The 72,089-nt window shown below is 44.1% G+C and overlaps 1 protein-coding gene and 2 pseudogenes across 2 annotated transcripts; all 3 read right to left on the bottom strand.

The window, feature by feature from the left end:
• Nucleotides 1-35,224: 35,224 nt before the first annotated feature.
• On the bottom strand, nt 35,225-37,609 carry LOC139436155 (protein ARV1 pseudogene; annotated as a pseudogene).
• A 2,260-nt stretch (nt 37,610-39,869) lies between these two features.
• Nucleotides 39,870-46,340, bottom strand: LOC101424005 (ribosomal protein S6 kinase delta-1 pseudogene; annotated as a pseudogene).
• Nucleotides 44,348-50,184, bottom strand: LOC105744147 (saoe class I histocompatibility antigen, A alpha chain-like). Of its 2 annotated transcripts, none has more exons than XM_058285420.1 (7): nt 50,027-50,184; nt 49,623-49,889; nt 49,189-49,464; nt 48,362-48,637; nt 48,140-48,247; nt 47,717-47,749; nt 44,348-47,349 (listed from the first exon to the last, which is right to left on the bottom strand). In XM_058285420.1, exons 1-7 carry the CDS (start codon nt 50,157-50,159, stop codon nt 47,345-47,347), a joined length of 1,098 nt encoding a protein of 365 aa, XP_058141403.1. In that variant the 5' UTR covers nt 50,160-50,184; the 3' UTR covers nt 44,348-47,344. The 2 variants fall into 2 exon arrangements, with proteins under 2 accessions (XP_058141403.1, XP_004475391.1); XM_004475334.4 differs by lacking the exon at nt 44,348-47,349 and adding an exon at nt 47,466-47,560 and having other exon boundaries at nt 50,027-50,129.
• Nucleotides 50,185-72,089: the final 21,905 nt, after the last annotated feature.

Raw genomic sequence — 72,089 nt, 5'->3', positions numbered from 1 at the left:
CCCAGCACCAGTCCCCCCGTCTCCTAGGAGAGGTCCTTGGACGGCCACGCCCCTGACGCTTGTTCCTGCTGCTGCTTCCAGGGATGAGGGCACCTCCTCCAGGAATCCATCCGTGATTCCCCAACTCTAGGATCTGGGGAAAGAGGGTGAGACCCCTGGCATTGGCCTAGGAAGAAGGGGGGCTCCTGAGAAGAGAAGAGAGGGAGGAAATAGGGACGACTGGCGATGGAGGCGAAAACAGTGGATGGGAAGGAGCCAGTGGGGAGGGGCAGCCTCGTGGACACAGTGAGGGGAGGGACGGGGTCTTCTCAGTGAGAGGCAGAGGGGGCTTCTGGCCAGGGCGGGGTGGAGGTCTCTATTTTCACCGGGATGGTAACTACTCAGGTGTCACCCTGTACTTAATTATAAATATTAAGTGTTGAGCATTTTTCTGTTTTGCAGGAATGGTGTAATCCAGACACACCCAGGAATAGAAGGAGAAGTCAGAGTGAGGGACGGGAAGTGGTTGAGGGGTCCCCTCACCAGAGCTGCCTTCCTAAGACTGGGTGGGGAAATCAAGGACCCAAAGGAGGGGCGAGCGCGGCTGTGTGGCTCCTGGAGGCCGCGGCCCCTGGTTCCAGGAGCCCCAGGGTCTCCCCTCTCACCGCTTTCCCCCCAGCCCTGGGCAGCCTGTGGGCAGAGCCCTTGGCCACCTGCAGGCGCTTCTTCAGCTCCTGATCAGCTGAGCTGGTGCCACCCGGGCTGGGTGCGGGGAGGCAGCCTCAAAGCTGGAGGCCCCGGAGATGCTAGTCCTGGAGGGCGGAGGGCAGGACGCGGCCTGGGGGCTGGAGACCCTCGTGGACGGCGGGGAGGTGGGCGATAAGACCCGCCCAGCCTCTGCCCACGCACTCCACGAACCCGAGGGCTGACCCTCCCCCCTCCCCAGACCCCCGGACCAGGCACCTGCCCACCACCCCCCACACCAAGGTGGACCTTCCCCCAGGCTGAGCGCAGGAGCCCGGCGTCCCGGGTCGTTTCTCCTTCGGGGGCCTTAGGTGTTCAGGTCCCCTCGGCCTCGCCCCGCCAGCTCCTTGTGTCAAAACCCTTTTGAAACTTTCAACCATTTGTTGAAAAGACCGTCCTTTCCCCACTGGGTTAGGGGAAGCCGTTTTCATGAGCACGTGCACCTGTGGTTCTATTTACACTCTTTATTATGTTCATTGACCTACACTGCCCGAGCTGCTACTGGAGCTCGTAGTAAGTTTCAAAATCTGCTCAGCGGATCCTCCATAATTATTCTTAAAAACACTTTACGGCAGGGATTCCTAACAAGAGTTCCATGGGCTTGAAATTAAGATGCCTTTGAGGATATTTTGGTGCAGGTGTGATCTATTTATTAACTAACACACAGTATAGTGTGGACTTAGTAAGGGGTCCGTGGTTTTCACCTGAGTGTCAAAGGAGTCTTTGGAACAAAAAAGGTTAAGAAACCCTGTTTTAAGGCATTTAACTTACCTGTTTTATCTATGTATCTTTCTGAACACTAGAAGAACATCTGGGTTAGCAGTTGGAATCCGATGGGATAAAATTGCCTAGAGATAACTTTTTAGGAGTAATGCTTCCATAACTGGTTGAACTGCTTTTTCTGTTATTTTATTTTTTTAAATTCAGTGTAGTTATTTAAAAAACACTTTGGCTGGGAGCCAAATATCATCAAGGTTCCTCATGTTATCACATCATCTCTGATTGGTTTCTTCGTAGATCTGAGTAATATTCCATCATATGAATATGCCACTTGCTTATCCATTCATGGTTGATGGACACTTAGGATGTTTCCATCTTTCAGCAATTGTGAATAGTGCTGTTATGAACATCAGAGTTCAAATAGCTGATCATGTCCTTGCTTTCAGTTCTTCTTAATATATTCTTTTTTTGTCTTTATTTTTTTAATGTTACATTAAAAAATATGAGGGCCCCATATACTCCCCACCCCCCTCAGCCCACTCCTCCAACCGTAACAACAACCTCATCAATCATCATGAGACATTCATTGCATTTGGTGAATACATCTCTGAGCACCGCTGCACCTTTCTTAGTAACAGGATTGCTGGATCATATGGCAGTTCTATATTTAGTTTCTGAGCTCAGTTTCCACAGAGATTGAATCATTTTACTTTCCCACCAGTAGTGAAGGAATACTTCTATTTCTGCACCACCTCTCCAACACTTGACCTTTTCTGTTCTTTTAATAGTGGCCATTCTATATGGGGAGAGATGATATCTCACTGTAGTTTTGACCAGCATTTCCCTAATAGCTAGTTATGTTAACTTCATTTCATGTGTTTTGGTCCTCTGTATTTCCACTTTGGAAAAATGTCTAATTCTTTTGCCCATTTTTTAATAGGGTGACTTGTCATGTTGTCATTAAGTTGTGATATTTCTTTATATAACATGGAGATCAATCCCTTATTAGATATAGGATTTATGAAGATTTTTTCCCCATTGAGTTGACTACCTTTTTACTTTCCTGACAAAGTCTTTTGAAGAGCGAAAGTATTTAATTGTGAGGTAGTCCCATTCATCTATTTTTTTTCTTTTGTTGCTTGTGCTTTGGGTTTAAGGTCCAAGAAATCACTGCCTAGCAGAAGATCTTGAAGACATTTCCCCACATAAACTTCTAAGTTTTATGATTCTACCATTTATGTTTAGGTGTAGGAAAATAACTTGAATTTGAATGTGGGAACTTGGCTTTAAGTTGATATGTTTCCTTAATGCAAATAAAAAGTGCAGGCTTAGGAACCCTGGGTCTGCTCTGCATGAAATTGTTTGTGTGAGGAGGACTTTGAACTTTGCATGACCTGTTCCCTATTTTGGTATAGGTTGCAGTTCTGATAGTGAACAGCTGTTTGGTAGTTTCTAATAAATACGATGTGAAAAGTAGGGTCGAGTATCTCAGTTCCAGAAGTCATGAGTGCCCTGGTCTCACCTTTGATTTCCTCTCTTGTGACTTTCTTTTTTTATTTTTTTAATTTTTAAAAATATTTTTCATTGTATTATTTTTTTTTCCTGGTTCACCTTCTCTGTTTTTTTTTCTTTTTTTTATTCATTTTTTAAAAAATATTACATTAAAAAAATATGAAGTCCCATTCAACCCCACCGCACCCACCCCCCACTCCCCCCACAGCAACATTCTCTCCCATCATCATGACACATCCATTGCATTTGGTAAGTACATCTCTGGGCATCGCTGCACCTCATGGTCAATGGTCCACATCATAGCCCATACTCTCCCACGTTCCATCCAGTGGTCCCTGGGGGGATCTACAATGTCCCGTAATTATCCGTGAAGCACCACCCAGGACAACTCCAAGTCCTGAAAACGCCTCCACATCTCATCTCTTCCTCCCATTCCCTGCACCCAGCAGCCACCATGGCCATCCTTCCCACACCAATGCCACATTTTCTCTGTGGACATTGGATTGGTTGTGTCCATTGCACTTCTATGTCAAGAGGGGGCTTAGATTCCACATGGATACCGGATGCAATCCTCCTGCTTTCAGTTGTAGACACTCTAGGCTCCATGGTGTGGTGGTTGGCATTCTTCAACTCCATGTTAGCTGAGTGGGGTAAGTCCAATAAATCAGAGTGTAGGAGTTGAAGTCTGTTGAGGTTCAGGGTGTGGCTATCATATTGTCAGTCCAGAGATTCAAATCCCCTAGATATATCTTAAACCCCAGCACCAACTACAATTCCAGTAAAGTAGCATGAAAGTCTTGTGAAAAGAGATCCCATCTGAGTTCAGTTCCATTACGCAGAAACACCAGCTCCAAAGAAGGGCCAACTGACATGACAGTGAAACCCATCTGCCATGACCATAGAACCCGTGTGTCTTAGCCCTCAAAAGAACCAATTTCTTTCTGTCCTTTATTTCTTAAGTTCTGCATTGCCTTCCCTTCCAGCCAACCTGTTGCTGAGCTGCTCTCAGCATTTAAGTCCTTCATTCACTTTGAATTAATTTTCATATAAGCTATGAGATAAGGGTCCTCTTTCTTTCTTTAAGATATGTACCAAGCACCATATGTTAAATAGCTATTCTGACCCAAGTGAATGGGTTTGACAGCCTTGTCAAAGATTACTTGACCATAGATGGGAGGGTCTGTTCTGAACTCCACATTTCGTTACATTGGTCAAGATCACTATGTTTAGGCCAGCACCATGCTGTTTTTACCCCTGTGGCTACACAATATGCTTTAAAGTCTGGAAGTGACAGTCCTCCAACTTTGTTCTTCTTTTTTAAAATATTTTTGGCTTTTTGGGGGCCCTGACCCAGATACACTTGATAATTAGCTTTTCTAATTCCACAAAAAGGATATTGGAATTTTTATCAGGTTTGTGTTAAATCTGAAGATCAGTTTGGGTATAATTGACAATTAATGATATTTAGTCTTCCAACCCTTGAAAATAGAATATCCTTCCACTTATCTAGATGACCATTGGTTTCTTTTACCAATGTTTTACAGTTTTCTGAGCACAGGTCATTTTTTTCCTCAGTTAAATTTATTCCTAAATATTTGATTCTTTCAGTCACTATTACATGGAATATTTTTCTGACTTCCTCCTCATATTGCTTATTAGAAGTGTATAAAAACTGTTGATTTTTGCATTTTAATCTTGTATCACATCACATAACTGAAATTGTCTATAGAATTCTAAGAATTTTGTTGTGGATTTTGGGGGATTTTCTAAGTAAAGGATCAGATCATCAAAGAATAACAAAATTTTAAATTTTTCCTTTCCTACTTGGGTACCTTTTATTTCTTTTTCTTGCCTATTCCTCTAGCTAAAGCTTCTCTCACAATTTTGACTACAAGGGGGAGAGTGGGCATCCTTGTCTTGTTCCCAATCTTGGTGGGAAAGCTTTCATCTTGCACCATTAAGTACAATGTTAGGTCAAGGGACCCCAGGGGACATGGCTTCACCTGGCTCTGTGGGAGTTCACTGTTCAGTGTCTTGAGTTCCAGCCTCACAGGACTCTCTACATGGATCCAGCCCCATGGCTGCCCTTTGGACCCCACAGTGCAAAGAAGAATTGTCCTTGCTGCCAGTAGAACCCCACCTGAGAAGGAACTCCCCTGCTGGCTGCGGGCAGGTGCACCTGGCCCCCAGGATCCACCTGAGACATGGACTGACCACGACCCTGAACTGGGGTCCAGGCAAGGGAGGGAAGGGAAGGGCATCCTGTAAGTATGCCCTTTCTTTTTGAGAAAGGGAGGCTCAGAGGAGCCCAGCACTGCAGGAATGTCCTATGGGGTTGAGTGCACTGCCTGCTGCCTGCCTGTCAGAGCTGGCTTGTCCTCCAGTCACCAGGTCTTAAAGAGGCTTCCCCAGAGACACCTCGGGTGTTTAACTCCACCTTCCCCACAGCCAGGCTGCTGCATTAAGTTAGCTATCAATTGCCTCAAAGGGAAGGCTATGCAGAAGTTTACGAAATAAAAGTCAGAGACACACAAAAGAGGAGGTAAAGATGGGACCAGAAGACTTCACAGCTTTTGAAACTGAGAGCCTCAACTGTAGTTTCCACATCATATTTATTTGAAAGGTAAGAAGCAGCTGTTTGCTATAGGAAGCAACTTGCAACATCTTCTACAAAAGCAGGAAACAACTTGCAACACTTACAATAAGGTAATTTACAAAAACAAGAAGCAACTCACAACATCTAAAATAACAGGAAGCAACCTGCAACATCTACACTAAGGTAATTTACAATAACAGGAAGTAATTTGCAACATCTTCTACAATAACAGGAAGCAACAAATTAGGTAAGCCAGTTTCCCACAACACCAGTCCTCACCAGCTCTCACCAGACTATGGGTTCTCTCAGGATGCTCCCTTCTCAGTTCTCATGCCTTGTATCACCCATCCCCCTCCTATGAGGCAGAGCTCATTCTGCTCTGCTCAGAGTCCCTTCATGGATCCGCCCTGCCCAAAGGCATCCAGGCATCCCAGGGAGCTGCTCACATAGGCTTTGCAGGCAGGATGCTGCCTTCCCTTCTGTCCCCTCTCCAACCCCTTCCCCAAGGCACCTGGTCCAGCCAGGCTGAGCCACACCTGCTTTCCTGACCTATCCTACATTTTCCTACTTCTGAGGCTGCCCACAGGCAAGCCCTTCCTCCTGTAATGCTCTCCTCTTCTTCTCTTGTCCAGCTGAGATTATCTCTCAAGCCCAGTTGAAATGCTTTGTGCAGGGAACGTGTAGCTCAGTGGTTGAGCACCTGCTTCATGAATGAGGTCCCATTTTCAATCCTCTGGTACCTCCTAAAAATATAGATGATTTGTGCTGTCTAAAACTCTTGCCCTCCTGCTTCTGCCTCTCTGTGCACACCTCAGTGTCTGCATCTTGACCACTGGAGACGCCCCCTTCCTAGATGGTGCTCTTTAGGGACAATGATTGACATTTACACCTTCAAATCCCAGCCCCTAACAGTGCTCCACCCAAGGCAGATGCCTGTACATAAGTTGAGGTGCTAATTCCACCTCCTCTCTCTGCCCCTCCACCTCCCCACAAGAACATCTCAGGAGTCGCTGGAATCTCTGAGCATGGAAGGAGATGAGATGAGGACATGGAGTGCCACAAAGTCCAGGAGCTCCTGGCGCTCCTGGTGAAGTCCACTTCCCTGCCCCTCCTTCAGAAAGCTCTGTGCAGAGCCATTCAGAATCCAGGTTGTGGAGTCACAGAGCTCCAGAGCAGAAGTGGTTCTGAATCCTCTAGTATAAGATCCAAATTTCTGGATCAGCCATTTTTTACAGAGCAGAAAACCAAGGTCCAGAGTGTGGTGTTCAGGGCATGGCCAAGCCCACATTCCTGCGAAATGACCAGCGCCCTGGTCCTTGGGGTCTCAGGCCATGGCGCTCCAGCTTGCCTGCCTGAGGGCACCACCTTGGGGTGGGGGGGCTCAGGCTGAAGGCTCAGCTGGTGCCTGGACTCTAGTCCTGGCCTCGAGGCCGACTGAGCACCGCAGGCTCAGGACGTGGCATATCTGGACCCTCCACCTCTGGTTTTCAGGCTACAAAGTCATCCAGGAGAAAAATAAAAGTGAGGATATTCCTGGTACTTGACCACGAGAGAGTGTTGGGACAGGAAGATCTCCCCAGCTCCCCTCAGCTCCCATCAGAGCTCGCCCCGTAAGTGGAGACATGGCTGAGACCAGCCACACGCTCTTCTGCTCAGCTTGTTGATTTTAATCCCACCTTCCTTTGGCCTCACTTCCTCTCTAAAAATGACCATTATCAGCCCACTTTACCCTGCAAAGGTTTTATAGGGTTGGAATGTTATTACAGATGTGGAAGGATTTTTTAGTTCCCTATGGTTCTGAGAGCATAATGTGGCATTATTACAGAATCTCTGGATAAGACTGCCTTCCTTGTGGTCAGCTCATGTTGAGACCAGCTGCTTCTACCATGGTTCTATTTGGGGGAAAGCCTTGGAACTAGTTACTTCCTCCACTTTCTTGTTCTTTTTCTTTGTTTTTATTAGAGCAGTGTAAGTTTACAGAAAAATCAGGCAGAGTCCCCATACAAAGCCCCACACCTGTACTCATCTTTCCGTATTAATGTTTTGCAATAATGAGGTAGCTTTGGTGTCACTGATGAACCAGTATCTCTATAATTATATCAGTAACTACAGTCCATAGTTTACATTAGAGTTCAATCTTTATGTGTGTGTTTTTTTAAGGTTTTATTATGGCAATGTATATACAGCATGAAATATTCAATTTTAAGAATCAAATCATGGAATTTATTACACCACAGTGTTGTGCTGCCATCACTTCCACCCTTTACTCTTCCATCACCCATCACCTTAATCAATAATAAATATTTTGGTGATCTTCATGGATCCCAGTGCTGTGAGCCCCTCTAACCATGCCTGTCCTTCTACCCCTCACAGGATCAGATAGAAACCAAGAAACAACAGGTGGAAGCAGCTGTTGAGAGGCTGCAGAAGGAGGTGGGGGACAGCAGTGCCCCCTGCTGGCCAGGTTGAGGGAGCTGGAGCAAGTCCTGCAGGAGGGCAAGGAACAAGTAATCAGTTTGGCACCCTTATCAAGGAGATGGAGAAGTGATGGCAGCTAGCACAAGAGCTCCTAAAAGTGAGGGACTCCCTGCCACATGGTATAGAAGAGGGAGGCAGAACACCCTTTGGGGGACACTGGAGAGAGAGAGGAGGGGATGGGGATTATTTCCTCTAATGGGGGACTGAGGAGTATCTGGCTCCTTCAGCCCAGAGAGGAGACGATGATGATGTGGTGACTGTCCTGGTCACTGTGTCTTGTTAGGGTGCTGGGCTGAGTCTTGGGATGGCGATGGCCCTTCTAGCTGTGTGGTCCTGGCAAGTTTCTTAGTCTCTGTAGACAACAGAGTAATAATAGCACTTCCTCACAGGGCTATGGCTAAGATTATAAGAACTAATCCGGGTAAACTCTCAGCATGTTACAGAGATTATGAGAACTAATCCAGGTAAATGTTCAGCGTGTTGCAGAGATTATGAGAACTATTTGAGATAAATGCTCAGCATGGTCCCAGCACCCAGGAAGACTGCAGGAGGTGGTGGCTGCTGTGGTATCACCAGCATCATCCTCCCAGTTAGTGGAGCTGGTTTACATCCCAAGGCCTGACTGATAACTCAAGCTCTAATCCCTGATCTCCATACATTCACCTGCTGGAGGCAAAACACTTCCTCAGGATGAGGTAGAGGCAGGAACCAGCATAAAGGAACAGGCAGCTCCATTAGTGAGGAAAGCCAAAGTGAAAGAGCTCCAGGAGCAGGTCATCCAACAGGAGGAGCTCTCTGCAGGAGGAGCTTTGAGCTGGTACTTCAAGGAGGAAAGGAAGTGCAGGAACCCAGGGAAGGGCACGTGGAACTAAGTTCTGCTCTTGTTTGCTTTTGTGGGATGTCGGAGTCACCCAGAGCAGGGAGGCCCGTTCCCCAGCCGCACCTCCTTTAAATGGGGCATTTCCAGAGAAGGGGTGCTCTCACCACACCCCATGAGGATGACTCTGCAGAAAAGCATGGGTGCTGTGATATAAACACCATGTCATTCATTCACACACAAACACCCAAGTCCACACAGGGCTGTGCTCAAAAGTTCAGATGGTTAAAAATTAATTATTTAGTATTGGGGACATTCCCCCCTAGAAATTTTTATAAGTAATAATCATGTTTTTAGGTGGGTCCTGGAACATCTATTTAATCTATTAATTTTTTAGTACTCGAGCCAGTGTTTAACATAATTTGAAATGTAAAATTCTAAAGTAAAGTATCTTCTATAGCATACAATAAATCTGGTACCCGAGAAGACCAGAGATGCCTTCCATTCCTCTTTCCTACCCAGCTCCCCCTTTTCCTCCAGAACTTTCAAACACTGTGAGGAAGGGCAGCTCCCAGATTTGGCAGGCTCTGGGATACAGGTGTTTTCCTTCCTCAGTGCTCAAGCATTAGCTGTCTGCCCTGGAAGGGGAAGAGGACACTTGCTGTGTGCTGTGTGCCCTCCATGAGTGGAGGGGCTGAACCAGATACCATGTCAGGAGGTGCGTCTCACCTTCTTGTCCAGGAGTCTGGAAGGGCCTTGGGGATCCTGGGGAAACAGTCCCAGAGGATGAAGTGCTTGACAAGGTCACCAGCCAGTGGCTAGCAGGGGGCCAACCAGGGGCTTTCTCACTCTAATGTGTATTTCCTCTCCAGTTTCATCTCCACTTCAGTCCCCTCCTCCTTGGAAAACACAGCACACAAGTTAGAAAGTTGGTTGGAAGCTGCTTTCCGCCCTGTGCCATACCGCCTTCTGGAGGCGAACAGAGGTGATGCCCGCATCCCCCCCATCCCCACTGGCCCTGCTGCCCCTTCCTCTTAGGTCTAACTGAAAGCCTCCTGCCCTGGCAGCTGGGGAGAGAGGTGACACCATCTAATTTTCACCACAGACCCAAGAGCTTCCTTTCCTGTGAGTTTAGCCTCACTCACTAGGAATTTGGACTTAACTGGCTACCAGCTTGTCTGCAGAGGTGAAATGAAGACTTCCATGAGTCTAGAGCGCATTTCTGCTGACCTTGTCAAAAAGATCCGCACCCTCCACAGGAAAATACTCACCTCTCAGAGATGATGGGAATGTTCTCAGGTAGAGGGGAAGGGCCGCAGCTCCCCCGTTCCCATCAGCTGCCCTTTTGCTCTCCACCATCTTGAGTTTTCCCACCTCCCAACCCCGGTAGCTTCCCTCAGTGACCCCCATTCTTGGGGTATCCCTTCTGCTTCTCAAGGGCAGGCCCTGTGTGCTGACCCTGACCCTGGAGGGGCTGCACCTCTCTCCTCTAGACCCCAGAAGGCTTCTCCATGTCCTCACCCTGCACCCAACACCTGCTACACTGTGGATGCCCATAAAGAACATGTCACAGCTCTCTCTATTTCTGCTTCCCTCACACAACTTGTTGCTCCACTTGCAAACAGATTCAGGTAAAGAGCTGGGGCATTGGGAGCTCCATTCCAGTCCATCAGGAAAGCATCTGTGCAGCCCCAGAGCCCAGAAGCTTGGGTTCTCTGTTCTGACTCTTGCTAGAGTGACAGAGGCCACGTTATTGAAACTTGGGCTTCCCAACATCTTCATATATGAAATGAGAAGAATAATAGCATGTATCCTATTTTCGGGACATTGGAATTGTCCTGAACGACTTTGCAATGAAGGATACAGACAATTATATATTTGTCATAACTTAAAACATTGTGGGAGACACAGTGTAAATTATAAAGTAAACTATGATCCATGCTCAGTGACAATGCCCCAATGTATGTTCATCAATAGTAACAAATGTACCACACTAATGAAGGATGTTGTTATTGTGGGAAAATGTGGGAGGGGAAGGAAAGGGAGTGGGGCATATGGGAATCTCCTATATTTTTAATGTACCATTTATGTAATCTAAAGTATTAAAATAGAGGAAAGTTTACAATAAAGTTATCAAAGTCATGTACAAATATGTAATTTTCTCCCTTCAAACTCCAAGATATTTCTTGAAATTGTTTGTTGAAATAATAGGTCAATGTTTTTTGTTGTTTTTTTTGGGGGGGGGTGTCATTTGAAACTACGTCCTTTTTTTATTTTCAAATAAATTTTTCAATTTCAAAGTGCCCATTTTCCACAGACAACACTTAAACATTGTGTCAGTAGATAATATTTTAGTGCTCCAATATCAAAATTGCATCAAGGGGGAGCAGGTATACCTCAGTGGTTGAGTGTTTGCTTGCCTATATGAGGTCCTGGGTTCAACCCCTGGTGCCTCCTGAAAAAAAATTGTGGGCATAGGGTGGTTCATAATATTCCTTTGGAGGAGCAGATGTAGCTCAGTTTTTCAGTGTTGGTTTCCATGTACAAGGTCCTGGATTCAATCCCTGATACCTCCAAAACAAATAAAGAAAACATCACTGCAGAAAGGGGAGCAGATGTAGTTCATGTGGTTGAGCACCCATTTCCCATGTATGAGGTCCTGGGTTCAAGCCTCAGTACCTTCTTTTAAAAAGGAAAATTAATACAAAGTGAGAAGCAGCATCAGAAGAGGGACATTGATGCTACAGGAACTGGGATTCACACTTTGCTTCTTAGGTCACCCAGACCCTCTCAGCTCAGAAGATTATTTTTATTTGATTGGACAAACATTATCATTGAATACTTTATTGCCTAATCAGCAGGGATTCTTTTACATTCTACAGAGGTGGGAGGCTGCCCTGGTTTGAAACTTTTGTGAACCCTAGAAAATTAAGTGCCTTTGATTAGATTGTGGGACCCACTGTTCACCAAATACTCTATTGCATAAAGGAATTTAAGGACATATCACAGGGACCAGAACTAGGAGCACCTGCACACACCTAGGTGCTAAGGGGAAAGCCCTGGCTCTTGAGCCAGAATGGGGCCACTAGGAGCACCTGCACACACCTAGGCACTGAAGGGAAAGCCCTGGTTCTGCAGCCAGAATGGGGCTGAGGGGTTGGGCAGGACTGCCTGATTTGTAACTGTGAGAATCTTAGTTTGTGTATCTCCTGATGGCTCCCCGTTTGTGCCTGGGGCTTCCTGAAATCCTGGGGATTCGGGTGGGTGAAAGGCCTGGAATGTGGAGAAAATTGCGGGAAGAGATTCCATCCCCATGCCCAACTCTGTGGTCTTTCTCTCCCATTCAGAGTCTGAGGGATGTGTGATACAGATGTTTTCCTTGAGTCTTTGGATCTGGCAGGATGTCTCATGTCAGGACATAAAATTAAGGATATTCCACCCCTGGTAGTTCAAAATACTAATTTCAAGAAAGGTAAGCATGAGCAAAACTCCAGTGAAATATCCCATTGTTAATTTTTCTGTATTGCCTAAATGCTGAAATAATTCATATTTTGGGAGCAGTGGTTTAAGCAAAATAGACTCATGGATTTTTTTAGGTGCTTGGACAAGGGATTGAACCTCTGACCCTATATGTGGGAAGTGAGTGCTCAACTACCCAGTCATATTGGCCCCCCAAGTTGATTTTTTTCATTTGTTTTGCTTGTTCTTTCTTTCTTTTTTTTTTCAGGAGTCACCTGGAACCCAACCAGGGACCTCCCATGTGGGAGTTGGATGCTCAACCACTTCAGCTATAGCTGCTTCTCCAAAATATATTGTTAAAATTGATTTTGGACAGAGTGGCAGGAATGAGTGACAGAGGCATGGTGCATGGAGGAGTCAGCTGAAGCCCTGCAGAAAACAGGAAATGCTGGGCTCTATCCTGGTCACCAGGTCCAGTTTCTAAGGAGCAGCTGGAAGACATCAGAATCATGTTTTACCTGATTACCGGAGAGAGGTAAGTAATGGAGGCCTCCAACCCGCAGGAATGTATGGGGAGGACTGGATATCCAGAGAAACTGGGAAGGGACTAGGAGGAGAAAGTGTATGGAGAAAAGAAAGTGGGAAACCAGGGCCAGCTGAGGTGGGGAGAGTGGAGATATCTTCTACCTCCCTCCATCCATCCATCCAATCATGCACCCTTTGTCCATCCATCCATCCATCCATCCATCCATCCATCCATCCATCCATCCATCATCCATCCATCCGTCCAATCATGTTTCCAATCATGTTTCCCTTTGTTTATCCATCCATTCAATGTTTCCTTTGTCCAACCATCCATCCATCCATCTATCCATCCATCATTCTTCCCTTTGTTCATCCATTCATCCATCTATCCATCCATCCAATCCTGCATGTATCCATCCCTCGCTCCAACTAATACATGCAGAGGCCTCATCTGTGTCAGGCCCTGGCTTGTGTCCATAAAGAGTGGTAAGTAAGTGGGCTTAGAGCTGTGCTGTCTAATACATGTGGCCATTGAGAGATAGAAATGGGGCATGTATGACTGAGGCACTGAAATTTTAAATTTTTACTTAATTTTATTTAACTTCAATTTGTAAACAGAAACAGCATATTTTCCCTTAAACTCAACTCTTTGTTTAGTAACCAACTATATTTTGTTAATTCTACCACATTTTGACTGCAAAACTCAGCTTTATTGCTTTACTAAGAGGACTAATGCCATCAAATAGAGGGAACTGTATCTCTCGAGAGAAAGGGTGGCTCCCAGGGCATTGGGGCAGTTGAGCAAGTTAGGCCCTGATCACTGTTGCAAGTATCTCTGGACGTGGCTCCACGGGAAATGGAGGTTGGCTGTCACTGTGGGCCCCAAGGGGAGGGGAAAATGGATGTTAAATGTGTGGAACCAAAGTAAATGTTGGGTAAGAGAGGAGCTTCGCAAGAGTACACAAGGATGGATATAAAGCATGTAATATTACACCATAAACATATAGGGGATGACAAACTGATAATGTAAACCATAATGTAAAACACAGGATAACTAAAAATTTAGAAAACTGTATATCCTAAAGTATGGACCACAATGTAAGCACAGATGTCACCTTGTTTGAAAGCTATTGTCTCAGAGTCTGTATATCAGTTTAAGTAAATATGATATGAATAAGTTATAAGAATATCGCTGTGGAAGGGAAAAGGTTTTATGGTAGATGTGTGGGAGTACTGTATATTGTATATATGAATTACTGTGGTCTAGGGCTCTTGTGAAGAGAAGTTCAATAATTAGGAAAAAAGAAAAGAAAAAGATAGGATGTAGAATTTTTCCAAATCAACAAGTATTCTATATCTAACCTTTAAACCCATCGCTATATGCCATTTTACTAGTAAGGGATCCTGACATTATACTGGGCTTCAATTTTCAGGAAGTTTTGGATCACAGAGTGGTTCAACAATGGCAGCAGAGGAATACTGGTATGTGATACTATTGACAGGTGATATATGGCTGACAGGGAGCTATACAGGGCATATGTCCAGGGTGCATGGTAATGTTTGGATATACTCATAATGGCAACAATTAAAAACAACAGCTAGGGGGGTACTGGGTTCCTGGCCGGGGGTGCTCTGTCGTGGTCCCTAGGGGAGTAGCAGCAGTCCCCCAGGTGCAACGGTAAGGACCAGGAAGGAATGAAGGTCCAACAGTGAGACCATGATACTAATGACTATGCTTGTGAGCCTATATGCCTGAAATAAGAGCAAGGCCTAGAGCAGCACTGTGCCTAGGAATTTCCTCCTGACAGCCTTCATGTTATTCAAATGTGGCCAGTCTCGAAGCCAAACTCAGCATGTAAATGCAATGCCTTCCCCCCAGTGTGGGACATGACATCCGGGGATGAGCCTCCCTGGCACCGAGGGATCACTACCAAGTACCAACTGATGATGCAACTAGAAAATGACCTTGAATTAAAGGTTCAATGTGGATCAGCAGAATATCCCTGTCTACATATAATAACATGACTTTAAAATGCTGTTTGACCTAATGTAAGGGGGAAATGGAAAAGAGAAATGAGTTTATATGGCTACGAGTCTCTCAAAAAGAGTCGGGAGGTTGTCAGAAGGTTTGCCCTTATGCACAACTGAGCAGAGTCTAAGAGACAGATAAAGTAGATACAACCCCAGGTATTGGTTCCTTTGAGGGCTAAAGAGACCCACGGGTTCTATGGTCATGGCAGATGGGGTTCACTGCCATGTCAGATGGCCCTTCTTTGGAGCTGGTGTTTCTGCGTGATGTAACTGGACTCAGATGGGATCTCTTTTCACAAGACTTTCATACTACTTTACTGGAATTGTAGTTGGTGTTGGGGTTTAAGATATATTTAGGGGATTTGAATCTCTGGACTGACAATATGATAGCCAAGCCCTGAGCCTCAACAGACTTCAGCTCCTACACTCTGATTTATTGGACTCACCCCACTCAGCTAAGATGGAGTTGAAGAAGGACAACCACCACACCATGGAGCCTAGAGTGCCTACAACTGAAAGCAGGAGGATTGCATCCAGTATCCATGTGGAATCTGAGCCTCTTCTTGACATAGAGGTGCAATGGACACAACCAATCCAAGGTCCACAAAGAAAAGGTGGCATTGGAGTGGGAAAAGTGGCCATGGTGGCTGATGGGTATGGGGAATGGCAGGAAGAGATGAGATGTGGAGGTGTTTTCGGGACTTGGAGTTGCCCTAGATGGTGCTTCAGGGGCAATCACTGGACATTGTAAATCCTCCCAGGGCCCACTGGATGGAACGTGGGAGAGTATGGGCTATGATGTGGACCATTGACCATGAGGTGCAGAGATGCCCAGAGATGTACTTACCAAATGCAATGGATGTGTCATGATGATGGAAGTGAGTGTTGCTGGGGGAGCAGTGGTGGGGTGGGGGTGGTGGGGTTGAATGGGACCTCATATTTTTTGAATGTAATATTTTTACAAAATGAATAAAATTTTTAAAAAAAGAGTATATTTCTCTAACTGCTGAAAATTGAGCTTCAGTATTAAGATACAAAACATGCAAACTATTTAAGGAGTAATGTTTATATTGATCATATCCTGAAATGAGACTATTTTGGATATATTGAACTAAATGAAATACATTGTTAAAACAAAAAAAATAAGTATGGCCTGTTAACTCTTTCCTTTTTTTTACTGTGAGCACCAGAAAATTTAACACTACCCATGTGGTTCACATTATGTTTTCATTAGACAGCAGAGGACTAGAAGCTTAAGAATTTTAGCTCTTTTGTTTACATCTATGATTCAAGTTAGTGTTTGTATATCCTTTTTATTCTTTTACTTTTGGTGTCACATGGTTTGAAAAGATGATGAATGACCAATGAAATATTTTTCATAAGCACTTATGTATGGTTCTATTTTTCCCTATATTCTATTCCATCCATCTATGGCTATCCTTAAGCCAATACAAACTGCTTTGGTTACTAGAGCTTTATATTATGTTCTGAAACCATATGGTTAACATCCTACAAATTCATTCTTCTTTTAAAATTATTTGAAAATCCATATAAATTGTACAGTAAGCTTGACATTTTCTTTTTAAAATCTTGGCATAAGTTTGATAAGAACTGCATGTAAACTATAGGCCAATTTTGGGAGAATTGATACCTTAACAATGGATATTTTAGTCCTTAACATGGTACTTCACTCCATTTATTTAGGTTTCCTTTACTTTCTCTCACTGGTGTTCTATGGATTTCAGGGTGTAACTCTTGAAAAATTTATTTAAATTGATACCTAAGTATTGTATTATTTTCATGCTATTAATGATACTGAACAAAAGTGAGTTCTTTTTTCCCAAGGTATCTTTAAAACCAGTTCCTGGGCCAGGGTTGCAAAGAGAGGGTTTATTTGGTTGTGCAAGCAAAGGACATCATTCACCTTAGATGGCCCCAAAACTGCCTCCCTGATCTGCAGAAATTCCAGTATTTTATAACCTCAGGGTGCTAATGAATAATTGGGCTGGAGCTGGACAAGGTTTCTTCCTTAATAAACAATAAGGAATTGAACAAGCTGAGGATGGTCCCCAAACCAGGGGGAGTTACAAAGTTACAATCATTTTCAGAGATCAAGGTTCTGAGATTGGAAAGTCCAGAGTAGAGGTCAGTCACAAGGTTTTCCATATGGATATTAAACAGGTGGGTGGAGTGGCTACCAACCCAATAGTAAGCATGCACAAGTGTGAGCTCAATCTAGAATTATCATCCCAAGAGTGAGGATACACAAGTGTGAGCTCAGCCTAAAATTCCCATTGCAATAGTGAGTGTATACAAGTGTGAGCTCAATCTAGAATTACCATTAGAAAACTAAGCCTATGCAAAGGGGAGGTAAAGTCTGGAGTGAGGGGGCTAAAGGGGTAGGACCACTCTAGCCAGCTTGAGTAATTTCAGGTATTAGCTTTGGCTACTTTATGATATAAAGACATCTATATTGTGATATAGTAAACATAATTATTAGTTAATTCTTAACCCTTGGTTACATTATAAACAGAATTTTAGAATTGTCATTTTCCTAACATCACATTCTTGGTGTACAGAAATAAAATTGACTTTTGACAGTCTTGCTAAACTCACATTCTAGTTCTAAGAACTTTATTTGTCATAGGATTTTCTATGTACATGGTCATGTCACTTGCCAATTGAGACACTTTTTTATCCTCTGTCTTCCTTTTATTTCTTTCCCTAGTCTTAAGCTCTGGTGAGGACCTCTGGTACAATGTGTAATAGAAGTGGCAGGAGTCCACATCCTGGCCTTGCTCTTGGTCTTAGAAAATATTTGATCTTTCCCAATAAAGTATGATGATAGCTATAGAAAAAAAACTACATTAATCCAGATGCCATTTATCAGATTGAAGGGGTGCCTTCTGTTTTAGTTTCCTAGGCTGCCCAAGCAAATACCATGCAGTGAGCTAATAGGAATTAATTCAAGGTTTTTTGTTGTTCTTTTTTCCCTCCCTCCCCCTTCATTGCGTGCATTTGCTCTCTGCTTTCTGCATCTCTTCCTTTGTGCTCTCTCTGCTTCCTTTTATTTTATTTTTTTAGGAGGCACCAGTAGCCAAACCTGGGACCTCCTAGGAGGGAGGGAGGCCCCTAATCATTCAAGCTACAGCTGCTCTCTGCTTCTTGCATCATCCCAGTGCATTGTCTAGGTACATTGTCTAGGTGAGTTGTCTAGGTGTGTGGTCTAGGTATGTCAGCTTGCCACACCAGATCACTGTCTTGCTCATTCTTTTCAGGAGTCACTGGGACCCATACCCAGGACATCCCATGTGGCAGGTGGGTGCCCAAATATTTAAGCCACATCTGCTTTCCTAATTCAGTTTTGAAGCTAAGAGAAAATCCAAATCAAAGTGTCATCATAGTGATGTTTTCTCCATGTTCTAGGCTGCCCGCCAGCAATCCTTGGTCCTTAGCTGTCAACCGACAAGACACATGGCACGTCTCCTGGTCTCTCCTGGTTTCCTCTCAGCTTCTTGCTTCCTGAGGCTTTCTCTCTCTGTGTGTTCATTTCCTTTACAAAGGACTCCAGGAACAGGATGAAGACCCATCCCGACTGAGGTGGGACCCCCCTCCCCTGAAGTAGCCTACTTACAATGTCCTACTTAGAGTACATTCACAGTCACAGACTAGAATAACTCTAAAAACATGTTTAAAGTGGTAGACCTACTGCTTTAAACCACCACACTTTCTATTTTTAGCATACTGAGAGATTTTATCATGAATGGTGTTGAATTTTTTAAAATTCCTTTTATGCATGGAGATGAGCCAATGGTTATTCCCCAATATTCTTTTATTTAAAGATTTGTTTTATCTATTTCTCTCCCCTTTCCCCCATTGTCTGCTCTCTGTGTCCATTCGCTGTATGTTCTTCTGCCCTAGCTTGCATTATCCGATGGCCCTGCGGAACTGCCTTTTTTGGGGGTTGTTGTTGCATCACCTTGCTGTGTCAGCTCTCCGTGTGTGCAGCACTACTCCTGGGGAGGCTGTTCTTTTTTTTTCAAGTGGGGCAGCTCTCCTTATGGGGCACACTCCTTGTGCATGGCAGCACTGGGCATGGGCCAGTTTACCACATGGGTCAGGAGGCCCTGGGAATCAAACCCCAGACCCTCCATATGGTAGAAGGATGCTCTATCAATTAAGCCATATCCACTTCCCTCCAATATACTTTTAATACAGTAAATTAGACTGATTTCCATATATCTACCCAGACTTGCATCTGGGCTAACACTTGGCCATGAGGTAGTATCCTTTTTATATAGTGTTGAATTAGATTTGCTGCTATTTTTAAGGATGCATTAGAGGAAATGGTCTTTATGTATTTTCCAATATCTTAATGTTATAGATATCTAATTTAATGCCACTGTGATCAAAGAATATACGCTATGTCATCAATCCCTTTAAATTTATGGACTTGTTTTAGGGCTCATAATGTGGTCTGTCTTGGTGAATTCTCTGTACACATTTGAAAAACAATTATTTATTCTATTCACATGAGGTAGGTATTCTATAAATATTACTTAAGACAACTTGATTCATAGACTAGTTTAAGTATTCTATATTTTTTACTATTTTTCCTTATTCTAACACTTACTGTGAGAGGAATGTTTATCTCAAGATATAATTTTTAATTTGTGTATTTCTCTTTTCAGTTTTGACAGTTTAAACTTCTATTATCCTGGAGCTCTGTGATTAGGTGATTATACATTAATTATTTATTCTTGTGGTATTGATTTTTGTATTATTAAATGTCCTTTTTTATCCCTAGCAATATTTCTTGTCTTAAAGTCTATTTTCTCTTATATTAATATAACCATTCATGTGCTTTGTCTTTACTATTTATGTGACATATCTTTTCCACCTTTTACCTTCAAACTGTTGTTTGTATTTAAAATGTGTCTCAAAGAGATAACAGATAGTCTGTCTGGATTTTAATCCAGTCTGACAATCTCTGTCTTTTGGAATTTTAGCCAGTTTACATTGAATGTCACTATTAACAAAATTGGAATTATGTCTGCCATTTTGCTATCCTTTTTCTTTTTTTTTAATCTATTTTTGTCTTTTTTTTTAAAATATTACATTCAAAAAATATGAGGTCCCCATATATTACCCACCCCCCTCACCCCACTCCTCCCATATCAACAATCATGGGACATTCATTGCACTTGGTGAATATATTTTGCAGCACGGATGCACCACATGGATAATGGTTTACATTATAGTTTACACTTTCCCTCAGTCCACCCAATGGGCCATGGCAGGACATACAATGTCCAGCAACTGTTCCTGCAGTACCACCCAGGACAACTCCAAGTCCTGAAAATGCCTGCACATCATATCTCTTCTTCCCTCTCCCTATCTTCAGCAGCTACCATGGCCACTTTCTCCACATCAATGCTACATTTTCTTCTATTACTAATCACAATAGTTCCAGAATAGAATACCATTAAGTGCACTCTAATCCATACTCTATTCCTCCATCCTGTATTCTTTTTCAATTGGACTCTGTTTTTGTTAGAGAAGTTGTGAGTTTACAGAACAATCATGCATAAGAAAGACGAGTTTTAGAGTCTCCATTAGCCTCCATTTAATTTTTAAACCTCAGAAAATGTTCGGATTTTCCAAACTGTTTTTCTGTGGAACATTATTTCAACTAATACTGTAAATTTTAAAGAAGGACAACCAAAGTAGGAGCAATGAAAGAAAATGCAAGAAATGGAACCTCAAAATTAAAAATTTTGTGCTTCAAGGGAGGCTGTCAAGAAAGTGAAAAGGTAGTCTTCTTAACGGGAGAAAATATTTTGAAACCATATGTCTGATAAGGGTATAATATACAACATACAAAAGAAGCCCTACAACTCAATAATAAAAAGACAATCCATTTAAAAAATGGGTAAGAAGCATGAAAAGACACTTTTCCAAAAAGGAACTATGGATGGCTAAAAAGCACATGAAAAGATGCTCAACATCATTAGCTTTTTGACAAATGCAAATGAAGACTGTGAGATATCATCTCACACCTACTAGGCTGGCTGCTCTTAAAAAAAAAAACAGAAAATTCTAAGTGCTGGAGAGGATATGGAGAAATAGGAACATTCATTCTTTGCTGGTGGGAATGTAAAATGATGTAGCCACTTTGGAGGACAGTCTGTCAAGTTCTCAGAAAGCTAAGAATAGAATTGTCATATGACCCAGAAATCCCACTAGTAGGTATATTCCCAGAAGAATTGAAAGCAAGGATATGAACAGATATTTGTGCACCAATGTTCATAGCAGCATTTATTCAGGTGCCAGAAGCTGGAAGCAACCCAAGTGCCCATAAACAGATAAATGGATAAACATATAAACAAAATGTGGTCTATACATACAATGGTATATTATTCAACCATAGGAAGGAATGAGGTTTTGACACATGCAATAACATGGATGAACCTCAAAGAACTGATGTAGAGCAAAATAAGCCAGACACAAAAGGACAAATATTGATGACCTCACTGATATGAACTGGGGATAGGGAGCAGACTCATGGAGGTAGAGCCTGGAAGATAGAGTACAGGAGACAGAGAGGGAGTGGAGGGTGCTGAGGCGATGCTTAATCTGTGCAGAATTTATAATTTTGTTGGTTGTAATGGTTTGGAAGTGGATGAAGGTGATGGTGGCACAGTGATGTGAGTGTAATTCACAATGATGAAGTGTGAGTGTGAATGTGGTTCAAAGGGGGAGTCTGGCCATCCATGAAACTAGAAGGAAAGCTGGAGGATAAATTGAGTGATTATATAACTCAGTGAATCCTGGGGTGGCTGAGGATTGTAGCTGAGAATACAAATATAAGAATGTTCTTTCAGCATCTATAACAAAGGTACGTCTCTAGGACAGGGTGTTGATAGTGAGGTGATATATGGGGGAAATATACCTAAATCATACTGCTCTGGGATATGATTGTGTTTGTGTTATAATAGGTATATTTTCTCACTAGATTGAGACCCACAGAGAAGCAAACAAAATATTAAACTTCCATCCTTGAGAAGGTCTGCTACTCTCTCAAATAAAATGGCAAAAATCCCTGGGATATATAAAAGGAAACAGGCCTATGTGCTAAGTCTTGACTTTTTTTTTCCTTTGAGGTACTGGGGGCTGAGGATCGAACTTGGAACCTCAAATGTGGGAAGCTGATTGCTCAACCACTGAGCTGCATTGGCTCCCTTGAGTTGAATATTTTTTCATTTGTTTTTCCTTTTCATAGGTTATATATATATATATATTTTAGGAGGAACCAGAAATGGAACCCTGGACCTCCCATGTGGAAAGCTAGCACTCATCAACTTCAGCCACATCTAATCCTAAATTCTCGGTCTTAATGCTTATACATATGAATCTTATTCCTGTAAAAATGAAAGTTTGCCTAATTGTAATTAATGCCTAAGAATTACCTCTAAGAAACCTCTTTGTTACTTAAATGTGGCCTCTTTCTAATCCAAACTCTGTAAATGAACTCACTACATACCCCCTGACATGGGACATGACTCCCGAGGATGAGCCTCTGTGGCACTGAGGCATTATTACCAAGCATTAGTCAGTTTTGCTTTTGGAAAAAGACCTTGACCAAAGGGGGAACACTAAATATAAAAGAGTTTTTATGGCAAAGAGATTTCAAAGCGAGTCTGGAGATCATTCTGGAGGTTATGCTTACCCAGATCTCAGACAGATTTCACTAACTGCACAGTGTACAAATCCTCAGCAAGAGCGTTCCCAAGGACTCTTGGCACAGCTGGACAGCAGAGGCAAGGTACACAGCTTAATGAAATCAACACCTCTTCAGTGGACCCTATCTTGGAATATATATCTGAAAATCTATTTTCCCAATATAACATAGTTGTACTCATTTATACTTCCCCTAACTGTGATTCTTCTATTCTTTTTATTTGAACCTATAAATTTCAGTGTAACAGTTAAGTATATTTTTTCAGATACTTAAATCTTTGGACTGTTCAAATACTGGTTCAACCCTGAATTTCAGCAGAGCAGTGGACATCGCCTGCTGTCCAGTTTTTCAGGCTTACACTGGACAGCTAATAAATGACAATAATGAACAGATCCCATCCCCAAAAATGGGAGTTTTTGCCGCTAGGGAGAGTATAATTCCCTCCATCTGCCCAGTGGCATCAGTCTCTCAGCCTGGGGTTGTCACATCAGATGTCCAGAGTCCCTTGGGATTGGGGAATAAATAATCATGAGGTGGGGTGACTGTGGACCTAAGTAGGTGAGTTATTATTGTGGATGCTATCCTCTGTTGGAGGAAGAACCAGTATAATTGATATAAAGATAGGGGTGCCAAGGGTTCAGAAGTGAGGGGGATGAATAGGTGGAACAGGGCACTTTTGGGGTGGGGAGATTCTTCAGTTTAATCCTGCAATGATGGACAGATGACATGACGCATTTGTCAAGGCCTGTGGAACTGTACAGTGCAAAGTGCAGGCCAGAATGTGAACTGTAGGCCATGGTTAGTAGCAATGCTGCAATATCAGTTCATCAGTTGTAACAAATGTGCCACAATCATCTAAGACTCCAATAATAGAGGCAAATGGGTGTGTGGGTGTGGGGGAAGGCTCATATAGGAATTCCCTATACTTTCAGTGTAATTTTTCTATAAAGGTACATCTAAAACTTCTCTAAAATAAAGTTTAAAAAGGGTAGGTTTTCTGGTCAGTCAAGTTTAGAAAACTACACATAGTACCCACCTCTACACACACACCTTTTAGATCCAAGCAGTGCATGTTTGCATGTTAAAGGCTCTGAGAAGTCCTTCAGCCTACAAGCCTTTAAAATTTCCAAATGTACTTGGTTGTAGGACTTCCTTTCTCCCTGCAACACGTTTTACGTCCCATGGCACTTACGTTCTGTAGAGAACACCAGGGACCTGCTGGACTTCACTTCACAACCTCGGAGCCCTCTTTACATAAAAAGCCCCCTGGAGTGCTGTCCTCCTTTAACTAATAAATATTCTTGAGCAGACCTGGTGCCGAGGACTTGTCCTAGGCATCTCCCGCCTGCCCTGAGTTCAAGCGGCACCACATGCCTGCATGCCGAGGTGACCCGAGGAGCAGGCACAAGCCCCCAGGAGCAGGGAGGAGGCCAGGACCCAGCCAGGCTAGGCTGTGCCAGTCACTGCTCAGGCTCAGGGGTTTCCAGAGACCCTCCTGAGCCCACTCACTTGTTTTGTGAAGGGGGAGTCACGGCAGGGCAGAGGCCAAACTTCAGAATCGCCTAACCAGGTCTCATTCCTTCATCCCACGAGATGCCCCTCCCTGGGCCTAAATGCTTTCACCTGAGCAAGAAAACCGGGTTGTCTCCACGGCCTTCACAGCGCTCTGATTCTGTTCCCACTGCCTCACCCCAGCTCCTGTGGGCCTGAGTCAGGACAACTCACAACAGGGCTCTGCAAGGGAAACTAGCTCTCCATCCCTCTGCCAGAGCGACAGGTGGAAATGAGTTGGTGAACTTCACCAAAGGAAAAGGGCATATCTGGTAGGGTCTGACTTAAATACAGGCCACATGGCACCTGTAGCAGTTTGATATGCTTATGAATTCCAAAAATATATATAGGATTATGTTTGTAATCTGGTCTGTACCTGGGCAGGATTAAGTTATGATTAGGGCTTTGATTGGGCCACATCATTAGGACATTGAGTCCCCCCCCCCCCTTTGGTGCATGGGGACCACAGATAAAAGGCATGGCAAAGGACAGAGTAGAGGAGGGTTTTTGATGTTGGAGTTTGATGCTGAAGTCTTAAGCTGAAGCCACAATAAGTAAGCTCACAGAGGAAAGAGAATCAAGCCTTAGGAAGGGAGGAACCCTAAACCCAGAGAGAAGCAAGACCCTGGAAGGGAGGAACCCAGGAAGCCTGAACCCTCGCAGATGTTGGCAGCCATCTTGATCCAACAGGTGAAAAGAGATTTCGGTGAGGGAAGTAATTTATGCTTTATGGCCTGGTAACTCTCAGCTTCTAGCCCAAATAAATACCCTTTATAAAAACCAACCAATTTCCAGTATTTTGCTTCAGCACCCCTTTGGCCAATACAGCACCCTTGAAATTCACTTTGGGGGTGCAGTTCACAGAAGAGGCACATCCAAGTACATTCCTCTGCCAACCTGGCTACAGGCACTGGTTCCTAATATTGCTCCTTCTCACACAGGCAACTAAGTAGCAAGCTTGGGGTGAGTAGCAGCAGGGGATCATTTTCTTGATGATATTTTAGACTTTCCTAAGTAGCCCCAAGGAGGTCATCTAGTCAGAGGGCCTTGGTTTTAGCTATTTATCTTCATTTTCCTTGAGGAATAATTCTGGATTGACAGAAGAGTTGCAAACCTAGAACAGAGACTTCCTGTACCCTGTCACCCACCTTCCCTGCTGTTAGCCCCTCACACCCCTCGGTACATTTATCAGCACATAAAATGAACACTGGTCCATGATGAGCTACCTACAGAACTACCTGCAGACCTACCTGCAGACCTACCTGTGGGAAACAAAGGCATGTTGTTTCCATGGAAGCAAGTTACTTCCTTGACCACTGAGTCAAGCTGCCCCCTATGAGTATTGGTGCGGATCACAATCTTGGCTGGGAAAGCACACCTGCAGGCAGAACAATAACATATAGAACGGAACGACCTGACTAACAAGATTTATGAGTACAGTTACTGATTTTTATAATAATAGTTCCAGTAAAGTTTGTTGGTGTTCATCAATCACTAGTTAATATAGAATGAGGTAAGGGTAGTAGGCAACTTAATTTGCTGATGAGTGTCACGTATGTTAGGGATATATATACTAGCCCCTCGACTCAATAAAGTTGTCTGATGAGCTTGAGGCTTCAATGCGCGCAGATCCCCTGAACCCAATCTTTCTTTGTCTTTCATTGCCGATACCCTCGAGTCCGTCGACTCCGACACCTACCTGCAGGCACCCCTGTGGGAGTGTGTAGGGCTGAGTGAGTTTGTAGGGGAGCATGTGTGTGTAGGGGGGTTGTGTATGTAAGGGTGTGTATGTCAGGCAGGATGTAGGGTGTGTGTGTGAATGTTAGGGGTGAGTGTGCATCTAGGAACTAATGGGTATGTGCATGTAGAAATGCACGTGTGAGAGTATGTTGACACAGGTGTTTGTGTGTCAGAGTAGATTTGTGTTTGAGTGTGCAGGAGCTGGTGTGTGTGCAGGGGCATGTGTGTGAGTGTGTAGGGTGGACGTGTGTGGAGGGTGCACATGTGTTTGTGTAGGGGTGCGTGTGTGAGTGGAGGATGCACGTGTGTGTGATTGTAGGGGTGCACCTGTGAGTGTGTAGGTGTCAGAGGTTCCCTGACAAGCTCTGCAATGATTAGCAGGTCACAAGGCGGTGACTCCATTCCCACGACGTGAGTGGCAGCCTCCAGCGACAACCTGACCATTGAGTTAGCCACGGCCTCCTTGCGTGGAGGCAGCCCGTGTCCCCCAAGAACGAACAAAGCCAGGGGCAGGCGCGGAGGCAGGACCCGCTTCTTCCCTTCACTCCGGAGCTTCCTGTCGCTGAGCCGCTGGGTCCCCTCGCGGCCGTCGTCACGGTGGGGCTGGGGCCGGCGGAGGGTCTCCTCGCCTGGTCCCCGGCGGCTTAGGGGCGGCGTCCTCGTGCAGGCTGAGACCCTCCGGGCGCCGCCCGCCCTCGGCGCCCACCCCGGCTCCCCGCTCTTTCCTCCCGGGCCTTGGGGAGCGCGGGCAGGAGGCCTGGTCGCCGCCGCAGGGACCCCCAGCTCTGTGCCCGCCTCAGCTGCACCAGCCCAGGGGGGGTGGCCACCGCGGCCCCCAAAGTGCTCGCACCAGCACCCCTTCGCCAGCAGCGCTCCAGGAAGCCCCGGCCTCACTTTTATTTTATTTTATTTTTTGGTATGTGGATTTACCAAAAACTTAGGCAGAAAGTACAGAATTCCCATACCCGTCTCTCTTACACGATTTTCTCTATTATTAACACTTCGCATTAGTGTGGTGCCTTTGTTACAACTGACGAAACAATACTATTATCATACCCTATTTACTCTAGTCCGCAGTCTACATGATGGCTCGCTGTACTGTACAGTTCTACGATTTTTAAATTTTTTTAAATTTTTGTAATGTATATACAACCTAAAATTGTTCCTTTTGACCACTACCAAATATATAAGAGGTATTTACTATATTCACATTATTGTGCTACCATTACCACCATCCGTTAGCAAAGCTTTTCCACCACCCCTATCAGAAACTATACCAATCAACCATCTATTCTGTTTCCTACCCTTCCCTCAGCACCCTGTAACTTGAATTCTAATGTTTTCACTATGCATTTGCATGTTCTCATTACTTCATAGCAGTGAGATAATATAATTTGTCCTTTTATACCTGACTTATTTCAGTCACCATGTTGTCACCATGTGGTACAACGTCATTCTTTTTAGGGCTGAATGATATTCCACGGTATGTTTGTACCACATTCTGTTCACCCCTTCATTTGCTCATGAACATTTGGGTTGGTTTCATCTTTAGACCCCTGTGGATATGCACATCAGTGTGCAAATATCTTTTTGAGTCACTCATTTTCACTCTTTGGGGTGTATACCCAGAAGTGGGATCCACAGGTCATATGGTGAGTCTATGCTTCATTTTTTGGAGAATTGCCAAACTGTTTCCACAGCGGCTGCAGCATTTCACATTCCACCAACAATGTATGTGGTTTCCTATTTCTCCGCATCCTTCTCAATGCTGGTTATTTTCCATTTTCTTTATCAGAACAGTTCTATGATTAAGTGAAATGGTATCTCATTGTAGGTGTTTTGTTTTTTTAAAACTTTGCCTTTTTATTTTGTTGTACATCTTGGAGAATATCCTAAAACCAAATAACAGCCTCATTATTTTTAATGGCTATGAAATACATTATTGTTTGAATAAACTCCCATTTATTTTATTTTTAAACATATCATTTTATTGACTTGTATTAATAAAGCATAAAATCCACCTAAAGTGTACAATCAATGGTATTTGTACAATCATGTAGTTGTGCATTCAATACTACAATCATTATTATTTTCATTATTTCAATAATAATAAAAAAACAAAGAATTCATGACCTCTCAGTCTCTCTTTAGAAATAGCAGCTCTTCATAGCTGCTATTTCTGGCTATGCATGCACATTCATTAATTTTTTGAAAGCAGTTTTATTGAGATATATCCACATATGATACAATCTGTCCCAAGTGTATAAACAATGGCTTTTAGTATAATCACAATGTTGTGCATTTATCACCACAAAAAAATGTTAGAACAACTTCGTTACTCTAAAAAGAAAAACTCCACACTCCCTAGGAGTCACCTCTCAATCCCTCTTTTCTTTCCCTGCCCTACCTAACCACTAATCTAATTTCATCTTTATAAATTGACATATTTACATTTTACATAAATGGAATCATACAGTATGTAGTATTTTTTAATTTAATTTAATTTTTTAATTATCTTTATGAAAAGTTAATAGATCACACAAAGTGTTACATTAAAAAACATAAGAGGTTCCCATAAACCCCACTCCCCACCCCTCACTCCCATTAATTTTTAATTGTATTTTTTTGAAGATGCATAGAGCACAAAAAATGTTACATTAAAAAATATAAGAGGTTTCCATACACCCCACACCCACCCATTCCTCCCATATCAACAACGTCTTTCATCAGTGTGGCACCTTCATTGCATTTGGTGAATACATTTTGGAGCACTTCTGTACAGCATGGATTATAGTTTACATTGTAGTTTACACTATCCTCCAGTATATTCAATGGGTTATGGCAGAATATATAATGTCCAGTATCTGAGTATTAGTATTTTGTGTCTGGTTTCTTTCACTAGGCATAATGAATTTTTTTTTTGTCTGATAATAGCATCTGGTAACATTAACATGTATTTGTTCAGTTCCAAAGTAAAACAGTCATATATGCAATATTACCCATATTCATATTTCACTTGAGATTTTAATATGCTGTATGGTCCCATGTTACATTTTTCAGCTTTCCTTTTAGTAATATACATGAGCATAGACTTTCCCTTTAAACCACTACCACGCCCATATAACAGTACTCCTAGTTACAAACATGTTTTGCTTCCTTCTTTTCTATTCATCTCCAAGGATTAACAAATATCCTTTTACCAATGCTGCACAAGATAACCCTCCACTTTCCATTCTCTAACCTCATTCTATTTTCTGGTGACCCATGTTTATTAACTCCATGAGATTGCACAATATATTTCGTTTAAAATAGCATAATCACACCGTAGTTGTACTTTTGTGTCTGGCTTGCTTCACACAACATAATGTCCTCCAGGTTCATCCATACTGTCATAAGCTTCACAAATTCATGTCTTCTTCCAGCTGCATAATATTCCTTCATGTGGGTATTAGTCAGGGTTCTCTAGGGAAACAGAATCAACAGGAGATATCTGTCAACAGCATGTGATTTTATAAGTGTCTCTCACACAGCCGTGGGAATGCACAAGTCCAGGTTCCCACAGGTAGGCTGCAACCAGGGCCTTGAATGAAAGTCGAATGAAGGTTCTTAACAAGTTCTGAGAGATGTTGGCTGACAAAGACGAGCTGGGAAATTCTCTCTCAATGCTGGAATCACTTCCCCTTTTAAGGCATTCAACTGATTAAGTGTCACTTATTATTGATGGCATCTCCCTGATTGAGGTAATTGTAATCAGCTATCTATGATTTACCACTGCAGTAAAGTCAATGGAGACTAATGTCCCTAAATGCCCTGGTATTACAGTCAGCCCAGTGCTTGCTTGACCAAACAATTGGGCACAGTTACCTGGCTGAGTTGACACAATAGTCTAACCATCACTATGTGTACACCAGTTTGTTTATCCATTCACCCATTGATTGGCACTTGGGTTATTTTCACCTTTTGGCAATCATGAATTATGCTGCTATGAGAATTGGTGTGCAGATTTCTGTTTGTGTCAGTGCTCTCAGTTCTTCTGGGTATATACCCAGTAGAGGTATTGCTGGGTCATGTGGAAAATCTATATTCAACTTCTTAGGAACTGCTAAACAGTCAATCACAGTGGCTGTACCATTCTACATTCTTACCAGTGGTGAATAAATGTTCCTATCTCTCCACATCCTCTTCAACATTTATAGTTCTCTGTTTTTTAATAGTGGCCATTCTAATAGGTATGAAATGATATCTCAATGTAGCTTTGACTGGCATTTCCCTCATCACTAGTTTTTTGTCATTTGTATTTCATCTTTGGACAAATGTCTAACCTTTTTGCCCATTTTTTAGTCTGGACATTTTTATTTTTATAGGTTGAGTTGTAGCATCTCTTTATATATCACGGATTTTAAACTCTTATTGGATATGTGATTTCCAAATATTTTGTCCCATTCAGTCAGCTGCCATTTAACATTTTGACAAAGTCCTTTGTGGTACGAAAGTGTTTAATTTTGAGGAAATCCCATTTATCCATCCTTTCTTTTGTTGCTCATACTTTGATTGTAAGGTCCATGAAAACACCACCTACCACATAATCTTAAGATGTTTCCTTACATTTTCTTCAAGAAGTTTTATGGTTTTGGATTTTATTTTTATGTCTTTGATCCATTTTTACTTGATTTATGTATAGAGATTGAGATAAGGATCCTCTTTCATTCTTTTGTTTATGGGTGGATATCCAGTTCTCCTATTTGTTGAAGAGAATGTTTTGTTTCATTAACATGGACTTAGTAGGTTTGCCAAATCTAGTTGGCTGTAGATGTGAGGGTTTATTTCTGGACTCTGAATTTTATTCCACAGATCGTTGTGCCTATCTTTATGCCAATACTATGCTGTTTGGACCACTTTAATTTTGTACTATGTTTCAAGGTCAGGCAGTGAAATTCCTCCCATGTCACTCTTCTCTTTTAGAATGCTTTTGGCTATTTGGGTGTCCTTTCCCTTCCAAATGGATTTAGTAGTTGCCTTTTCTATTTCTGTAAAGTAGGCTTTTTGAATTTTGATTGGTATTGCATTGAATCTATAAATATGTTTGTGTAGAATTGACATTTTGATGAAATTCAGTCTTCCAATCCACGAACATGGAATGTCTTTCCATTTGTTTAGGTATTCATTGATTTCTTTAACAATGTTTTGTAGTTTTCTTCATATTGTACTTCTTTGGTTAAATGAATTCCTAAGTATTTTTGGTTGTTATTGCTATTGTAAATGGAATTTTTTCCTGATATCCTCCTCAGATTGTTTCATACTTTTGTACAATAATGTCTTTTACTTGTTGATCTAGTATGCTGCCACTTTGCTAAACTCATTTACTACCTCAAGTAGCTTTGTCATAGACATTTCAGAGTTTTCAAAATATAAGATCATGTCATCTGGGAATACTGAGAGTTGTACTTCCAGTTTCCCTATTTGGATGCCTTTTTATTTTCTTGTCTAATTGCTCTAGCTAGAACTACTAGCACAATGATGAATAACAATGGTTAGAGGGTTCATCCTTGCCTTAGTTCTGCTCTTAGAGAGAAAGCTTTCAACATTTCCCCATTGAGCACAATTCTGACTGTGGGTTTTTCATGTATACCCTTTATAATTTTGAGGAATTTTCCTTCTACTCCTATCTTTAGAATTTTTTATCAAGAAAGATTGCTGGATTTTGTCAAATGTTTTTCTTCATTAATCAAGAAGACCATTGCTTTTTTCTCTTCAGTTTGTTTTTGTGGTGTATTATGTTTACTTATTTTCTTATGTTGAACCACCCTTGCATACCAGGAATAAACCCCACTTGGTCATGGAGTATAATTCTTTTAAGGGCTCTTGAAATTCCATTTGTGAGTAGTTTTTTGAGAACTTCTGCTTCTATATTCATTTGAGAGATTGGTCAGTAATTTTCTTTTCTTGTAGCATCTTTATTTAGCATTGGTATTAGGTTGATGTTGGTTTCATAAAACATGTTGGGTAATTTTCCCTCCTCTTCAATTTTTTGGTAAAGTTGAAGCAGGATTGGTGGTAATTCTTCTCAAAATGCTTGATAGAATTCACCTGTGAAGCTATCTGTTCCTGGGCTTTTCTTTCTTGGGACATTTTAAAAATATATATATATTTTATTTATTTTTAAAAGATACATAGAGCACACAAAATGTTACCTTAAAAAAATATAGGAGACAGTGGCCATGGTAGTTGCTGAGGGCAGGGAGAGGGAAGAAGGGATGTGATGTAGGGGCATTTTCAGGACTTTGAGTTGTCCTAAATGATATTGCAGGGGCAGATGCTGGACTTTATATATCCTGCCATAACTCACTGAATGGACTGGGGGAGAGTATAAACTACAATGTAAACTATAATCCATGCAGTGCAGCAGTGCTCCAAAATGTATATACCAAATGCAATGAATGTTCCACAGTGATGAAAGAGGTTATTGATGTGTGTGTGGGGGGAAGGGGGGGTTGGTGTATATGGGAACTTCTTATATTTTTAATGTAACATATTTTGTAATCTATGTATCTTTAAGGAAAAAAATTAAAAAATATATGGGAGATTCCCATATGCCCCACTCCCCACATCCCCCACTTTTTCTTGGGACATTTTTGTTGATGAATTCAATCTTTAGTTGTGATTTGTGTTAAGTTCTTCTATTTCTTGTGGCATTAGTGTAGGTTGTTTGGGCATTTCTAGGAATTTGTGCATTTCATCCAGGTTCTCTAGTTTGTTGGCCTGCAATTCACAAAATACCCTCTTATGATGCATTTTTTTCTTAGGGCCAGTCATAACTTCCCCCCTTTCATTTCTGATTATATTTATTGACATCTTCTCTCTTTTTCTTCATTGTTAGGCTACCTAAAGGTTTGTCAATTTAATTGATCTTCTCAAACAAACAGCTTTTGGTTTTGTTGATTTTCTCTAATAATTTTTTTGTTCTTGATTTCATTTATTTTTGTTCTAATCTTTATTATTTATCTCTTCCTTGATTTGGGAATAGTTTGCTGGGTTTTTTTTCCCCCCCATTTCTCCAGTTGTTAAGTTAGATCTTTCGTTTTAGCTCTTTCTTCTTTTTTAATGTGCTTAGGGCTCTAAATTTCCCTCTCAGGACTTTCTTTGATGTATCCCATAAGTTTTAGTAGGCTGTGTTCTCATTTTCATTCATCTTACTATATTTACTAATTTCATTTACAATTTCTCCTTTGATTCATTGATTGTTCATGAGTGTGTCATTTGGCCTCCACACATTTGTGAGTTTTCCCCTCTCCTTCAAATATTGATTTCCAGTTTCATTCTGTTAGATTTGAGAAGGTGCTTTGTATAATTTCAATCATTTTACATTTACTGAGAGCTGCACTGTGACTAACATGTGGTCTATCCTGGAGAAAGTTCCATGAGCACTTAAGAATGTATAATCTGGGAAATGGACTTTGGCCCAGTGGTTAGGGCATCCATCTACCATATGGGAGGTCCACGGTTCAAACCCCGGGCCTCCTTTGACCCGTGTGGAGCTGGCCATGCGCGGTGCTGATGTGCGCAAGGAGTGCCACCCCACACAGGGGTGTCCCCCACGTAGGGGAGCCCCACGCCCGCGCCCGTGAGGAGAGCCGCCCAGCGTGAAAAGAAAGTGCAGCCTGCCCAGGAATGGCGCCGCCCACACTTCCCGTGCGGCGGGACCGCTGACGACAACAGAAGCGGACAAACAAGATGCTGCAAATAGACACCAAGAACAGACAACCAGGTGAGGGGGGGGAGTTTAAATAAATAAATAAATCTTAAAAAAAAAAAAGAAGTCATATTCTTTAAAAAAAAAAAAAGAATGTATAATCTGCTAATTTGGGATGCAATGTTCTGTATGTGACTGTTAGGTTTAGCTTGTTTATTATATTCAAAATTTAGGTTTCCTTGTTGGTCTTCTGTCTAGTTGCTCTATCTAATGATGTGAGGGGTATTTTGCAACTCCAATGATTATTGTACCATGTCTATTTCTCCCTTCAGTTTGAAGAGTTTGTCTCATATATCTTGGGGCATCCAGGTTAGATGGATAGATATTTATGACTGTTATATCTTCCTGGTGGATTATCCCTCTAATTAATGTATAATGACCTTCTGTACCTCTTACAACTTTTTTGCATTCAAAGTCTGCTTTGTCTGAAATTAGTATAGCTATCCCTTTCTCTTTTACAGGTACAGTTTGGGTGGAGTATCTTTTTACAAACTTTGACTTTCAGCCAGTTTGTATCCCTCGGTCTAAGGTGATTCTCTTGTAGGAAGCACGTGGATAGCTCATGATTTTTCACCGATTCTGTCATCCTATATATTTTGATTGGGAGTTTAATCCATTCACATTCAACAATATTACTATAACTGCATTATTTACTTCCATCATTTTGTTCTTTGGTTCCTTGGGTTACATTGAAAAACCTGTAACTCCATCTGAGAGTCCAAACCTTCATACAGAAATTGGTATCAGTAATGGTGATGGTTAGGCTAGTGTGTCATCTCGGCCAGGTAGCTGTGCCCAGTTTTTTGGTCAACCAAGCACTGGGCTAATCGTAATGTAAGGACATTTATGGGCTTTAGTCATCATTGAGTTTACTGCATAGATGCCTGGTCACACCTACCATCAACCTGGGAGATTGCCATCAGCAATGAGTGGCATGTTATCTAATTAGTTGAATGCCTTAAAAGGGGAGGTAATTTCAGCATTCATGGAGAATTTCACAGCTCATCTTTGTATAACCAGCATCTCCCAGAAACTCATCAAAGACCTTTAATGGACTTCCATCTGAGCCCTGCTTGCAACCTGCCTGCAGAACCTGGACTTGTGCTTCCCCATGGTTGAGGAAGTTTCCTTCTATAGCTAGTTCTGAGTGCTTCTATTAAGGAAGGATCTGTTTGTTTGTGTTTTTTTTCCATGTCTTTTTTGCATAATTTGTGATGATCATATGGCTTTTTCAATAATTCTATTAATGTCATGAATTACATTCATCAATTGATCCTTATTTTGAACCACCTTTGTATGGCAAGTGACATTAGGTGGTAACGCAGAATTCCCAGAAGGATCGTTAACAACAGAAATTATATACAGATAGGTAGATACATGTATACACACACAAAGACACTTCCTGTCCATCTGAGAGACTTCCTTTAAAATTACTTGTAATTCAGTAATGACAACAATGAACTCTCTCCATTTTTGTTTCTCTAAAAGAGCCTTTTCTGTTTAATCCTAACAATATTTGTTTTCCCAGCCATAAGCAAGACATAAACCTCCGTATCTTTATTTATTTATTTATTTTTTGAAATGCAAATTTTTTATTATGTGTGAATTATGAATTACATGTCCCTCTGTCAATTCAAATGCTTACCCGGGATTGTCTATAACATGTAAATCTTCACTTGTGTATATCAGTTCCTGTGGGCAACATTCCTTGTGTTTGTCTTGAGTGTTTCTATGTGTGTCCATGTGCATTAATGTGTATGGTTTAGTGGTTTGGTTTAGTGGTTTCTACAGTGTGTATGTGTGTGTGGGCATGTGGGTATGGGGACTCCCAGTGCCACAATCACTGCTTTCTTTTTCAGGAAATGTTTCCAAATCCTTGCTCCATATTAGTCAATAGAAGTGAGTAGCTCAGTTTATATTTCATGTCTTTTCTTTTCAGATGCAGCTGATCATGTCATAGATAGTACAGAATACAACTCTTCAAAAATCCTGAGATTTATAGATGGCACAATCACTTCCAACATCCCATTCCATCCTCTGGAAGAATTTAGACGATGGTACTTTCCAACAGTAAACCACTCAAGACAGCCAAAAAGGACAGCTTTCGGTTGACGTTCAGGGTCACTCTAATTGTCTGGAAATTTGATGTAAGGACAAATACTTTAATGAGTTTGAGGCACAGAGGTGTGTAGTCATGTTCCCAAATGACAGCTGGAATCAGCAAGAGTTTTCCGTAGCTGGATAATAATAACGCTTTCAGCAGCAAAGTGAAGTTGGGCTTTTTTTTCGTCGTCATGGGTCGTTCTACCCACAGGAAAGTAAAAATGCCAATAAAATAGGCAGTTTGTTCTAATGAAGCAATTGCAAACATTCTATAGAAATCCCACTCCTTAGCATATCTAATCAAGTCATCTGGGTCAGTGTTCTGGTTTGAATCTTGAAGCTGCCACCATCTCAGGTATGCTTCACAAAGCAAGCAAAATATGCAGAGTTTTCCATGAATATTTATTTTAGTATTGAAAATAATATGCCTTGTAGGCCTGGGCTTTGCATAAAATTGCATTAATCAAGATGATGACAGGATCATATTCGATGTATTTATCTACAGGTTTCTGGCAGGATTGGCAGATGGTTATCTTCAGCACACCGTGGTTATAGTCGCGGTACAGCTCCTTAGCCTCCTGGTTGCATTCGATGCACCTGTACTGTCAGGAAGAGGCAGCAGTAGGAGTCGCTGCCGCCCCCTCAGCGCTACCTTTCCCCGGCCGCCAGGACCCATTTCCACTTCCACCACTCCACCTCCGTATCTTTAGGTCTTCTTTTATTTCCTTTTGCAATGTGCTATAATTGTCAGGGTAAGGATTTTCATCCTCTGCATTAAATTTGTTTCCAAATATTATTTTCCACTTTAAATAAAGGTTTTTTATATCAGAATAATTTTTAATTTACAAAAAAGTTGAACAGTTGGTGTAGACAGTTGCAGTTACCCTTCACCCAGTTTCCTCTCCAGTTAGTACTTACATAAACATTGTAAGTTTGTTACAGCTGAGAAATAATGTATAATATATTATAATTGCCGAATCCATAGAATTTATGTAGCTTTCACCAGGTTTTCCACTAATGTTTGTTCCTTTTCCTGTTCCAGGATCCAATCCAAGATACCACATAGTGTAAGATAAGTGTTTTATAATATTTGTAACTATTGGTAACTATTTATAAGTGGAGGACATTTAACATTTTTTACCATGTTTATTTGACATCATGATTTCTTAGTCTTTAAAAAGTTGATACAATTAGGGGATATAAATATTCCCTTCCTTTTTTTGTTGCTTGTGTGTTGGTAGGGGTGGGAGGAAAGGAATATGAGAGAGTAGGAAAAGGGTCAAAGAAATGGGAAGATGGAGAAAGGAAACAAAATTGAAGATAGAGTGTTTATCTGAATGCCTTCTCTAAATAAGCAGTATAAAGCAACAAGGTACAATGTTGACAGCATGAGTGTTTTCTTCTCACACGGATTGCTGAGAGTGTGAAGCAGTATGAGACCACACTGAGTATACATTAATTATATAGCATAATGGTACAAGTCTCCTATTAGAAAAATGCATAATCGTTTTTCTCACATTTTAAGTTCCATAGGTGATGTTATTCATGAAGCATTTTTAGTATATTATTCAGCAAATATTAATTTGATCATATAAACCAATACTGGTTAGCAGAAAACACCACTAAGAGTCATGTAAAGGTCTTTCTTTCTAGTATCACTTAATCTTACACTTAGAATGGCCACATTCGAGCAGCATGGAGGCTCTCAGGAGGTAATTCTTAGGCACCCAATAGCTCTCGGCCTAGTTGAAATTTCAAGCACATGGGTTCATAAGCATAGTCATCAGTATGTAGGGCCCATCATTGGACCATCCTTCTTCACTGGTGTTTGCCCTTGTACTTGGGGGATTTTTGCTGCTCCATTGGGGAGTGTGATAGACCTCCCCGAATGGGAACTCAGTTGTCGTGTGTAACTCTACCTACTATGACAATACCCAACAAATATCCGAACATTTTATATACCCTATATATATGCCCAGGAGACCTCCCACCCAACCATGTGTCCCCCATCAATGACACTCCACACCAGTGCTACTCCCCTGCCATAGTTGAACCCCTCTGTAATCCAAAACTTTTAAAAAAATGAAGACTAATATATTGCCAGATTCAATTAGTAGAAAAACAAAATAATCAATATGTTTAATATTAGAAATAGAATACTTAACAATTAGAAAAGCTAAAATAAAGTAAAGGATAAATTGGGGTATTAAAAAAAGAAAAATATCGTAAACTTTATTTTTGAAGATTTGTCAGTATGTCATCAGAGGGGTCATGCTTATGCATGTCTCAGCAGAATCTCAGAGAGACCAAAACTAGATGCACCCCCAGATACTGGTACTGCTGAAGGCTACAGAGACACACAGGCTCTATGGTCATGGCAGATGGCTCTGGAGTTCAGTGCCTTGCCAGTGGGCTCTACTTTGGAATTTGTTTCCCTGAATGTGATGAAGTTGGACTCAGATGTGACCTTTCTACACATGCCTCTTCTGTCACTTTCACTGAACCTGTAGTTGGTACTGGGGTTGGTGTATACTCAGGAGACTTGAATCTCTGAATTGGCCATGTGCCAGCTGGCCCTGAGCCTCAGCAGAGTTGGAACATCTACTCTTATGGTCCATTGGACTTACCGAGGTCAGCTAACAGGGAAGTGAGGATGGTCAAGCACTACAACAGGAAACCAAGGGAGTCTACAACTGCAAGCAGCCATATGAGATCTAAGCCCCCTCTTGATTTAAGGGTGGAGTGGACATTGCCATCCCAGCATCCACACGATGGAGGAATAAAATGTGGATTAGGGTGGACTTACCGGTATTCTACTATAGAACTATTGTGACTCTAGCAACAGAGGAAATTGTATCATTGATGTGGAGACAGTGGCCACGGGAGTTGCAGAGGCCATGGAGAGGGAAGAAGAGGTGTGATGTGGGGTCATTTATGGGACTTGAAGTTGTCTTGAATGATATTGCAGGGACAGAAGCAAGACACTATATATCCTGCCATAACCCACTGAATGGACTGGGGGAGTGTGTAAACTACAATGTAAACTATAATCCATGCAGTGCAGCAGTGGGCCAAATGTCTTCAAATGCAATGAATGTGCCACAATGATGAAAGATCCTGTGGATGTGGGAGGAATGTGTGGGGGTGGGGTATATGGCAATCTCTTATAGTTTTTATTTTTTTATTTTTATTTTTATTTTTTATTCATTTTTTTAAAAAAAATTACATTCAAAAAATATGAGGTCCCATGCAACCCCACTACCCCCACCCCCCACTCCCCCCACAGCAACACTCTCTCCCATCATCATGACACATCCATTGCACCTGGTAAGTACATCTCTGGGCATCACTGCACCCCATAGTCTATGGTCCATATCATATAGTTTTTAATGTAACATTTTTAGTGATCAATGTATCTTTTAAAAAAGACAATTAAATAAAAAATGTATATATTTTTAAAAATCTTACACTTAGCACTTTATGTCAGAGGAATATCTTGAAGGGCACTCCTCTTTCAGCTGGGTTCACAACTCACCTTCAGCACTAAATGCAGATTAAATAATGATCACACCTTGGTTAAAGGTTTGTACATTACACCCCCTTACTCTTATAAATCAACATCTTATTCAGATCGTAGCTGTAAATAAATTGCTCTTGTGTAGCCTTTTTCTTTTCTCATTTCCTGAAATGTTTTATCCAAATGATTTGGTGCTCCATAAATGACTGCAGGGAAAGAGGCCTCAGTGCTGGAGACGCCGTCACTAACACTGGAATGAGTGTAGAAAACCCTGCATGGGCATCAGTTCTGCCCAATCCACAGGGGCAAAAAATGGAGGAGCTTTGATGTCTTTAAGCCCATCAAGGCCAGCACCAAGATGCTCCACAGGACTGAATGGCAAGAGCTGTTGCATAGTGAGCAAGCATTGTACTCTCATAGCAGTGTGAGTGTGTATTCCTGCTGGGGGGCACTCAACCAGAATCTTTCAGGAAGAAATTCAGAGGACAGCATCCAACTCCACCCATCATGGGCTTCTGTTTCTTCCCCAGTAGCTCAACCTCTGGGGCACAGTCCATTCTCTCTGGGCTATGGTTGTCACAGGAACCTTCACCCTCACTTCACCAGCTAAAATACGTGAGCTGAAGGTGTCTGACATGTGACCAGTTTGCCTACTCCCTCTTGCTGCAGCCCAAGGAGAACTGACTCCTCAGAGCTGAGGTCCTTGTGCAGAGCCACCATGGTGGGCACAGAGTGGGGAAGACGGTTGTTCTGTTCCTGCTGTGTTCACTGCTTCTCCTTAGACCTTTTAAAACAAATGTCTGTTCTGTCCTTGTGTCCATGACAGGTAAAAACCTGTGATACATCCTGAAGGTGGGGTTTTCCATAAAGGCTAGACATACTCTCTGCCCACATAAGGTCCTCTGCTTTCTCATCACAGCTTCTCAAAGAGTAGTACTTGACTCTCCTTGAGCACCTCCTAGGAATACAGAAACTCCCTTCCTATAAGATCAGAAGCAGCTTCACTATCATCTTCTTCCTTTTTAAAACCCAGCTTTATTAATTTCTCCTGCTATCTCCAATCAATCTCCCTTGCCAAACCTGGGTTCCAAATGTCCAGGAAAGAGGGTATGACTTTCTCATTGTTCTTTTTTATTCCAGTCACTGTCAGAAGCAACAGTCCATATATGGTATCCGAGTAAAGACAGAGACCAAAAGTTGTAATGGGAAAGTTTTGATTGGAGGCCATTCCATTCCCTAACTCAGCAAGAGAATCCACATCCACAGCAAGTGATATCAGATCACTGTCCCTAGAGAAGCCTTCCCTGCTACACTCAGGAAAGCTGTCAAGGAGCCAATCCAAATAGGCTTCAGCAGGACCAATCCATTCAGAACTGCCTTTAATTACTCCAGCCTTGAAAAGATCTTCAAGCTGTTACTATTAGAAGGAGCAGGAATATTTGCAGAGAACTGTGGCTGATCTTCTCTCTTCAATAAGTGTCATCAAGTTTCCAAAAACTGGACCTTTAGCAAATGGAGAAAACAATTTTGAATGGTGGAATAAATTTTTGTGAATTTGCCCGACTTCTCTGTGCAGTTTCTGAAAATCATAGTATCTTCTTTATGCTTCCTTCCTGGATACCCTCTGGATTCCTTTGTGAGACAACCAGGAGTGACCTTAAACTCTGTGTAGCCCTTGAGGTGTCGCTGGTGCTCAGAATCTGCAGAAATAGCCGGGATCCACACCCACTCTCGCAGAGCTCCTGCTCCTGCCACTTCTACCGCTGCCACCCGCTGGGACCCTCAGGGAGGCTGTGGGCCGGGCAGTCCTGGCTCCAGGGCAGCATCAAAGCATCCAAGGGGTGGGGGCTTCACCATACTGCAGCTGTCAGGGGAGGGTCTTTAAATTTTCATTTTCTGGCTGCCCTCACTAGTATATAGAAATAGAAATGATGCATATGTGCTGACCTTGCTAAATTCATTTCTTAATTCTGGTAAATTTGTCGTTTTTTTTTTGTGGTCTTATAACATATATTATCATGCTGATTGCAAATAATGGCAGTTTTACTTCTTCCTTTACTATCTATAGGGCTTGCATTTCATTTTGTGCCTTCTAACACTGCTTAGGACATCCAGAATAAGGTTAAATATAAATGGTGCAACCAAATGCAATGTATGTCCCACGATGATGAAAGAGGTTGTTGATTTGGGAGGAGTGGGATGAGGGGGGTGGGGGTATATGGGGACCTCAAATTTTTAAAAAATAGAGGGAAAAAATGTTGCAAATGGACCTAACTACTTGATTTTAGGATTTAGCCTTTCATCATTGAGTATGATGTTAGCATAGATTTTCATGATGTCTGGATGCACATATTGGAATCTGCTTTCTATTCCTAGTTTGCTGAGAGATTTTGTCTGTAAAAGAAGTTGACTTTCACAAATGCTTTTCCTGCAGTTTGGTGACATGGAGTTTGTGCTTTATTCTATTAATTTGGAAACCTGAGATGAGTAAGATATTAACCCACCTTTGCAGTCCCAGCTAGTCCAATTAGGCATGATCTATAATACTATTTATATATTTTTGCATTTGGTTTACTCACACTTTGTGTGGATTTTTTTTTTTAAGATTTATTTTTATTTTATTTAATTCCCCTCCCCTCCCCCGGTTGTCTGTTTTCTGTGTCTTTTTGCTGCGTCTTGTTTCTTTGTCCGCTTCTGTTGTCGTCAGCGGCACGGGAAGTGTGGGCGGCGCCATTCCTCGGCAGGCTGCTCCCTCCTTCACGCTGGGCGGCTCTCCTTATGGGCGCACTCCTTGCGCGTGGGGCTCCCCTACGCGGGGGACACCCCTGTGTAGCACAGCACTCCTTGCGCGCATCAGCACTGCGCATGGGCCAGCTCCACACGGGTCAAGGAGGCCCGGGGCTTGAACCACGGACCTCCCATGTGGTAGACGGACGCCCTAACCACGGATTTTTAAGCCCAGGATCATGAGGGACAGTGTTCTGTATGTCTCTTTCCTTGTGATGTCTTTGCCTGGTTTTTGAATGAGGGTAATGCTGGACTTGTACAAGAATTGGGAATTGTTCCCATCTCTAATATGTAAGAGGGTTTTGTATACAATTGATATTATTTCTTTATTATGTGTTTGATATAATTCAGCAATGAGAGCTCCTCAGCCTGGAGTTTCATGTGTGGGAAGGTTTCCAATTACTAACTTTCTAAAGAGTCTGTACAGATAAACTTTCTCTCATTCTTTATATATGTAATTTGTCTTTTTATCTTGATCAATCAAGCCACAGGTTTATAAAGTGTACTGACATTTCCCCAGCAAACAAGGTTTCAATCTCTTGTTTTTCTCTATGTTCTATTTCACTGATTTTTTTATCTTATCTTTACTATTTCTTTCCTTCTGCTTGCTTTGGACAAGTGTAAAACTCATGCCTTTTGTTATCTTCATCTTAACGATCATAAATCCTTGTATCTGTTGTCTGGTATCTGAAAATTGTTGTTTCTTACATTTTTTGGAATTTGAAGTTGTTTAGGTCAGGAAAGTTCATCTGGCTGCTGTTTCTACATCATCATCCAAAGCAAAATTCCAAACTGAGTTTCTAATTGAATTCATTGTATCTTTTAATTCAGAGAAGTATATTTGGTTCTTTCACAGAATAGCTAGGTCATTTTAAGTTTCCCATGTTCTGCAGGAAATTTCAAGCTAATCATTTTAATTCTTATATAAAATAATTTCTTTATCTCATAATTCCAATATTGAAGTTTTCTGAGCTTCTCTTTATGATCTATTTTTCTGATTCATGATCACTTTTTTCTATTTCATTTATATGTTTCTTGCTATGAGCTGCACTTCTTCCTTGTGAAAATGAATAAAATCTTTGACTCATAGGTTACATATGGAATTCTCTAAAGGCTTTTGTTTTCTTCTTCCAATTTTTAGATTACCACCAATCGATATTCTACACTAAATCCAGGCTTGAAGTTATTTTGTTCCACAGGTGAGGCACATTTGGACAACAAACCACAGGAGGGCTGGTTAGTGGACATAATTCCTCAGATACAGTTACTTTCTCCCCCCCACAATTCAGCCCTCACCCTAGGCTAAAAGGCAAGTTTCCTCAGAACACTCTTCCTTGCAGGTTGAGACAGATTTCTTTTATTCCTCCCTTACTCTGAGGCTATGAATCTTTAGCTTTCTAGATTTCCTAGGTGGTGGACTGTCTCCTATTTCACTTCCCAGAAGAAAAAGGTTTGGTATCAGCTCCTGTCTACTTCAGCATGTGAGGCCCATAAACAAAGACAGGATTTTGAGTTTTGAAAAACGCTTACAGGATGGATGCCAGTAACCTCTCTAGATGCCTTTCCACATGAACTTTGACCGAAATTATTTTTTCTTTAATACTAACTGATGGATTTATACTTTATCTATTATTTTAATTCTACTCAGTGGAAAAGACAGCCTTAAAAGCAGACCCACCATATTACTGAAAATGAAGTCTCCTTAACTACCCATTAATTCCGGCCAGTAACTGGACACCAGGGTAGGTGCTGGAACACGGTCCATCTCCCCCAGCGCTCCTCAGTGTGGTCAGGAGCTAATGCTGCTCTGTGGACCGTTTACCAGCCACAGTGAGACCCAGATGGAAACTGAACCTGAGAGCAACAAGGGAGCCTCTAACTTATTGTGTCCCAGACTGGAGACATGCAAGAAACAGAGGAGCATTTACATTGTGTCCTTGGGTCTGCTGAAAAGTGTGTTGAGCAGCTGCTCATGTCCAGACTTGGAGAAGCACAGTGTCTAAACCTGGGGGGGTATATTAGACTCTTATGGGGGCTGCATAAAAACTATAAAGGCTGTGGATCCTCTCCACAGAAATGTGTGCATGGACAAGGAAATATAAAAGTTATATGAAATGTCAGTGCACACATACTCCTCTGAAGTCTTAGAGATCTGGGTTTTATAAATCCTATTATGAGAAAAAGACAGGGAGAGATGTTTTCAGAAATCATGTATCCATCCAGCAATGCCCTCTAATTATTTGTGAAGATAAATTGACAAAAACAAACAGTGAAACCCATGAAAGACTATAAGGGAATGAATTGAAAGGTGTCATTTATTAGTCACTCATTTACCCAATCAAACCCAAGTGTCATCAAAGTACCAGATAAAGTTCCAGTCTGATTCTGGCTCCAGGAATTAACACCTGTCCTCACTTTTCATCCTCCTTGCCCATCCCACAACACCTGGACCTCTTCCCACACCAGGGAATTCCACACTTAATGGAGCCTGGAAGAGGGAAGCTCACCTTCCCAAACATACTTTAACTGGACACAGAGGAGCTTTGGCCTCCCTGTAAGATGACAACAGCAGACTCTGGCTCAGGATGTGCTGACCCAGTGACGCTGGACTGTGAGAGTCCAGTGGGGAGGGTTGCATGAACTTTTACCTGAAGGTCCCATGTCCAGCATCAGGTGAGTGGGTAGCCTCTTGCCCAGCAGCAGTGGCCTTGGTTACACAAGGGACCTGACCTAGAGTGGGTTGTGGATTCTGTCCCTGGTTATGTGGCCACAAGCTCCTGGTTCTGTGGCTTTCCCCAAAATAAAGTGAGTCCCCGGATCACATTTATGAATTCCTTATGTTGAAATTAGAAAAATCTAGAATCCATTGCTTGCAACAAGAAGTGAGCATGTAATCCAGAATGTTGAACCACTTTATAAATCCCCATCTGGCTATACCACATTGCAGAGAAAGCACATGCATTTCCCAACATCACTCTCATAATTGATGACAGATATCCTCTCTTTCTTTTCCAGAAAGGAATTGTTTACATGGTTTAAGCACCATGCAGAGCACTAGGCTCATCACAGCCAAACAAGTTTTACCATCCAGCTGAGACAAGACAGCCTGAGGGGCTTGTGATGAAGCACTCAGGCTTCTCCCCAGACCCCCATCTCAGGACATGGAGCAAGAGCCCAGAAGGCACATTCCACCACCCCAGGGGAACTGGAACACAGACACGTGGCCCCCCTGGTCTGGGTCCTTCCTCTAAAGATGGACCTGAAATCCAGCAGCTCCGCACCCCCTTGTTATGAACACAGAACCTTGTGCTCCATCAGACATTCTGGCTCCTTGTAGGGTGTCCAGGAGGTTCCTCTGCACAGAGAAGTTGGGGTTCCCTGGACCACATATCTTCCAGATGTGGTGCCAGAGCTGTGTGGTCACTCGAGTGTGGTCCATGGATGGCTGAGCTCTGGGAGGTCCAGGGTCAGTCCTTGCTCCTCTCCTTTTTGTAGCTAATCACACACTTGATGACCTCATCTTCTCCTTAGGTTAAAAATATCACTTATATGGGATCACCCCCAAATCTGTGATTCTAGCCCAGACACTTCTAATCTCCAGATTCATATTTCCAATGGCAACTGACCACCTCACATTTCTGATGGACATTTCAGATTCAGCTTTTTCTAAACAGAATGCTTGCAATGACCCTTCAACTATCCTCCTTCCTGAGTCTTCCCACTTCCACTGACAGCTCCACCTTTCTGTTTTCAACTCCTCTCCATTGAATAGATGAAATTTTTCATGTCTTCCTAATTGCTTATTCTCTCATACCCAAATGTGATGTTAGGAAACCCTAAAATGTTTATAAGTACACTTCTATTTCCCACTATTTTCCCTGCTCCTATCCCAGGCAGAGCAACTCACATCTCTAGTTTGAACACTGCACTAATTTAATCCTTTTTTCCCTACTCCCTCACTGCCCCTCACCTCTCACTGCTGTTCTCAACACAGCAGCATGAGTAATCATGTAAGAGAAATCATAACATGGGTCTCTTTTCAAAATACCTTTTAAGTCCATCTCATTCAGAAAAATTAAGCCGTCCCATATCCATAAGGCCCCCAAGATCTGGCTGACCTCTGCCTGTCTCCATGATGCTGCTGTAGCCACTCTGCCTCTTGCTCTACTCAGAACCACAGGCCACCCCTGCCCACCATGGCATGCTGCCGGGTTCCCTGCCTTGGAAGACCTTCCCAGACATCCTCAGGGATATGCTCTTCATGACCTTCAAGCTTTCCTCAAAGGTCATGGCCTCAGTGAGGCCCACACTGACCACCCATGTTCACAAAGCACATCTGTTCGACCAAGGCCAGAGATTTAACTCTTTTTAGTTCACTAATGTTTCCCAGAAGGTAAAAAATGGTGTCCTCCACAGTCCTCCACAAACACCAGGTGCAGCAGTGGTCAGTGAGGACCCCCACCCACTGCCTTTCCTAACACAGCTGTGGTCTCCTGGCAGCAATGGCACAACCTCTACTCACCTTGACACTGAGACCACCAGGACTCTCACAAGGGCTGCTCCACCTCCCCTCCCCTCCAGCCCAATCTATGACTACGGAACAATTTCAACTCCCTCCAAGACAAGAGCAATCCAGGCTAAGACCCCATTGCCCACTTGTTGATCTACACTAGGGCCTGCTCTACAAATCCACGGGCTTGGGCTGCAGCCAGCATTGGGGTCAGTGGAGCTGGGTAAGGGCAGAGAGGGAGGGCAGGTGGCAGAGAAGGACCAAACCACCAGGAGTCAAATAAAGTCAAAACTGTCGATCCTCCACAGTGCTAATTCCAGAATCTGATTCCTTAGAAAAGATTGGAGAAAGTATGGAAAGAACAAACAGGTAACAGCCCAGCATGAGGCAGGAGCTGGTAGGTCTGGAAAACAGTCTTTTGGTATCAGAGATGCTCAAGGGTCTTGTGGGCCATGGATGGTCAACACGATGCCTGCTGGAGTCAGAGATGGGGACACAGAGCAGGAGGAGAGCAGACCTCATGGAGAGGAGCAAGAAAAGCCATGTTCCTCCAACATCACAGAACCATCAAGCAAACAAGAAACGAGGGGCGCCGAGTGTACACCAGGTTGAGCCGGGATGATGGGCCACGTGAGCCCTCGCTGCCCACAGTTCTGGGAATGCAGACACACAGCTGCCAGCTCCAGGAAGAAAAGTCTTCACATGCCAAAGTAAGGGAGTCTTGAAGTCACACGAGGAGTGTGAACAGCTCTGGAATCTCTCCGTCCCCCACGAGGCAGCTTTGTCACGCTACAGAAGAAAACAATCAAGAGCACATCTAGGTTGTCTCTGTAAATGTTGACGTCATGACCAGCCCTCCACAGCCCTCATGTCCACATCCAAGGAATCCCCAGGACCTAAGCGTGTCCTCTCGGCCCAACCCCTCTCCCCTTTCAGGCCCCCAGGGTCCCATCTCTAGAAGCCTCAAGAGACTCATCAGAGCCCTGGGCACTGTCACTGGCTGGAGAGGAACAAATACAGGGTCTGGTCAGAGCCACAGGGACATGTGAGTCAAGGAGTGATGGGGTGAGCTGCCCCATGGGCTCTGTCTACACTCCCCAAAGCCTCAGGTCAGCCTTGACCCTCCACACCACCTCCCCCTCCGTCCCCCACTTACAAGCAGCCTGAGCGTAGCTCCCTCCTTTTCCACCTGTGGAAAAACAACTAGTGAGAGCAGGACATGAGGTCCTGAGAACTAGTCCTGGATCCAGGGAAGTTTCCAGAACCATGACTGCAGACCCGGGGCAGGATCAGGAAACATGAGGTGGGGGATGTGTGAGCTGGACCCTCTGCCCTCCTGGAGGTCTGTCCTCAGCAGCCCCTTCCCTCTGACTGCTGGGAATAGGGGCCTCCACGTCATCACTGGGGGACATTGTCCTACATCTCTCACAGGTTTATAAAGTAAGTGTAGTAACAGGCCCAGACTGGATGGGCACGTGTGTGAGGAGGGGCTTCACGGCACCAGGAAGGGGCAGGGCACACTGCTACCCGGGCTGGAATCCCCCCTGGACAAGAAACCTCAGACCTGCCCCTGCCGTACCTGAGTTCCTCCTCTTCCAGATCAGAACTCCAGCCACCACGGACACTCCAAGGATGACCAGGGCAGCCACGATTCCCACGATGAGGATGGGGGGCTGGGAAGGCGGCTCTGAGAAGGGGGGAAGGTCAGGGGCCCTGACCCCAGGCTCAGCCCTGACCCTGCTGGAGGAGCTCAAAAGGGCTCCTGCTTCCCTAGAAGAGGCCCCCACCTCATCCCACTTACCCCATCTCAGGGTGAGGGGCTCAGGCAGCCCCTCGTGCTGCACGTGGCATGTGTATCTCTCTTCCTCCCCAGAAGGCACCACCACAGCCGCCCACTTCTGGAAGGTTCCGTCCCCCGCAGGCCTGGTCTCCACAAACTCCATGTCCTGGGTCTGGTCCTCCCCGTCCCGCTGCCAGGTCAGCGTGATCTCCGCTGGGTAGAAGCCCAGGGCCCAGCACCTCAGGGTGACCCCACGGTCAGGGATGGGGTGGTGGGTCACGTGTGTCTTTGGGGGGTCTGCAGGAAGGTCAGAAACTTCAGGAACTTTCCATTTCTCTCCTGGCCATTCTAGCAGTGCTCATGTGACCACCAGGAATGGACAGGACAGTCTTGGGGGGCAGTGGAAGCCCCAGGCACCAGCCTGGACTTGGGGTTCTGGGATAAGTCCTATTCTTGGAAATTCTGGGGTCAGGTGAGACCGTCCAGTGCAGGAGGCCCCAGGTGTGTGATGTGAGCAGGGACCTCTAGCCCTGACCTAGTGGAGGCTGAGGGGCTCAGAAAAGCTGCAGGAACAAGGCCTGAGAACGTCCCGGTGGTCCCCAAGGCTGACCTGCTGCCCAGGTGCTTCAGGGATGGTCTCCTCCATCCCGGGGGAGGCTGGACCCTTCACTGTCCTGACAGAGGGCGGGGCCTCTGCGAGTCACTCAGGCTTCAGGGTCTGGACACCTGGGCCGACCCCGCCCCTGGCCCCCAGGCAGGAGAGTGTTCCAGCATCTACTGGATTTCCCCTCCCCGTGGACGCAGGTGGGGGCGCAGCCCAGGCCGAGGAGATCCCTGTTCCCCTGTACCTGTGCGCAGCAGCGTCTCCTTCCCCCTCTCCAGGAATCTCTGCAGCCACTGCACACATTTGTCCTCCAGGTAGGCTTTCTCATACTGCGCAACCCGCGCCTCCTCCCACTTGCGCCGGGTGATCTGCGCCGCCGTGTCCGCCGCCGTCCAGGAGCGCAGGTCCTCGTTGAGGGCGAGGTGGTCGGCGCCATCGTAGGCGTTTTGGTAGTACCCGCGGAGGAGGCGCCCGTCGGTGCCCACGTCACAGCCATACATCCACTGGAAGGTGTGAGACCCTGGACCCGCCTCCGAGGTCAGACCCGCCCACCTGCTCGCCCCCCTGCCCGCCCCGCCCCCGGTGCTGGGGGGAGAGTGGCGTCCCGATACTCAGGATGACCCCGGCCAGTGTTGGGGATCCCGGTCGTGCGCGGACCCTGGGCCCCGCGTGGCTCACCGGCCTCGCTCTGGTTGTAGTAGCCGCGCAGAGTCCGCAGGTACTCCCTGGAGGTCTGCGCGTTTCTCTTGGCCCTCCGCGTCTGCTCCCAGTACTCGGACCCCTCCTGCTCCGCCCACGGCGCCCGCGGCACCAAACTCGGACTGTCCGCGTCGCTGTCGAACCGCGCGCCCTGCGTGTCGTCCACGTAGCCCACGGCGATGTAGTGGGTGTCCCCGCGCTCGGGCCGGGACACGATGGTGCTGAAATACCTGAGGGAGTGGGGGCCTGGGGGAGCACAGAAAAGGGGCGGGGGTCGATGTGGGGGGTCAGCGTGGAGAGGACGCAGCTTCCGGGGTCCTGACTCCTCCCCAGGTGGTCCCATTGCCCCCCTCCGGAGCAGCGCCTCCCGACCCCACACTCACCCGCCCAGGTCTGGGTCAGGGCCCCCGAGAGCAGCAGGAGGAGGGTCCCCGGCGCCATGGCCGGATCCCCGGGTCTGGCGGAACCTGAATGCCGGCAGGTCGGGGCGGGCTTTATCTGGGCAGCGGGTACCATGATTGGCTTCTCCAGAATCCGGCGCGCAATGGGAGGCAGCCCTGGGCTCGCGTCACGAGGGTCGGGGCAAAAGGAACTGACTCAGGTTGGGAGATGGAAAATGAAACTGCGGGGACCAGGGACTCCCCAGCTCGACCTCCCCGCCCCACACCCAATTTCGGTGCAAGACCGTGAGAGCAGAGACCGGGGCCCTGGACTGACCCCACCCTGCACCAAGCACTCTGTCACCCTTTGTCAGTGAGGCCTGGTCCTGATTCATAGCTCACAAATTAATGAGGACCCCAAGGAGATTTTGGTGACCTCCTCTGCTACTAACCATACTAGAAATTAAAATGGAATTTAACATACAGATTCCTATAGATTAATACTCACACGTTCATACCTAATTCCAGTAGGAAACAATGTAAAAAGAAAAGTGGATCAATTTACATTTGTGCAAATCTTTCTTGGTTGAAACAGTAGAGCACCCCTGGACTTTCTTATATTAAATCGGTTATTTAGGTTTGAACCAAAAATTCAGGCTCGCATATAAATGTAGTTGGAAAAGAGAGGAGCATTTTTAATAGTCTTTTCAGGTGAGTGGTAACATTTATCTTTGATACTATACTAAAAGCACACAAGTGTAGTTTCTAAAAGAGAGTTACTGTCTGAAATCTTGAATATTTCATCTTGTGATGTTGAAATCCTCAGGTCCCTCTTTGCACACTGAGTGGATCTTATACTAATGCATGAAGATTTAAATGTAACACATTGGCCCACTGAGTTATGTAGATCTTCTGGGATGGACACATTTCTTTACATATTTTCAAAAGGTGATACTTGTTACAATTAACCCAAATTCTACCAGAAAATGGGTATTTGAAAGCTGTGAAGCTGAAGATGATGGATACAAGTTTTCCAACATTTTAATTTTCATTTGAGAGCTTACGTTTTATCATTGGCTGAAGCCAGAGAGATAAAATATTTTAGATCACATTTCTCATAAAGGATTTCTTCCCAGAGTACATAAAGAACTCTTAAAACATAACAATAAGAAAAGAACCCAATTTTAAAAATGGGCTACAGTCTGAACAGACACCTCACAAAAGAAGATACACAGGTGACAAATAAGCACCTGAAGGGAAGAGCAGATGAAAACCTCCATGTGATGCCCCTGCACGTACCTGTTAGAATGACTAAATTAAACTAAAATAAACGGGTGAGCTAGTTTCCTGTGGAACAAATTTTCACATTTGGTAGCTTTAAACAACAGAAATTTGTGTTCTCACAATTCTCAAGGCCAGAAATCCAAAATCAATGTCCCTGGATAGAATCAAGGTGTCGGCCAGGCCTGGCTCCCTCTGGAGGCTCCAGCAGAGAGAGAACCTGTGTCTTGTCATTTCCATTTCTGGTGGCTGCCAGCTCTCCTTGGCTTCTGGCTGCATCACTCTAACCTTAAGGCCAACAGCATCAAATCTAGTCAGTCTTCTTGTCACCTTCTCCTCTGGGTATAGTAAAATCTCCTACTTCCCTGTTATGAGATCCATGTGATCACTCCTAGGGCCCATGGGGATAATCCTGGCTAATCCCCCATCTCTAGATAATTACAGATGCAAAGGCCCCTTTTACCATATAAGGTAATATTCACAGGTTCCAGGGATTAGGATGTAGAGGTCATTGTTGGGCTGGGAGGGGATTTTCAGTCTGTCACGAGTGGTGACACCTGCACTGGCAAGGATGTGGAGCCCAGGAACCCGTACTCCCTGCTGGTAGGAAGGCCAAAGGGTGCAGCCACCACAGAAGGCATTTGGCAGGTTCTTAAAAAGCTAAGTGTGAACCTCACTTACAACCCAGCAATGCCATTCCCAGGTATTTGCTCATCTAATTAAAAACATATATTTTCATAAAAAGCTGCACAGAAGTGCTTACAGCAGCTTAATAATTCCCCAACCACATTTACCTTCTTTATGTGAATGGATAAAACAGTTATTGGCTGTGAAGCAAGGGTAGCTCAGTAGTTTGAGCACCTGCTTCCCAAGTACGAGCTTCTGGGATCAAACCATGGAACCTTGTTAAAAAAGAATTGTTGGTAATCCATTGATCCATAGTACACAATACCACTCAGCCTTCAAAAGGAATGAGCTACAAATTCATAAAAGATCATGAATGCATGTTGCTAGTGAAAGAAGCCACTCTGGGAAGGCTACATGTTGTCTAGTTCCATCTCCATGAAATTCTGGAAAGATAAACCTAGATACTGAATGAAGATCCCTGGTTGCCAGGACCTTGCAGAGGGTGAAGCGTTCTTTAGGCGAAGAGCAAGGGATTTTAGGGCCCTGACCCTACTCTGTGTGGTATTGTAGTGTGGATACATGACACTGTACATGTGTCTAAACCCATAAACCTTACAGCACAAAGTGTGAATCTTAAGTGAGCAAACTTTAAAAAACCATCCAGGCAAGCGGGGAATCCCAGGATGGATGCAGACTGGGGCAAAAGGATCCAGCTGTGTTGCAGGTGCCTGGCATGACCTCTCTGAAGGAGGGGGAAGGAGCTGCTGGACTGAGGACCTTTGGAGAAGGCTGGAAATTGTAAGAGTGAAGACAAAAGGAACTGTGCTAAGCACTGAATGTAGTTGGCAAAGTTCTTTCTCATGGGGTAGGGGCCAGCAATTCTGAAGTCACTACCCATGTGTATGAGGATTGAACAATAAACATGTAGTGGGTGGTGAGAGCCAAATTTCTCACTGAAAATTGGGAGTTTACAGATTTACAAGGGGGAGAGCCAGAATGACATATAAGATATGGCATTAGAGTTGGAGACATGGAATCAATTCATGCTTAGCTTAATGTAGTTTAGTGTAAACATTGGTATGTGTGTATGTACATGTATTATAGATGTGTTACACATGGATTGGTATACACACACATTTCCTAGTTCTCTCTGCTGAGGGCCTAGAAGCAATGAAGCCCCAATAGCAATGAGCAAACCCAGTGCCTGACCTCAATTTCTAAGACCATTATCTCAAAACTGAACCAATGGTCCTTGCAGAAAAGTCTGAATCTAGGACTGGCATAAGAGATATATAGAATGAGTCTGGAGCATATGGGAGTGTGAGCAAGTGTGTATTGCCCAAAACATAAAACCACGGGGACATGTCAGAAGGACTCAGGAGCCAACAGAAGGACTCTCTATGACCAAAACTGGAACAATTATTTTTAAGATTTATTTATTTTTTTCTCTCACCACCACCACCCCATTGTCTGCTCTGTGTTCATTCACTGTGTGTTTGTGGGAAATAAAGGCACATTGTTTCCATTAAGCAAGTTACTTCCTTGACCACTGAGACATACTGTCACCACAGCTTTACGTGCAGGTCACAAGGCCAGCAAGGAGATGTGTGTGTTCAGGTGGAACAAGACACAGTGAGCAACAAGATTTATAGCCTTGTTTATAGAATAGTGTTAAAGAACACAGTGATTTTGTACCTAGAGGTGTAATCATGTAGGTCCTGTACATTAGAAGTGTCTGCTTTTACTGGAATGGGTTAATATAATGGTAATAACAAACATGAAATAATTTCCTGCTTTAATGGGGTATAAAAGGAAGCCCCTGAGATCAATAAATTTGTCTGATGAGCTTAAAGATTCAATGCTCTCAGAGCCCCTAATTCCAATCTCTCTTTGTATTTCATTCCTGATATCCTTTGGGTCGGTGATTCTGGCATGTGTTCTTCTGTGTCTGCTTGTATTCTCTTTGGGCAGCTCTGGGAACCCAAACTGGGACCTTCTGGAGTGGGACAGAAGTGATAATTCTCTTGCGCCACCTCAGCTCCCTGTTCTGCTATGTCTCTTATTGTCACTCCTCTGTGTCTCTTGTTGCATAATCTTGCTGTACCAGTTCTCCAAAATGGCCAGAACTCTTCACTGAGCAACACTTCTCGGAGGCACTACTACGTGGGCCAGCTTACCTTCACCAGGGGGCCATGGGCCTCGAAACCTGGACCTCTTATATGGTAGACAGGAGCCCAACTGCTTGAGCCAGATCCATTTCCCAAACCTGAAACAATCTGAGGAACAAAACAAATACCACAGAATTTGTTTATAGCCAAAAGTATAAAATTAATATCCATAAGCCAGTAAATGACTAGATAAATTAAAAAATGCAGCAAGAATAGACAAAGCTCCCAAACACAAGAATTCCCAATTATTTAGGTAGATGCTTCACCCTCATTGAGTTGACCATAAGTCCCCACCCATTAAGGGTGGACTGCACAAAGACTTCTTTCCAGAGAGTACAACAGAAGGGGGATGTGAACAGTAACTCCAGGCTGTGAAATCCTGGGAATCACTGCCTTGTCTAGGAAACCCAGCTCACATCACCAGAGATGAATCAGGGTTACGCCATGTCCCCTTCTTATTCTGTTGAGATATAGCATCTCCGAGGCCTTTTCCCTAAAACCCAGAGCCTCCGTCTAACACTGAGAAAAATGTCAACCAAACTCAAATCAAGAGGCAGTCTACACATCCTGACCAAGACCCCTGAAAACTGACAAGTTCACAAAAAACAAGGTAAGTCTGAGAAACTGTCACAACCAGAGGAGCTGAAGGGACTAAATGCAATGCGGTGCCATAGATGGGATCCTGGGACAGGGAGAGGACATGGGTGAAGCTCATGAAATCCACATGAACTTCAGGTTAGTTACTAATAATTCATCAATATTGCCTCATTAGCAGGAGCAAAGTGCCAGGAGTGTAAGATGTTAACAATGTGGGAAACAGGGTTGTCTGTGAGCTCTCTCAACACCTTCACCATTTTTGTGTAAATGTATTATTCTAATATTAACAGTTTATTTTTTTAAAGCAACATCGCACTGAAAAGAAATAGAGAGTAGATAAAAAGTACTTCCTCCTCTCCAGCGCTCCCAGGTGCTGCCTGCAGGCAGGCTGGGTGGGGGCTCTGGGAAGAGATGGAGACCTCAAGGAGGTACAAAGGCTGCTGAGCGCTACTCCTCTCCCACTCCATGCAAAACCCGGACTCCAGTGGACTCCAGGGATGCTCAGAAGGTAAGTTCACCCCCTTTCCCATCAGTGCTGAACCCCCAGGTCCCCCAGCTCTGCCCCACTCAAGCTCCCCCCACTCACGTCAGAATCCTAGAGAGCGCGGCGGCGCCCCCGCGTGGCCACCGGGAGGAGGACAGAGACTCGCGCTCCCCTTTGCCCTCAGTGGAGCCCTCCCCGGGGTCTCCCTGCTTCCCCAGCATGCGGGCAAGTATCTGCACATCTGGGGGAGCCCGCGAATCACAGCAGTGTCGGGTGTGACCACGCTGATATAGACGTTTTTTCCATGGGATGACCGTGGACTCTGGCCTCAGGGCAGAGCACGATCTCCAGACCATTCCCTCTGGTTCCCGGGCCCAAGGTGGACCACAAGCTAGGGGTTCCCCAGCACCAGTCCCCCACCCTCCCCCACCCCCGTCTCTTGGGAGAGGTCCTTGGATGCCCACGCCCCTGACGCTTGTTCCTGCTGCTTCTTCCAGGCATGAGGGCGCCTCCTCCAGGAATCCATCCGTGATTCCCCAACTCTAGGATCTGGGGAAGAGGGAGGATGAGCCCCCCTGGCATGGGCCTAGGAACAAGGGGGGCTCCTGAGAAGAGAAGAGAGGGAGGAAGTAGGGACGACTGGGGATGGAGGAGAAAACAGTGGCTGGGAAGGAGCCAGAGAGGAGGGGGCAGCCTCGAGGACACAGGGAGGGGAGGGACGGGGTCTTCTCAGTGAGAGGCAGAGGGGGCTTCTGGTCAGGGCGGGGTGGAGGTCTCTATTCTCACGTGGATGGTAACTACTCAGGTGTCACCCGTACTTGATTGTAAGTATTAAGTGTTGAGCATTTTTCCGTTTTGCAGGAATGGTAAAATTCAAACACACCCAGGAGTAAAAGGAGAATTCAGGGGGAGGGACGGGAAGTGATTGAAGGGAGGCGGCCTCGTCGCTGGAGGCCCCCGAGATGCGGGTCCTGGAGGGCGGAGGGCAGGACGCGGCCTGGGGGCTGGAGACCCTCGTGGACGGCGGGGAGGTGGGCGATAAGACCCGCCCAGGCTCTGTCCACGCACTCCACGAACCCGAGGGCTGACCCTCCCGCCTCCCCAGACCCCGGACCAGGCACCTGCCCACCATCCCCCACACCAAGGTGGACCTTCCCCCAGGCTGAGCGCAGGAGCCCGGCGTCCCGGGGCGTTTCTCCTTTGGGGGTCTTAGCTGTCCAGGTCCCCTCGGCCTCGCCCCCGCCAGCTTCTTGTGTCAAAACCGTTTTTGAAGGTTCAAGCATTTGTTGAAAAGTCTGTCCTTTTCCCACTGTATTAGGTGGAATTGTCAGGAGCACGTGTATGCGAGGTTCTATTTACACTCTTTATTGTGTTCATTGACCTACACTGCCCTGAGGCTGCTACTGGAGCTCATAGTGAGTTTTCAGATCTGCTCCGTGGACCCTCCACATTTATTCTTTAAAAAAAAAAAAAAACTTAAATTTAAGGCATTTAACTAATCTATTTCATCAGTATATTTTTTTGAACACTAGTGGAACAACTGCTTCCGTAATCTGAATCCTACCAGATGAAAGTGCCTGGACAGAACGCTTTAGGAGCAATAATTCCATAACTTGTTGAGCTGCCCTTTTCGGTTATTTTACTTTTGTTGAATTCAAAAAAGGTATTTCAAGAAACGTTTTGACTATTCAAAGTCATTTTTGCTTCTGTATAAATTGTAGTATAGGCTTGTCAGTTTCTTTTTAAAAGCCTGCCATGATTTTGATTAGAATTGTATTTAAACAATAAGTCAATTTGGGGAGAACTGTTACCTTAATAATGATTATCCCAATCCTTGACAGGGTGTTTCTCCACATTTTCTTAGGTTTTTATACTTTCCCTCTGCAGTACTTGCAGATTTCAGGGTAGAGAGCTTGCACACTTCTTTTAAATTGATACCTAGTTATTTTGTTATTACGATGCTGTTATAAAATTGAATTTCTAATTTTTGTTTCCTAATTTTACATTGTGTATAGAAATAAAATATCCTTTTAAAAATTGTCCTTGAACCCTGCCGTCATGCTATACTCACTGGTCTAGGAGCATTGTTACCATAGGATTTGCTTTGTGCATGACCACGTCATCTGCAGAATGAGACACTTGTTCTTCTGGCAAGAATCCAAATCCTTTCTCTGTTCTTGATCTTAAAAGTATCTAGTCTTTCACCATAAAATATGTTGATATCTGTAGATTTTTCATAGGTGCCCTTTATCACCTTGTAGAAGTTTCCTTCTTTTCCTAGTTTACTGAGAAATTTTATTATCAAAGGATATTGGACTTTTAAATGCTTCTTCTACATGGAGTTGATCTATTGATATTTTCCTTTATTCTGTTAAATGATGAATTAGATTAATTTCCATATACTCATCCCAACTTGCATCAGGGACAAAACTTTCTTGGTCATGATGCATTCTCATTTTAAAATTCTTCTGGATTCAATTTGCTGGTTTTTTGAAAAGGGTTCCTGAGAGACATTGGTATAAAAATTTTGTATTAATCAGGGTTCTCTAGGGAAACAGATTTTTATAAGAGTTGTCTCATGGGACTGTAGGGATGGGGAAATCCAAATTCTGATTTCCAAAGGGCAGGCTGCAAGCTGGGAGCTCCAGCGAAGGTTTTCCATGGATTCCCCAGGAGAAGCTGACTGAAGTAGAGATGGAGATTCCCTCTTCTGACTGCTGAAACCAACACTTCTTTTAAGGCCTTCAACTGATTTGATGAGACATCTCTCATTGTTGAAGACAGTCTCCTCAGTTGATTGTAGATGTCATCAGCCACAGATGCCATCAACGTACTGATGACTTAAATCCACGAAATGCCCTCACAATAACAAAGGTCAGTGTTTGCTTGACCAAACAAGTGGACACCACTGCCTGGCCCAGCTGACCCATGAACTTAACCACCACAATTTCCTCTTTATGCTTTTCTCTGTTCTTGGTAATGCCTCACAAAATGATTTGGAAAGTGTGTTTTGCTCCTCCTCTATTTTCTCTAAGAGTTTCAACAGTAGTGATAGAAATTCTTCCTTAAATGTATGGTAGAATTCAATAGTGAAGCCATTTGAGCCTGGAGTCTCCTTTGTGGGATGGTTTCCTATTATGATTTTAATATCTTTAATTGATACAGGTCTATTCACATTTCCTATTTCTTCTTGATTCACTTTTGATAATTTGTCTCTTTAAATGAATCTGTCCATTTAGCCTCAGTTATCAAATATATGGGCACAAGTTGTGTCTATTTGTTCTTTAATATTCATTTAATGTTATAAATTTACATTTAAATACTTTCTGCCAGTGTTAAGCTTATTTTGAAAAATACAAAAGTGTGCCATTTTTCAATCCTAGTGTTTTGGAAGCAGTTCTCAGCATTGCATCATGGCCTGCCCCCACCCCATCTGTAACCTGTCACCCCCCTCTCACTTAAGCCTCTCCCCATGCCTGGCCTGATTTCATCCAAGACAGCACTGGCAGGGTGAGGGGGGTATTGTTTATTTTACCCTATCTCATCCCAGAAGGAATCTAAGTAGCAACAACAACAAAAACAACACAGTACAAGATTTTAAAAATTAAACAAGACGCTAATTTGGGCTGAAGTGAATATAAAGACATAAAGTGAACCCAGGAATGCATTTAGCACCCACATATGGCCTTAAGCTTTCACCATCTTACTCTAGGGCATCCCTGAGTTGAGCTCTGAGTTTCCTGGAGCCAACACAAAGAGGAAAGGTAGTGAAGGGCTCAAAACATACACATTAGGCAGTTATCACAAGAAACCTGGTAATGCCTTACTGTCATGGGAGAGAAGTTTGTTTCCTGGAGGTCACCAAGAGAACACTATGGGATATACTGAAAGTCTCCTCAACATTTTCCCTTCCACAGGTGCAACAGCACAGGCCCAGCTCAGAGATGAGGTAAATTCAATTCCAGACCATGGCAGTAAAACGAATATCACAGTAAAATGAGTCACAGGGATTTTCTGGTTTTGAGTGCATATAAAACTTATGCTTATGCTATACTGTAATCTATTAGGGGTTCAGTAAATGGCTTTATGTCTAAAAAACAATGTACATACCTTAATTAAAAATACTTTTTGCTAAAAAATGCTAACCTTCCCCTGAGCCTTCAGGGAGTCACAATCTTTTCCTGGTGGGTGGTCTTGCATCGATGTTGACAACTGCTGACTGATCAGGTGGAGGCTGCTGAAGGGTGGGGTGCTGAGGCAATTTCTTAAAATATGACAGAAAGTAAGTTGACTGCATCGATTCACTCTTCCTTTCACTAAAGGTATCTCTGCAGCATGTGATGCTGTTTCATAACACTTTACACAGAGTAGGATTTTTTCAAAGTTGTAGTCAATTTTCTCATACCCTGCCATTGCTTTATCAACTAAGTCTGCGTAATATTCTAAACTCTTTGTTGTTGTTTCAAAAATGTTCACAACATCTTTTTAAAATTTTGTTTATTAACAATTTTATTTCAAATTCACAAAAATAAAAGAACAGGAAAAGGCTACTTAACAAGTCATGGAAAAATTATTACTAAAAAGTTTTTTTCAGGCACTTTTATCTCACCTAACTGCAGCTGCTAACTCAGTTGTTCCTCTAGTGTTCAGAAAGACACACAGATGAACACAGATTAGTTAAGTGACATGGTCAAGGTCTCATTACTATTCTAAAAAAAAAATAAATGGAGAAATGATTATCATATTCATATCTCACAAAACCAAACTCCATATTTTTTCACTTTAATAAAATTAATATAGTACCAACTTTGTTTTTGTTACAAAAACATTACGATGTTATTAATATAGTCCCTAATTACATTAATTACATTTCCCATGTATCCCCACATACTTAACACCCTGTAGTAGAGGAACATTCCTGTATTTACATTATTAACCACAATCCTCATCTACTTCCACACATTTTTATATATCCCTAATATTATCCTCCAGCTGTTCGCTAACTAACATGAATCTTCCTAAACAACTAGTTTCAGCCACAATCACATCCATATATCAGCAGGGTAACAGTCACTATAATATGTTACCATCAAGTCCAGCTATTACACCATATTTATATTGGACCTTATTAAACATTCTACAAACATCCAACGCCTTCACCCCCTTCTCATCCCACATTCCATCTACCAACAATTTATACTTCAGTGTACAAATCCACTATTCCAGTAATTGTATTTAGTTCATATCAGTGAGACCATACAGTACTCGCCTTTGTGACTGGCTTATTTCACTCAATATCCTCAAGGTTCCTCCGTGTTTTCATGTGCTTCCCCAATTGCTATCTTCTTACAACTGAGAAATATTTAATTGTATGAATATACCACTTGTTTATCCATTCACTGGTTCATGGACATTTAGGTTGTTTCGATCCTTTAGCAATTCTGAATAAAGCTGCTATGAACATCAGTGTGCAAATAGTTGTTCATGTGCTTGCTTTCAGTTGTTCTGAATGTATTCCTAGTAGCAGGATTGCTGGATCATATAGCATTTATATATTTAGGAATGGCCAGATCATCTTCCACAGAGGTTGCATCATTTTACACTCCCACAAACAGTGAAGGACTGTTTCTATCTTTCCACATCCTCTCCAGCATTTGATGTTTTCTGTTCTTTTAAGAGTGGCCATTTGGTATGGTGAGAGATAATATCTCCTTATAGTTTTGATTTGCATTTCCCTAATAGCTAGATATGTGAACTTCCTATCATGTGTCTTTTGGCCTTTTGTATATCCACTTTGGAAAAATATCTCGTCAAATCTTTTGCCCATTTTTTAATAGGGTGGTTTTCATTTTGTCATTAAGGTGAATAATCTCATTATATAACATAGAGAGCAATGTCCTATCAGATATATGGTATCCAAAATTTTTTTCACATTGAATTATCTGCCTTTTTACCTTCTTGACAAAATCTTTTGAAGAACAAAAGTAGTTAATTTTCAGGCTGTCCCATTTATCTGGGGTTTTTTTCTTATTTGCTTGTGCTTTGGGTGTAAAGTCCAAGAAACCACCACCAAGCGCAAGATCTTGAAGTTGTTTTCTACATTTTCTTCTAAGAGTTTTACGGTTCTACTTTTGCATTTAGGTCCTTGATAGATTTTAGTTTTTGAAGAAGCAGTAAAATAGGGGTCCTGGTTTTCTTTCTTTGACATATGGATATCCAGTTCAACCAGCCAGCACCATTTTTGAAAGTCTATTCTGACCCAGCTGAGTGGGTTGGCAGCCTTGTCAAAGATGACTTGATCATAGATGGAGGGTCTGTTCTGAACTCTAGATTTGGTTCCATTGGTCATTCCTTTTATCTTTATGTTAATGCCATGCTGTTTTTACCCCTGTAGCTAGATAATATGCTTTAAAGCCTGGAAATGAGTGTCCTCCAACTTTGTTCTTCTTTTAAAAAATATTTTTGGCTATTTCGGAACCCTGACTCCTTCAGATAAATTTGATAATTGGCTTTTCAAATTCTACCAAGAAGGATTTTGGAATTTTTTATCAGGATTGTATTAAATCTGTAGCTCAGTTTGGGTAGAATTGACATCTTAGTGATATTTAGTCTTCCAACCTATGAACACGGAAATATTCTCCCATTTATTTATTATCATTGTTTTCTTTTACCATTGTTTTATGGCTTTCTGAATACAGGTCTTTTATGTCCTCAACTAAATTTATTTCTATTTGACCAGGCAGAGTCCCCATACACTGACCCACCCCTCATGCGTCTTTCCATATTAATGTTCTTCAATAGTGTGGTAGTTTGGTGTCACTGATGAACCAGTTCTCTATAATTATATCACTAACTATATTCCAAAATTTACATTAGAGTTTAGTCTTTGTAGTATACATTTTTGTTTTTTTTTTAAGTTTTTATTCTGTCAACATATAAACAGCATACAATTTTCTGTTTTAACCACTTTCAAATCATGAAATTTATTACACCACAAGATTGTGCTGCCATCACTTCCACCTCTTACTAAAACTCTTCCATCACCCATCACGTTAATCAATAGTTAATATATTGTGATCCTCTTGGATCCCAGCTCTGTGAGCCCCTCTAACCATGCCTGTCCTTCTATCCCTCACATGATCAAATGGAAACCCAGAAACAACAGGTATAAACAGCTGTTGAGAGGCTGCAGCAGGAGCTGGGGGACAGCAGCACCTCCTGCTGGCCACGTTCAGGAAGGTGGAGCAGGTCCTGCAGGAGGTGGAGGACTAAGTCTGGAAGGTCCCTGAGGAAGTCACTGGCTTGGCGCCCTGGTCAAGGAGCTGGAGAAGTGTTGGCCGCCAGCACATGAACTCCTAAAAGTGAGTGACTTTCCGCTGCATGGGATAGAAGAGGGAGGCAGAACACCCTTTGAGGGGATGCTGGAGAGGGGGAGGAGGGGCTGGGGATTGTTTCTAATGGGGACTGATGGTTACCTGGTTCCTTAGGCCCAAAGAGGAGACAAGGATGACCCTGCGGTGTCTGTCCTGGTCACTGTGTCTTGTTAGGCCACTGGGCTGAGTGCTGGGACTGAGATGGCCCTTCTAGCTGTGGAGTCTGGCAAGTTTCTTAGTCTCTGTTCAACCGAATATTAATAGCACCTCCTCACAGGGCTGTTGCTAAAATTAAGAGAACTAACCCAGGTAAATGCTCAGCATGTTGCTAATTATAAGAACTAATCCAGGTAAACTCTCAGTGTGTTGCAGAAATTATGAGAGCTAATCCAGGAAAATGCTCAGCATGTTGCCAAGTTTATAAGAACTAATCCAGGAAAGCAGATGTGGCTCAAGTAATTGGGCTCCTGTCTACCATATTGGAGGTCCAGGGTTCAATACCCAGGGCCTCCTGGCCTGTGTGGGAAGCTGGCCCTCGCAGAGTGCTGTCCCATGCAAGGAGTGCTGCCCCATACAGGAGCGCCCCCTGCACAGGAGTGCAGTCTTCCCAGTAGTGCTGCCCACATGCAGAGCTGATGCACCAAGATGATGCAACAATGAGAGGCACAGAGAAGAGACGATAAGAGACAAAGAAAACTATGGAGCTGAGGTGGTGCAAGAGAATGGTCGCCTCTCTCCGACTCTGGAATGTGCCAGGATCAGTTCCTGGAGCTGCCTAATGAGAAGACAAGCAGACACAGAAGAATAAAGAATACACAGTGAATGGATGCAGAGAGCAGACAATGGGGGAAGAGGGGAGAAATAAATAAATAAATCTTTAAATAAAAGAAAAAGAAAAACTAATCCAGAGAAATGTTCAGCATGTTGCAGAATTATAAGAACTAATCCAGGTAAATGCTCCACACTGTCCTGGCACCCAGGAAGACTGCAGGAGGTGGTGCCTGCTGTGGTATCACCAGCATCATCCTACCCAGTTAGCAGAACTGGTGGCATCCTGAGACCCGACTGACAACTCTAGGTCGAGTCCCTGATCTCCACACACTTACCTGCTGGAGGCAGAACACTTCCCTAGACGAGGTGGAGACAGGAACCAGCACAGGGGAAGGGGCAGCTCCATTAGTGAGGAAAGTCAAGGTGAAGGGGCTCCAGGAGCAGGTCCTCCAGCAGGGGGTGCTCTCTCAGGAGGAGCCTTTGAGCTGGTTTTTCAAGGAGGAAGGACGAGCAGGACCAGGGAAGGACACATGGAACCAAGTTCTGCTCTTTCTGCTTTTGTAGGACGTGGAGTCACCAGAGCAGGGAGGCCCATTCTCCAGCCTCACCTCAAGGGAAGGGGGCATTTCCAGAGAAGGGGGCTTTCACCATCCCCCATGAGGACGACTCCACAGAAAAGGACAGGTGCTCTGATATACCCACCATCTCAATCACCCACACAAACACTCAAGCCACTAACGGGCTGTGTTCAAAGTTTGCATCATTAAAAAATTGATTATTTGGTATTGGGTGGACACTCCCCAGTAAAAATACTTATAAATAATAATCATGTTTTTACGCTGGTTTGGGAACACTATTTATTCTATGAAATGATTAGTACTCAAGTCGGTGTCTAATACCATTTAAAATTCTAAGGGAACTATCTTCCATAGGGTACAATAAATCTGGAACCCAAGAGAACCAGAGGTGCCTTCCATTCCTCTTTCCCACCCAACTCCCCCTTTTCCTCCTGAACTTTTCAAATGCTGTGTGGAAGGGCAGTTTCCAGGGTTTGACAGGCTCTGGAATACAGGCGTTTTCCCTCCTTCATGCTCAAGCATTAGCCATGTGCTTGGGAGGGGAAGAGAGCACTTGCCGTGCGCTGTGTGCCCTCCATGAGTGGAGGTACCACTGAGTCAGGAGGTGCCTCTCAGATACCCAGGTACCACTGAGTCAGGAGGTGGCTCTCACCTGCTTGTCCAGGAGTCTGGAAGGGCCTTGGGGCTCCTGGGGAAACAGCCCCAGAGGATGAAGCGCTTGACAAGGTCACCAGCCAGTGGCTAGTAGCAGGGGGCCAACCAGGGCCTTTTCACTGTAATGTGTATTTCCTTTCATCTCCACTTTCATCTCTACTTGCCCCTTACCCCTTGGAAAACAAAGAAAGTTGGTTGAAGGCTGGTTTCCGCCCTGTGCCATACCGCCCTCTGGAGGCGAGCAGAGGTGATGCCTGCATCCTCCTCCATCCCCACTGGCCCCACTGCCCCTTCCCCTTAGGTCTAACTGAAAGTCCCCTGCCCTGGCAGCTGGGGAGAGAGGTGACACCATTTAATTTTCACCACAGACCCAAGAGCTTCCTTTCCTGTGAGTTCAGCCTCACTCACTAGGAATTTGGACTTAGCTGGTTACCAACTTGTCTGCAGAGGTGAAATGAAGACTTTCGTGTGTCCAGAGCCCATTTCTCTGACCTTGTCAAAAAGATCCGCACCCTCCACAGGAAAATACTCACCTCCCAGAGATGATGGGTACGTTCTCAGGTACAGGGGAAGGGGCTGCAGCTCCCCCATTCCCATCAGCTGCCCTCCTGCTCTCCACCATCTCTGAGTTTTCCCTCCTCTCAACCCTGGTAAGCTTTCCCTCAGTGACCCCCATTCCTGGGGTATCCCCTCTGCTCCCCAAGGGCAGGCCCTGTGTGCCCAACACTGACCCTGGAGGGGGTGCACCTCTCTCCCCAGACCCCAGAAGGCTTCTCCATGTCCTCACCCTGCACCCAGCACCTGCTATGCTCGGGATGCCCATAAAGAGCATGTCACAGCTCTCTCTATTTCTGCTTCCCTCACACAACTTGGTGCTCCACCTGCAAACAGATTCAGGTAAAGAGCTGGGGCATTGGGAGCTCCATTCCAGCCCATCAGGAAAGCATCTGCACAAGAGCCCCAGAGCCCAGCTGCGTGGGTTCTCTGTTCTGGCTCTTCCTAGAGTGAAAGAGGCCATATTATTGAAACTTTTGGCCCCACAACATATTCATATATCAAAAGAGAAGAATAATAGCACATATCCTATTTTGGGGACATTGGAATTGTCCTGAATGACTTTGCAGTGATGGATACAGACCGTTATATATTTTGTTACAACTTAAAAAATTGTGTGAGACACAGTGTAAACTATAATGTAAACTATGATCCATGCTCAGTTCATCAATTGTAACAAATATACCACACTTGAAGGACTTTGTTAATGTGGGAAAGTGTAGGAGGGGAAGAGAGTGGGGCATATGGGAATCTCCTATATTTTTAATGTAGCACTTATGTAATCTAAAGTATTTTTTAAAAATAAAAAGGATTAATAAAAGAGGCCAGTATATAGTAAAGTTTCCAAAGTCAGGTACGCATATGCCATTTTCCCCCATCAAACTCCAAGGCCTTTCTTGAAACTGTTTGTTGGAGTAATAGGTTAGATTGTTTTGTTGCTTTGGGGGGGGGGGGGTGGTTGTCATTTAGAACTACATTCCTTTTTTATTTTCAAATAAAATTTTCAGTTTCAAAGTGTCCATTTCCCACAGACAGCACTTAAACATTGTGTCAGGAGAAAATATTTTACAATGCTCCAATATCAAAATTGCATCAAACGGCAGCAGTATAGCTCAGTGGTTGAGTGCTTGCTTGCCTGTATGAGGTCCTGGGTTCAATCCATAGTACCTCCTGAAAAAAACTGGGCATGGGTGGTTCATAACATTCCTTTAGGGGAACATATGTAGCTCAGTTGTAGAGCACTGGATTTCCATGTAAGAGGTCCTGGGTTCAATCCCTGATACCGCCAAAACAAAAAAAGAATCAATCACTGCAGAAAGGGGAGCAGATGTAGTTCAAGAGGTTGAGCACCTGTTTCCCATGTATGAGGTCCTGGGTTCAAGCCTCAGTACCTTCTTCAAAAAAGGAAAATTAGTACAAAGTGAGAAACAGCATCAGAAGAGGGACATTGATGCTACAGGTACTGGGACTCATACTTCCCTCATCAGGTCACCCAGCCCCTCTCAACTCAGAAGATTATTTTTATTTGATTGGATGAACAGTATCATAGAGTGCTTTATTGCTTAATCAGCAGTGATTCTTTAAATTCTATTGAGGTGGGAGGTTGCCATGGTTTGAAAATTTGTGAACTCTTGAAAATTAAGTGCCTTTGATTAGATTGTGGGAATCAGTGTTAACCAAATGCCCTAAGGCATAAAGGAATTTAAGGACATGTCACAGGGGCTGACACTAGGAGCCCCTGCACACACCTGGGCAATATCGGGAAAGCCCTGGCTCTGCAGCCAGAATGGGGTGAGGGGTTGGGCAGGACTGCCTGGTTTGTAACTGTGGGGATCTTGGTTTGTGTACCTCCTGATGGTTCCCCATTCGTGCTGGGGCTTCCTGAAGTACTGGGCATTCTGGTGGGTGAAGGGCCTGGCATATGGAGGAAATTGTGGGGAGAGGTTCCATCCCCATGCCAACTCTGTGCTCTTTCTTCCCCATTCAGAGTCTGAGGGATGCATGATACAGATGTTTCCCTAGAGTCCTTGGATCTGGCAGGATGTCTCGTGGCAGGATGTAAAATTAGGGAAATTCTACCACCTGGTAATTCAAAACACTAATTTCAAGAATGAGGAAGCATAAACAAAAGTCCAGTAAAATATCCCATTGATCACTTTTTATACTGCTTAAATGCAATAAAATAATTTGTATTTTGGGAGCATTGGTTTAAGCAAAATAGACACATTTCTTTTAGGTTTTGGGCCAGCGATTGAACCTGGGACCTCTATGTGGGAAGTCAGCACTCAACCACTGAGCCACATCAGCCTCCCTGAGTTGGTTTTTTCATTTGTTTTGCTTGTTGTTGTTGTTGTTGTTTCAGGAGTCACCAGCAACCAAACCAGGGCCCTCCCATGTGGGAGGCAGATGCTCAACCACTTGAGCTATAGCTACTTGCCCAAAATATACTGTTAAAATGATGATGATGAACAGGTCCCATCCCAAATAATGGGAGGTGTTTGTAGATGGGGACAGGATAATTCCCTCCATCTGCCCCGTGGTATCAGCCTCTCAGCCTGGGGTTATCAGAGCAAATGTCCAGGTTCCCTTGGAATTGGGGAATGAATAATCATGGGGCGGGGGGGGGGGGGGTGGCCATGGGCCAAAGTAGGTTAGTTATTGTGGTTGTTACCTTGTGTTGGAGGATTAATGTGTATCCTTGATATAAAGATAGGAGTCACCATGGGCCTGAAGGGAGGGGGTGAGGGGGTGAACAGGGCACTTTTGGGTGGGGAGATTCTTCAGTTTAATCCTGCAATGATGGACACACGACATTACACATTTGTCACGGCCTATGGAACTGTACAGTGAAAGTGCAAGCCAAAATGTGAACTGTAGACCATGGTTACATACATGCTTCAATATCGGTTCATTCAACTGTAACAAACATGCCACAATCATCTAAGATGCCAATAACAGGTGTAACTGGGTGTATGGGAGTGGGGGGAGGCTTACATGGGAATTCCCCATACTTTCTGTGTAATTATTCTGTAAATGGAAATCTAAAACTTCCCTAAAAATAAAGTTTATAAAGGGCAGGTTTTCTATTCAATCAAGCTTGGAAAGCTATACATAATACCCACATCTACACACACACCGTTTTAGAGCCACCCAGTGCACTTTTGCATGTTAAAGGCTCTGAGAAGCCCTGCAGCATAAAAGCATTTAAACTTTCCAAATGTACTTGGTTCTGGGACTTTCTTTCTCCCTTTAACGTTTTACACCCAATGGCACTTAGGTGCTGCAGAGCACACCAGGGACCTGTTGGATTTCCTCACTTCACAAGCTCAGAGCCTTCTTGACATAAAGAGCCCCCTGGAGGGCTGTCCTCCTTTAACAAGTAAATGTTCTTGAGCAGACCCTCATGCCAAGGTTTGTCCTGGGCATCTCCCACCACCCTGTTTGAATGACACCATGTGCCTGCATGCCGAGATGACCTGAAGAGCAGCCACAAGCTCCCAGGAGCAGGGAGGAGGCCAGGACCCAGCCAGGCTAGGCTGCGTGAGTCACTGCTCAGGCTCAGGGGTTTCCAGAGACCCTCCTGAGCCCACTCACCTGTTTTGTGAGGGGGGAGTCATGGCAAGGCAGAGGCCAAGCCTCAGAATCCCCTGACCAGGTCTCGTTCCTTCATCCATGAGATGCCCCTCCCTGAGCCTAAATGCTTTCTTCTAAGCAAGAAAACTGGGTTGTCTCCATGACCTTTCCAGCGCTCTGATTCTGCTCCCAATGCCTTGTCCCAGCTCCTGCGGGCCTGAGTCACGGCAACTCGTCAAGTCACACGACAGGGCTCTGCAAGGGAAACTAGCTCTCCATCCCTCTGCCAGAGCAACAGGTGAAAATGCATTGGTGAGCTTCACCAAAGGAAAAGGGCATATCTGGTAGGGTCTGACTTAAATACAGGTCCATGGCACCCTTGAAATTCACTTTGTGAATGTGGTTCCCAAAAAAGGCACCTCCATGAGTACATTGTTTACCAACATGGCTCCAGGCACTTGTTCCTAATATTGCTCCTTCTCACACAGGCAACTATGTAGCAAGCTTGGGTGAGTAGCAGCAGGGGATCATTTCCTTGATAATACTTTAGACTTCCCTAAGTAACCCCGAGGAGGCCAGCTCATGGGAGTGATGTGGGTTTAGCTATTTATTCTCATTTTCCTTGATGAATAATTCTGGATTGACAGAAGATTTGCAAACCTAGAACAGAGACTTCCTGTACCCTGTCACCCACCTTCCCTGCTGTTAGCCCCTCACACCCCCCATACTTTTGTCAACACTAAGAAATGAAAACTGGTCCATGACTATGAGCTACCTGCAGAACTACCTGCAGATCTGCAGATGCACCTGCAGATTCACCTGTAGACCCTATTCTCCTGTCTCCAGATTTCCCACCACTGCCTATTTCTGTCCCAGGACCCATTCCAGGCACCACACTGCATTTAATCCTCAGCCTCCTCAGTGGAGGGATTTGTTTTGGTTCAGGAAGTAGATGCCATGCCCCACTGCATGCAGGTGGATGAAACACCACACCCTGTGGCTCCAGGTCTGAGTGGGTCTGAGTGTCCATTCTGCCCTCACTTATCCCTCCACTCTCCAGCGCCCACACTGCCCGTCCATGGCGTGGACATGCTGCCTTAGGAGGGTACAGTGAAACCATGTCTGGACAGGCATTTTGGAGGCTTACATCCCTCCCCCATTGCTGGTCCCTGATATCAGGATTCTGTTGTGGCAACAATGATCACAAAATAGCCTTGCCTCCTAGGGAAGCGGACTTGGCCCAGGGGTTAGGGCATCCATCTACCACATGGGAGGTCCACGGTTCAAACTCCGGGCCTCCTGACCCGTGTGGAGCTGGCCCATGCGCAGTGCTGATGCGCGCAAGGAGTGCCTTGCCACGCATAGGGGAGCCCCACGCGCAAGGAGTGCACCCCATAAGGAGAGCCACCCAGTGCGAAAGAAAGTGCAGCCTGCCCAGGAATGGTGCTGCAAACATGGAGAGCTGACACAACAAGATGACGCAACAAAAAGAGACACAGATTCCCGTGCCACTGACAACAACAAAAGCGGACAGGGAGGAACACAAAAAGCAGACAACTGGGGTGGGGAGGGGGAGGAAAGGGGAAAGAGAGAAATAAGTAAATGAATGAATGAATAAATAAATAAATAAATAAATAAATAAATAAATAAATAAATAAAAGAAAAAGAAATAGCCTTGGCTCCTGTGCCTAAAGCAGGGCAGCCTGGAGCCTCAGCTGCCCAGAAGAGGCACCATTTCAGCCTCAAATGTTTCCACAGCCCCTTCTCTTCCCAGAGAGAAACAATCTTCACTCTTTGGTTCCGCACTTCCTTCAAACCTCCAAAACCAGCACCGAAAGAAGAGGCAGAGCCGGGTGGAAAAGACACAGGGAGCTGGACTTGCTGGGGTCAGGATTCTACACCATCTCACCTAACACTCGTGGTGCCCTGCAGGGAAGGTGTCAGAGCACATTTCATATGTGAGAGGAAACATGCTGCGACCCACAGCAGCTGAACAGATTCCTGAGGTGGGAGGAGCGTGAGGCTGGGAAATGAAAGGCACAAAATAGCGGGGGCCAGGTGGACCGTGAGGAGCTCGCAACTTCCTCAGGCACTTGGCTTGGACATGCACTTTATTTTATATCGTAAGGGAAAACAGCACATTCAGAAGGTTTGCGTTTCTTGGTCACTACAAATACAAAAGTTATTCTTCTATTCATAAGCCTAACAGATAACACAGTTTCTTTCTTATCCACACTCAGCATATTCAGCTCAGCACATGACCTTGCCCAGTGGCCACCTCCTATTTTACCTCCAGACTCTCCAGGTGCACCTCGTCTACATTCTTACTGTGAACCTTGGACCCTGCTTTGCAGGGCTCCCCACAGAAACACAGAGAAGCGAGACGCTGCCCCAAACCACTGGGCAAGTACGTGGCAGAGCAGCCTCAGGGCTGAGCTCCTGCCTGTACCAAGCCCTAGTTCTCAGCCTGATGACTCAGTGACTCAAAACCCTAAGAAGGCCCCAGGGAGGGTCCTCAAAACAACCAAACATTTTGTGTGATTTGTGTATCTTACAAAAAGAGATAATAATAAACAAACAAACAAATAAATAAATAAATAAAAAGACAACCAAAGCCTCCTCCAGCGCCAAGCCAATGAGTCCCTTCTAAGTTGGGGAGACTTACAGACTGAGTGTGTAGGGGTGTGCGAGTGTGTAGGGCCGAGTGTGAATGTTAAGGGTGTGTGTGAGTGTGTAGGACAGCAGAGCAGGAGGGGACACACACTTGCTGGTGGCCTCGTGCCAGGGCCTGGTGGACGTGCTGGACCCTGAGCCTCTGGAGGACCCAGGCCCTCACCTCGAGCTTGGCACAGAGACCACGGCAGGGCTCCACCCCCTGGAGGCCAAGTGAGTGGGGGACAGAGGGACAGGGAGCGCTGCCCCTGACCAGCTGGGCGACCTCAGGCAAGTCAATCAGCACAACTGTTAAAAGTGCCAGTGCGCCCGAGCCCTGCAGCTGGCTCAGCAGTGGACCACAAGTCAATCTCAGCTCTGCGTTCTGACCTGGAAACTGAGCCACCAGTTACCAAGGGCTACTGCACACCAGGCCACGCCTCGACACACGTGTCCTCACTTCACCACCAGTGACTATGGGCTACTGCACACCAGGCCCTCACACACGTGTGTTCTCACTCACCCCATTACCAAGGGCAGCAACAAGAAAGCAGGAGAAATTTGGAAACACTGAAGCAATGCTGCACTGGCCTGGCTCAGGAAGGGTTTCCCACAGGCTCGAGACGCACCTTGGGGAGCTGGCGCCAGGCACCCCCAACTCTGGGTTTGGGGATGAGGGACAAGCCCATAACCATGAGTGCCTGCTGGGGAGGGCCAAGGTGAGGGAAGGAGGTGGGAGAGAGTGTGAGAGTG

Source organism: Dasypus novemcinctus, chromosome 22 (genome assembly GCF_030445035.2).
Source record: "Dasypus novemcinctus isolate mDasNov1 chromosome 22, mDasNov1.1.hap2, whole genome shotgun sequence".
Lineage (NCBI taxonomy): Eukaryota > Metazoa > Chordata > Mammalia > Cingulata > Dasypodidae > Dasypus > Dasypus novemcinctus.
The sequence above is the reverse complement of the archived record's forward strand: the minus strand, read 5'-3'. Positions and strand labels throughout refer to the sequence as shown.

What these genes read in the sequence shown, in the direction of transcription:
- LOC105744147 (XM_058285420.1), bottom strand. Translation starts at nt 50,159, where the DNA reads ATGGTACCCGCTGCCCAGATAAAGCCCGCCCCGACCTGCCGGCATTCA. An exon ending in CCTGACCCAGACCTGGGCGG is followed by an intron (nt 49,890 to 50,026) that starts GTGAGTGTGGGG and finishes GTGCTCCCCCAG; the next exon opens with GCCCCCACTCCCTCAGGTAT. An exon ending in CTACAACCAGAGCGAGGCCG is followed by an intron (nt 49,465 to 49,622) that starts GTGAGCCACGCG and finishes AGGCGGGTCCAG; the next exon opens with GGTCTCACACCTTCCAGTGG.